Below are 59,748 nucleotides of genomic sequence, written 5' to 3'. Positions count from 1 at the left end.
TAAAAGCTTTTATAAATCGGTTGTTTAAAAACTTGCCTTAAAATTTAGTTGTGGATTATTCTGCAACTTAATCTAATTTACCGCTATTCCATCCATTTTGGATGCCTGGATGATTCCAGATATCAGAAAATGCACACCAGGTTGAAAGGTTAGCAAAGGCTCTGGCTTTTAAAACATTTTAATTAAGCCCAGGTAAATTCTTAAAGCGTCCAGTAGATCCAGGTGATGAGGCATGGGAGTTAAAGAAGCAGTTGTAAAATGCTGCCCTGCAACTCCTATAACACTTTGAAAACATTTCTGCTCCTGGTCGCTGCCTACTCTGTCACTCACAATGATATCATGGAGCAAAACACCAGAACTGCGTATGTGCAGTGTTGACAACAAATGCATCCAAAGATTATTCTCCTCATCTTCAACTACCTGGCTAAAGGTTGCAGGAGCAAAGGAATTAATAGTAGTGCTTCTGCATAGAATGAACATTTAACAGACTGTTTAGGTCAAATAGAAATTACAAATGAAAAAGGTTATGTAATTTTCTATTGCTGGTGCACTATTTTTTCTACTAGCTTATCTTTCTTTAAAAAGGGCTATTACCTGCACCTTTTCAATTTTGATATTAAGCTTTATGCTTTGGATAACAGTTCTCCATCCCTTACATTACCTACTTTGCTACCTAGGATTCAGCACTGCTTCTTTTGTGTTAAAAAAGGTCTTATGACCTTTCATGGCAGCCTTTAACTTTAATTCTTTCACAGGAATGTGGATATCACTGGCAAGGCCAGCATTTATTGCCCATCCCCAGCTGCCCTTAAGGTTGCAAGCTACCTTAAACCACTGCAGTCCCCCTGGTGCAGGTACTACTACAGTGCCTTTAGGAAGTTCCAGGATTTCGATCCAGCAAGAGTGAAGAAATTGCAATATAGTTCCAAGTCAGGACAGTGTGCGGCTTGGAGGGAAACTTGCAGGTGGTGGTGGTGCTGCCACCACCACCACGTACGTGCTGCCCTTGTCCCTCTAAGTGATAGAAGTCACAGGTTTTGTAAGGTGCTGGTAAAAGGAGCCTTGGCAAGTTGCTGCAATGCATCTTGTATGCATATGTGGTGGTGGGAGTGAATGTCTAGATGATGAATTATCTGGTGTATTGTTGCAGTTGCACTCATCCAGATGAGTGGGGAGTATTCCATCACACTCCTGACTTGTGCCTTGTAGATGGTGGACTGACTTTGGCTTTGAGTCCCTCATCTCAGAATCCTCAGTGTCTGACCTGCTCTTGTAGCCACTGTATATGGCTGGTATAACTCAGTTTCTGGTCAATGGTCATCCCCTGGATGTTAATAGTAGGGGATTCAATGATGGTAATGCCATAGGGACAGTCATTGCCTGGCACAAATGTTACTTGCCATTTATTATCCCTAGGCTGAATGTTGTCCGGGTCTTGCTGCATACAAATATCCCCTTTTCTGACCTGATGAAGGGAAGCTCATTAATGAAACAGTTGAGACGATTGGGCCTAGGACACAGCCCCAGGACATTCTACAAGAGTTCCTAAGGATAGAAATGATTGACCTCCAACAACCACAACCATTTTGCTTTGCACTGGTAGGCCTCCAACCAGGGGAAGAGTTCTCCCCCTAACCCCAACTTCAATTTTTCCAGGGATCTTCGATGACCCACTCAATCACATGCTGCTTTGTCATCAAGGGCAGTGACTCTCACCTTTCGAGTTCAGTTCTTTTGTCCATGTTTAGACCAAGGCAGCAAGTAGGTTATTACTATCTAAGTGCCCCTTGATAACACCTTCAATCATTTTGCTGATGATTGAGGGGAAGCCAATGGGGTGATAATTGGCCAGATTAGATTTGTCTTATTTTTTGTGGATAGGACCTATATAGGTAATTGTTCACATAGCTGTTCCAGTGCATGGGCATCTAACCAGCACAGCTTGGAGGTGCAGCTATTTCTGGAGCATAAGTCTTCAGTACAATTGCCGAAATGTCAGAGCCAATAGCACATGGGGTGGATCAAATTGGCTAAAGACTGGCATCTGTCATGCTAGTAACCTCTGGAAGTGGCAGGGATGGGAGATGGATCATCCACTTGACACTTCTAGTCAGAGATGCTGCAAATGCTTCAGCCTTGGTCTTTTGCACTGATATGCCTGGTTCCCCCATGGAGGGAGGAAGGATGGGGATTTGTGAGGCCTCCTCCTCAACACTCCCCAACTCACTCCACAGATGCTGCCTGATCTGCTGAGTGTTTTCAACAATGTTTCTATTGAAATTGCTGAGCTATTTTTCAAACACTCCATTGCTGGATTACCAAACTTTTGTTTTTGGATCAGTTAAGTGGCTCTATAGCAGCTTAAGCATCAAAAAGTAAAACTTTTACAGGTGTGACATAGTCAACTTTTATTATTTATATTTAATTAATTTCAAGGCAGCACATCCTTATCATCGTTGGGTTATACATGAACCACCTTTTCAAATGTAGAGGAAATATTGCCCAGAAATAATCAAAAATGTGACAAAAGCTCAAAATTAAGGCTAAGTATCAAATTATTTTAAACATTTGATTAATTTGGCAAGATAAAAGTAAGACATTATTACATTTTCACCATTGGCTGGATACAGCACTAAAACCCAAATGATCTAGAAGAGGTCATCAATAAAATTCTAAATATAAAAAAAATGAAATTTATGGTACAATCCCTCCAAATCTTTATATATGTATAAAATCAAACATTCATTCTTGTTTAAAAACAAACAATTCTCTATAACTTCAGTGTAAAATCAATTTTCATTTAAATTTATCTTGGTTTGTACGGTGTTACAAAGTAGACACCCTACTTTGTTTTCCAGAAGATTCATTTGATCGGTTGAACTTTGTTACACTTTGTACTCATAATCACAGTAGCCAACAAACAACGGTTCAGCTCGTATCCCACGTCTGCAAGAGGGGGAAAAAAATTGGTTACTGCTTGTGCAAACTAATTTAGTAAACAGTTTGAATGCATGAAGACTAGTACTGACAATCTTGAAATACTTGTTTACTATGGAGACAATGCGAATTGCTGATGGCAAGGGGGCGATTTAAAAAAAACTTTGCACAATTGTTAAGGCACTTCACATTGCACTATGAACTGTGGAATTTGGAATCATTCTTTACCGGACCATGCGGCAGCGATGTTTGGTTAGCCTGTTGTATGCATCACTTATATCTGTTGTTTCTTCACTGCTCCAAAGACGCTCACCAACAGCACTTGCCCGAGGCCTTCAGGGAAAGGAAAAATAAGATGCAAGTTTGATAACCGTGAGCAATGTTCGATAGCACAAAAGCATTAACAATATGGGATATGGCATACCATCAATTAGTAGCCCAGAATTAAAGATTCAATGTTTTTTAATGCCACTTTATTCTATTCCCTACAGTTGATGCAAGGAGGGCTTCAAATGCACATCAGACCGTTACAAATTAGAGACAGAGGCAGTTTTATTTTGGAGAGCACTGCCATGTACACTCGTGCATATCTTCAGCAGAATGCTGTACACAAAAAGCAGGACAATTCTAACTCAGCCAGTCTAATTGCAATGCAATCATCAGTAAAGTAATGGAAGGGGTCATCAGTGCTATCAAATGGCACTTGCTTTGCAGTAACTTGGTCACTGACGCCCAGTTTGGGTTCTGCCAGGGCCACTCAGTTCCTGACCTCATTACAGCCCTGGTTCAAACATGGATAAAAGAGCTGAACTCCTGGGGAAGGGGAGTGTGACTGCCCTTGATATCAAGGCAGCTTTTGACTAAGTGTAGCATCAAGGAGCCCTAGCAAAACTGCAGTCAATGGGAATCAGGGGGAAAATTCTCCACTGGTTGGAGTCATACCTACAAAAGGAAGATGGTTATGATTGTTGGAGCTCAGTCATCTCAGCTCCAGGATATCATTGCAGGAGTTCCCCAGGGTAGTGTCCTTGGCCCAACCATCTTCAGCTGCCTTCACCAATGACCTTCCTTCCATCATAAAGTCAGAAGCAGGGATGTTCACTGATGATTGCACAATGTTCAGCACCATTTGCAACTCCTCAGATACTGAAGCAGCCAGTGTCCAAATGCACCAAGATCTGGACAATATCCAAGCTTGGGCTGACAAATGGCAAGTAACATTCGCACCACACAAGTGCCAGGCAATGACCATCTCCAACAAAAGAGAATCTAACCATCGCCCCATGACATTCAATGGCATTACCATTGCTGAATCCCTCACTATCAAAACATCCTGGGGGGGTTACCATTGACCAGAAACTGAACTGGACTAGCCATATAAATAATATGGCTACAAGAGCAGGTCAAAGGCTAGGAGTCCAGCAATGAGTAACTCACCTCCCGACTCCCCAAAGCCTGTCCAATAACTACAAGGAATAGATCAGGAGTGTGATGGAATACTCCCCACTTGTCTGAATGAGTACAGCTCCCACAATACTCAAGAAGCTTGACACCATCCAGGACAAAGCAGCTCACTTGATTGGCATCACATCTACAAACATTCAGTCCCTCCACCACCTACACATAATCGCAGCAGTGTGTACCATCTACAAGATGCACTGCAGGAATTCACCAAGACTGCTTTGACAGCACCTTCCAAACTCACTACCACCTAGAAGGTGGAGGGCAGCAGATAGATGGGAACACCATCACCTGGAAGTTCCCCTCCAAATTACTCACCATCCTGACTTGGGAATATATCACTGTTCCTTCACGGTCACTGGGTCAAAATCCTGGTACTCCCTTCCTAATAGCACTGTGGGTGTACCTACACCACATGGACTGTAGTGGTTCAAGGTGGCAGCTCACCACCATCTTCTCAAGGGCAACTAGGGATGGGCAATAAATGCTGGCCCAGCCAGTGAGGCCCATATCCCGTGAATTAATAAAAAAGAAAAAAAAGCAGCATGGGTGTGAGATCTAAGTCACTAACCTAAAAAGTCAAAGAATCTGGGGAGATACCCTCAAAATAAATGATCAAAGCTTGCACATTGAATGTACCACATCTCAAATTTCATAGATCATGTCCCATAAGTCAAATGATGGGATATGTGGCAAGCCTGCACACTTTCAGGCGATGTCCCCAAAAACAACCATTTTAGTACAGGATTCAGATGTTACAATGGCCATGACCAGTACCAATGTCCCTTCAAGAGTCATGTTACTGTTTATTAGGCCCGTATTGAGAGGTGTAAAATAAATTTGAGATGCTAAGACTTGCGCAACTAGCAATATGCACCCCAATTTCCCCTATGGTGAAACCCTACCTTGCCCACAAATCTACATTAAGCATTCATCGTATAGAGATTCTGCCCATTAGTGGAAAAGTAGCCAGAATCCCCTTCTGAGATTTGTTGCCCACCCCAAATTACTCAAAACAACATGATATAAAACCCCGAATCCACTGTTTTTTTTTTAAAGCGGAACTAGACAAGCCCGATGAATTATATTGCCTTGTATTAGTGCAGTTTTATTTGAAAATGGCAAATAGATGTTGACTGAATCTCCGACTGAAAAAGATGTACTACCAGCTAATGCATTACATAAGCAAAAAAGATTGAATACCATAATCGTGAAGCAAGATTGGTTGCATCCACATATTCGCCCCAGAGACAAGCCTCTCCTCCAATCACCAGCTTCTTCTGTGCTGTAGTTCCTGGATTTGGAAAAAAAGGGCAGGTTACCGCTGGACTTAACTGGTGCCCAATTCAATTATCCAAGTCAATTAAGTAGGTCTTTAGAACCTGCCATCAGAACAATTACTATAAAATTATATTGTCGAGCAAAGTAACACCTTGAACATTCATTCTAATTCAGCATAGTATACAATATTGTCAATTGATTTAAATAGTGCTAGTATAAGGCAATGGCAAAATTGAGATGAAAACTGATAACAAAAAAAAGGACTAGAGCACTACATTTTACAGAGTAGTTAAAAAGAAGTGGACATCCCCACAAACCAAGAAAATACAGTGCTGATGTTCATTTTTAGCCACTTGCGAATTAACTTACCTGAGATTTATTGGCATAAAATGGGAAAAGCGATACAATAATATGACAACTTAAGCCAAGTCTTCTAAAATGGTTCTCATCGCTAGATAGATAATTGGTTTATTGAAAAAACACAACCAAGGTTGGAAGGTGCCCAATTGTGAGGACAATACAAATAAAACAAGTAATTAATTCCAATCACACATTTACTTCTGTGGTTGTGGCAAGGAAAAGTGGGATTCAAAAGGTTTTTTTTTTTAAGCAAAGTCCAGACAAAGTTTTTCTGCCTTTCAACAAGATGACAGTTGTTTGATTGTTTGAGTAGCTTTGGTACTTATCACCTAGGATAAATTTCAGTGTTTGTTTCCAAATGTTTTTGAGCTTGTTCACATGCGCTTCAAACCCAGTATTCCAAACTGGCACTGCGTGTTCAACAATGGGTTTAATGACTAGCATATAATCCATGAGAAAGGTTGTGGAGTCAGCAGTTCAAATACCATAGACAAACACAAGTTAGGTGGTGGTCTAGGGAATAACAAGAGAGTGAGACCCCCAAAATCAAGTATTTAAAAAATGCTGGTCCTAAGTTACTGATTCAAAAATTCAGATAAAAGGATGCAAAGAGATGCTCTTTGCATGCTTTGCATTGCTTCAGACCTCACACCTACCAAAGACTGCCTACTTCATCTCAGCCCACCTGCAGCAGAAACCCTCATTCATACTTTGTGCAACTGGGACTATTGGTTGCAGAGCATTGAATGAGCTGGATGCTCTGCAACCAATAGTCCCAGTTGCACAAAGTGCTGCTCACCCATACCTGTCCTTGCTGACATACATTGGAGAGACTAGGAGCCAATGCCTCAAGTGTAAAATTATCATTGTGGTGTTCAAATTCCTTTGTGACTTCCTACTCATTTCTAACCTTGCCTGCATCTTTTCCAAGCTTCAGTAGTAACCCATGTGAAGATACCAAGACTGGACACAACATTCAAACTAAGGTCATATACAAAAATTGTACACTTGGTTTTAACTGTCCAATAAATACACCAGTTCACTCTAGCTATTGCTTCATAGTATCGTTCATGAATGTTTAGAGATCTATGCAATAGAATATACCGAGCTTTCTTTCTTCACTGGCTTTTGTACTTTTCTCTGAAGGGTGTATATTAAATATTCACCCTGTCACACATCACTAAGTTAATCATTATTTGCCAGTCACGTGCTCAATCCTCCAACACATCTAGATCCACTTATGATAATTCAGCATCAGCTACAGTCTTAACATACCTAGGCATCTTCCGATGCTATGCTATAAAATTCCCTCCCGAAACATCTCCCTCTCCAAAGGCCCTCCTTAAACACTCCCACATTTGACAAAGCCTTTGGCCACTCTGCCCTTAATATCTCCTTTGGTAATGGCATCCTTTTTGTCTGACACACCAATGTGGAACACAATGGGACATGGAGACATTAAACAAGGTGCAATATAAAAGCAAACTGTTACAATTTACTTGGAAAAAATGTGGAATTAACCAGTAATATTCAGGTAGCAAAGATAATAATTATGACTGCGTGATAACTAGGGATAATTTGGTGGGGGGGGGAAAACGACACCTCAACTGAAGGCTAAAGACTTACAAGAAACATCGAGATAGCAAAAGCAAATCAAGTAAATTCCATGGGCTTGAGAGGTTGGGAGGTACAAAAAAGGAAATAGAATTGCAGATAAAAGGTGGATCTAGGATAGAAAATAATAAATATATACCCTCAAGAACTTAAACCAACAAGCAGGAAGAATAGGCAGAGGCAACTGGTTGTCTGTGGGAAACCTGATGGCGTGCTGTACTCCTGACTCCCACACAAAAGGCCATTAAACCTTAAATCTGTGGGGATTCATAGTAAATCAATGGAATTTAACATAGGACCTGCTGTTTGGGTCAGATTTGCTCAGTTATGCTGCAGCTAGGCAACATCCATCCACACACCCCTTCCCCAGTATTCTACATATACCAGCAGTCAAGTAAACATGAATCAACGAAAGAGATACAACAATTGAGTAAAAAATCCAAAGGGTAGAAAAGTATTTGTTGGAGGAATACTTAGTGTGGTCTCAGGGCTCACCATTGGTATCATTACTATTCAGTTTACAAAAATGACCTAGATTTAGAAATTTGATGCAGTGGTCAAATTTGCAAATGCCACAGAGCTCAAGGTTATGAAATCAATAAGTCAAGGCAGCAAAATCAATAATGATAAAATATGTAAGTAGGCAGAAAAGTGGCAGATCATACTTAATGCAAAATATTTAGTGTACATAGGAAAAATAGGCATTATATATTCCACGAAGACACTGAAATAGCTGAGTGAAGCAGAATGAAACCTAGGAGTTTTAGTAGACTTATGCTGAATATATGCAACTAATGCAGAATAACAGCCAACAAAGCTCAGAATATTGAACTGCAAATGCCACTGAAAAATTTATCTACATTTAGTTACCTCCACACTTGAATCCTCAACAATCTGGCTCCCTCCAATCCAGCATTAGCTTCAACTCATCCAATACTCTATTGCCTACATCTTATCCTAAGTCTCATTCCAGTCCTCACTGATTATATCAACTACCAGCCCTCAACACCAGTTTTAAAATTCTTATTCCCCCAACATCAGATTAGGGAAAGAGCCAGGGAATAGGTCAAATTAGACTTCGCCTTGTTACAGCTGGTGCAAAGTCATTAATGACATCTTCACTGCTGTACTATTCAATGATTCATGATAACCAATTGTTCACTATAACTAATAAAAGGGTGGCATTTTTGCCAAGAATGAGGATGGGGATAAGGTCTTAAGAGGTGGATAACGAGGTAGCAAATTTTTCCAAAATTTGCTAGATTCTGGAAAGGTTCCATCAGACTGGAAAAGTAGCAAATATAATCCCTCTATTCAAGAAGGGAGGGAAGCAGAAAACAAGAAACTATAGGTCAGTGAGCTTGACATCTGTTGTGGGGAAGGCGTTAGAATTGACTATTAAGGAGGTTATAGTTGGGTACTTAAAAAAATCACAAGGTAATCAGGAAGAGTCAGCATGGTTTTGTGAAAGGGAAATCACGTTTAACCAATCTAAAAGGAGTTCCTGAAGGAGTCACATGCATTGTGGGTAAAGGGGAGCCTGTAGATGTACTGTACTTTGATTTCCAGAAGGCATTTAAGAAGGTGCCACGTCAAAAGATTATTGCAGAAAATAAAAGCTCACGGCATAGGGGTAACATATAAGCATGGATAGTAGATTGGCTGACTAGCAGAAGAGTGTATGCATAAATGGGTCTTTTTCTGATTGGCAGGATGTGACAAGTGGAATCCTCCAGGGGTCTGTGCTGGGGTTTCTACTTTTACAATTTATATCAATGACTTAGATGAGGGTGAACAAAGGCATGGTGGCTACATTTGCAGATGACAAAAGATAGGCAGAAGAGGACATAAAGAGGTGACGTCATAAGAACTAGGAGCAGGAGTAGGCAATTCAGCCCCTTGAGCCTGCCCCACCATTCAATATGATCATGGCAGATCTCATTTCGGCCTCAACTCCAATTTCCCATAACCTTTCAGCCCGTTACTAATTAAAAATCTGTCTATTTCCTCCTTAAATTTACTCAGCATCCATTGCACTCTTGAGGTAGTGAATTCCACAGATTCACGACCCTTTGAGGAAAGTAATTCCTCTTCAACTGATTTAAATCTACCACCCCTTAGCCTAAAACTATGGCCCCTCATTCTAGAATGTCCCAGAAGGGGAAACATCCACTCCACATCTACTTTATCTATCCCCTTTAGCATTTTATATCCTCAATTAGATCTCCTCTCATCCTTCTAAATTCTAGTGAGTATTGGCCTAAACTGCTCAATCTCTCCTCATAGGACAAGCCCTGCATCTCTGGAATCAATCTAGTGAACTTCCTCTGAACCACCTCCAACACAACTACATCCCTCAAGTAAAAGGACCAAAACTGCACAGTACCCCAAGGCAGTCTCACCAATGCCTTGTGTAGTTGCAACAACACTTCCCTATTTTTCTACTCTATTCCTTTAGCAATAAATGCCAAAATTCCATTTGCCTTCCTTATTATCTGCTGTACTGCATATTAGCTTTCAGCGATTCATGCACGAGGACATCCAGATTCCTCTGCACTGAGCATTATGAAGTTTCTCTCCATTTAAATAATAAGTCGCCTTTTTATTCTTCCAACCAAAATGGATAACCTCACACATATCCACATTAAACTCCATTTGCCAAATTTTGGCCCATTCACCTAACTTGTCCATATCCATTTGTAAATTTATTTTTTCATTGCAACTTACCTCTCTACCTATTTTGGTGTCATCTGCAAGTTTAGCTATAGTACCTTCTATCCCTGAATCCAAGTCATTAATATAGATTGTAAATAGTTGGGGCCCAAGGACCAAACCCTGTGGCACCCCACTGGTTGTAGCTTGCCATCCAGAAAAAGACCCATTTATGCCGACTCTTTTTGGTTGGCCAATCCTCTATCTAAGCTAATATATTACCCCTAACTCCGTGTGATCTTATCTTGTGTATTAATCTTTTGTGCTGCACCTTATCGAAGGCCTTCTGGAAGTCCAGATATACTACATCTACAGGATCTCAATTATCCACTTTGCTTGTTACATCTTCAAAAGACTCTAGCAAATTAATCAAACATGATTTATCCTTCATAAAACCATGCTGACTCTGATGGATTGCATTTTGACCTTCCAAATGCCCCATTACTACTTCCTTAATAATGGATTCCAACAATTTCCCAATGATAGAAATTAAACTAACTGGTCAATAGTTTCTTACTCAAAAAGTGGGGGGGGGGGGGGGGGGGGGGGGGAAAGAGGCAGAAAGTAAGGGCATTATATTCACATTTTTCCAATCCACTGGAACCTTTCCAGGATCCAGGGAATTTTGGAATATTACAGCCAATGCATCCACTATCTCCACTGCCACTTCCTTTAAGACCCTGGGATGTAGGCCATCAGGTCCTGGGGACTTGTCACCCTTTAATCCCAATAGTTTGCTCAGTACTTTTTCCTCTAGTGATGGCGATTGTTCCAAGTTCCTCCTTTTCTATAGCCTCTGCACTACCTGTTACTATTAGGGTGGTACTAGTGTCCTCCACCATGAAAACTGAGGCAAAATATTGATTCAGCGTCTCTGCCATTTGCGTTCCCCACTATTTACTCCAGTCTCATCCTCCATGGGACCAACATTCACTTTAGCTACTCTTTCCTTTTATATACTTGAAACTTTTATCAGTTTTTACATTTTGCGCTAGTTTTCTTTCATAATTTACCTTTGCTCTTTTTATTATTTTAGTAACCCTATGTTGATCTTTAAAAATTTCCCAATCTTCCAGCCTGCCACTGACCTTTGCAATTTGGTATGCCTTAGTTTTTGCCTTTATATGTTATCTTAACTTCCTTGCTTAGCCATGGGTGCTTTCCCCCCACCTCTTACCATCTTTCTTCCTCTTTGGAATATATTTTACTTGGGAGGAATTGAATATCTTCTTAAATATCTGCCACTGTTCATCAACTGTCCTACCTTGTAGTCTTCCTGCCCAGTCCACTCGGACCAAATCTGCCCTCATGCCTATGTAGTTACCTTTGTTTAACTCCAGAACACTAGTGTGGGACTCAAGTTTCTCGCTCTCAAGCTGAACTTGGAATTCTAGCATGTTATGATCACTCTTCCCTAGAGGATCCTTTACAATGAGATCATTAATTAATCCCATCTCATTAGCAAAACCAAATCCAGAATAGCCTACTCCATGATTGTTTCTTGGAGCAATATGTTGTGGAACCAATCTCTAACACACTCTACGAACTCTCCCTTAAGGCTATCCTTGCCAATTTGATTAGTCCAATCTATATGCATATTAAAATAGCCCATGATTATTGCCGTGCCTTTCTTACATGTTCCCAGTATTTCCTGGGTTATACTATGCCCTATTGCTGAACTACTGTTTGGGGACCTATAGATTACTCCCATCAGGGACTTCTTTCCTTTGCTATTTCTTATTTCTACCCAGACTGATTCTATGTCTTGCTCTCCAGTGCCTATATCATTCCTCACTATAGCACTTATCTCTTCCTTTACTACTACACCACCTTCTTTTCCTTCCGAAACACTGAGTACCTTGGATATTCAACTCCCAAACCGGTTCTCCCTGTAACCACGTCTCAGTAAATCGCCACCAAATCATACCTGTTTATTTGCGCTGTTAACTCACTAGTTTTAATCCGAATGCTACACACATTCAAATACAAAGCCTTTAAATTTGCCCTATTGTCAATTTTTCCTACTCTTATGATTCTTTCGTGCAATATGGCTTCACACACTTCATCCCTTCCTTTCACTTTTTGGTAACAATCAGCCTTGTCACTAACCTGCACTCTTACCCCCTCAAACTTTGATTTTTTATGTTTCCATGCAACTGAGCCCTCCCCCCTATTATTTAGTTTAAAGCCCTATCTACAACCCTAGTTATGTGATTCGCCAGGACACTGGTCCCAGCATGATTCAAGTGGAGCCTGGCCGAACAGAATAGCTCCCTTTTTCCTCAGTACTGGTGCCAATGTCCCATGAATTCAAACCCATTTCTCCCACACCAATCTTTGAGCCACACATTTACCTCTTTAATCTTATTGACCCTGTGCCAATTAGCTCATGGCTCAGGTAGTAATCCAGAGATTACCACCTTTTTGGTTCTGCTTTTTTAAAAAAAAACTTAGCCCCTAGCTGCTCATATTCCCTCAGCAGAACCTCTTTCCACCTATATCGTTGGTACCTACGTGGACCATGAGAACTGGATCTTTCCCCTCCCACTCCAAATTCCTCTGCAGCCCAGAGGAGATAGCCTTAACCCTGGCACCAAATAGGCAACACAGCCTTCGGGACTCTCGATCCTGGTTACAGATAACAGTATCTACTCCCCAACTATATTATCCCCAATTACAACTTCATTTCTCTTTTCTCCCCCACTTGAATGGCTCCCTGTATCACGGTGCTATGGTCAGTTTGCTCATCCTCCCTGCAATTCCCCCCTCTCATCCACACAAGAAAGCAAGAATCTCAAACCTGTTGGATAAGGGCAAAGGCTGAGGATCCTACAGTGTTACTTCCTGGATCCCTCTACCTGCCTCACTCAGTCACACTCTCCTGTCCCTAACCACTGGCAGAATTTAAGGTACTTAATCTAAGGAGTGTGACTGTCTCATGAAACACAGCTTCCAGGTAATTCTCCCCCTCACTGACGTGTTGCAGTGTCCAAAGCTCAGACTCCAGCTCATCAACTCTGAGCTGGAGTACCTCAAGCAGCCAACATTTGCTATAGATGTGGTCACTAGGAACTACAATGAGGTCCACTAGCTCCCACACCATGCAGCAACAACACATCGCCAGGCCCTGCATCTCTATTTTATTTAATTCGTTTTTAAAATTTGTTTTTAAATTTCCTAATGGTCTTTAGTTTATCAATCTGTAAAATATTTCTCCTATTTACCTTTAATCTGAAAGCAAGTTAGAACAGAGATTCAAAATACACTTTTCAAAATCAACTGGGACTCACTCTCCGCTGAGTTAAAGCTGAAGTGTTAGGCCTCCGATTCTGGGCCCCAGTAGTCACCTTTAATTTGAAGTCAACTTAGAATAGGTAGTTCAAACTAGCAGTTACTTACCAACCAATGAACTTACAGTTTTCCTGTGATGTCACTTTTTTTTTTCCACTCAGCGACAGTGACTACAAAGGACAATCTGCCCAGACTGCTCAACGGTGACTGCGAACTACACAGAGGACAATCTTCCCCGATTGTAGCCGCAGTCACCATCAAGCAGTCTGGGAAGATTGTCCTCTGTAGTCGCAGTCAAGCAGAGGACAATCTTCCCAGACGGTTTGACGGTGACAGGGACTGCGACTGCAGAGGACAATCTTCCCAGACTGCTTGATGGCAAAAGGGACTGCGACTAGAGGACAATCTTCCCAGACTGCTTGACGGCGACAGGGACTGCGACTAGAGGACAATCTTCCCAGACTGTTTGATGGCGACAGTGACTGCAGAGGACACTCTTCCCAGACTTCAGAGAGTCAGGTATAAATAGGTTGAGAGAGAAGGCAAAAATCTAGCAGTATAATGTGGAAAAGTGTGATGTTATTCACTTTGGTAGGAAGAATAAAAAAGCAAAGTATTACTTAAATGGAAAACGATTGTAAAATTCCAAGATGCAGGAGGATCTAGGTATTCTACTGCATGAGTCACTAAAAGTTAGTGTGCAGGTACAGCAAGTAATTAAGGCGGCTAATGGAATGCTATCCTTTACCATGTCAGGAATTGAAAAGCCAGTCTAACAGCATCTGTGGAGAGAGAAACCCGTATGGCTCTTCTTCAGAGCAGTAGAAATGTAGAATTTGAAGCACACCTTTGAATACATAACTTGTGGGTTCTGAGAATCAGCACTGTAGACCAGGGCATCATGCTAGAGGGGGAATGCCACGGTCACAGCTAGAATTTTAAAGGCACCTGCTCTCAATCTTTATTATTCAATAAAATGGTGCAAACATTTAAAAATTAAAATAAATCATACAAATATTGCCATCTTCCCCAGCAGAATTTGATACCGGTGGCAAGCCTCTTCTACCACCCTTATGCCCCCTCGTTATAGCTGGCAAAAAGACAATTTTTTTTTAAACAAACATTTAACACCCAAAAAATGCAGAAAGCAATGAAAATTGCAGACGATCAGGTTGTTAACTATTAAGATTGTTAATGAATGGATTATAAAATGGCAGGTGGGCTGCCAACTTTGCCACAGATGTTCATTCAGTATTATTGGAGTGATGATGCAGGTTGCTGACCAAAATGTCACCATACCAAATTTGTCAGTGCAGGGTGGGGCAGCCCAATTTGGGAATGTAAGAGCCAACATCATGCACTGAGTGGAATTCAAGGAGAAGTAGGTGGGCCACTAACGGGAAAACACTTTTTATTAAGCAATAATTAGAAAAACAACCAAAAGGGAAACAGGAGGATGTGTGTTATATATAGCTAGAGTTGCTATCTGAATATACTGAAAGAGATGGTAATTAGTATATACTTGAAAAGAAAAACTTTGCAGGGTAATGCCTAAGAGCAGGGAATCAGGCTACTTGGAAAAAAATTCTCCAAAGAACAAGCACAGGCATGATAAGTTGAATGGCTTATGATGAAATTTATGGTTAGAAATGAATTTAGGCTGATGAATCCTTTTCCGTAGTCCAGTAAGCACAAGACTTAGATAGAATGGCTGGAAACATCTCAAAGTGCACTGTTCCTCTCCTCTTGCTTCATTTTTACACTATTTAGTCTTATTTAAAAAAGGGGATCATTAGTTGCCTTAATCATTATTTTTGGCAAGACATTCTATGTCCTAACATATAACTGAAGCTCAACAGTTGCCCAAAACAGTATGGATAAATGTTCGTGCATGTGGTTAGTTGTAGCTGTATAAATAACACACCATTGAAGTTGTATGGTTCCACTGTGTATATCCTCCGCCAGTCTTGACCATATGAAATGACATTCAAGTACCATGGAGAGGACAGAAGAGTGTGAAACTTAGCAGCTGTTACAGCTGCCATTTGTTGCTGGTAGCCACCTTTCCACACATGGATAATGGTGTCTGGCTTCAACTACAAACCAAGAAAAAAAAGAGCAAAGACAAAAAACCCAATCACAAATTTCAGTCGAAGCTCTAACTTGCAATATTAAGAATGAAATCTTAGGAAGTCAGGGTGTGTACTAAAGTACTTGTAAAATTTAATACCACCATCCCACACACCCCTCTCCACCAATCACTTCAGTTCAGCAGACATGCAAACAGCAGGCAACACACGTCTCCCCCCACCCCACTCCCGTCCAGGTGACCAACAGAAAAAAAGCATCCATCGAAAATACGTTGTGTAGAATTAGCTCAAAGTTCGCTCAGAGACTAGCAAGCTTTCACCATAAGCAGAATAGTTGGAAGAAATTGCAGAGAATTAATATTCCCAGATACATATCAGTACAGAAAGTACCATAGATTCATGCTGATCATTCAAAATTCTAATTGCTTCAGCTCACAGTAATGAATACCGAAAAGATATAATACAAGTGTAAAGGAACATGGTATTAATGAATGATAAAATAGGTTAAAAATATCAAGTCAATTTATTCTTCATATGTGCATATTTAAAAATTAAGGGTACACTCTTAAATAGAGTGTCCTAAATTAGGACTTTTATATTCACAAGTACCAATGTAACTAGGAAGGGATAAAATATACAACATTATCATTCCTCAATTTATTAATGAAATTAACCAACCATTGAATTGGAGAGGCTCAGCTCGATAGTACTTTTGCCAGTCCTGTCCATAGGTAATGTAATCTAAGTACCAGGGTGCTGCAAGAATGGTTGTGAACCCAGCTAGTGTTACTTTAGATAACTCTGCCTTCATATTTCTCTCCATCCACACTTCAACTATAGTGTCTGGCTTAATCTGCAAAAATAAATAAATTTAAAATTTGTATGGCCAACTATAATTATTATGCATTATATTTTCACCTGAAGATGATTCCCATTGCTGTGTACCTAAAAATTGCATTCTCTCAAAATATTGATTTGGCAAAAAAAAATCTAAGAAGTTGAATAGCAAAGCAGCTACAGTACAAGCTGCATTAAACAGAAACTCTGTTCTTTCCATTTTAGGAGGCCTGTCAGTGTTTTATGTGTTGTAGTTACATCAAGAAACCAGCGCCTATAATTTAAAATGCAGAATGCGTAAATTGGTTAATGATTTTTGAAATGTAAAATTTGCACTCTGGGGCTATCCATCTTTTACATTAGTTCAGGAATAGATTCCACTCCAAACATGGCAGAAAGGAAACTACGTCCTAAATACAGGATTGTTGTGGAAGCTCATACAATAAAAGCAACTAAACAGCAATACATAGAATGATAGCATGGTTACAGAAGAGGCCATTTGGTCCATCAACTCTGCAAGAGCAACTGCCCTTCACTCATGAACTTGCAAATATTTAAACTGCAAGATGTTTATCCACTTTTGAAAGCCACAATTGAATCAGCCTCAACCAAGCTTTCAGACAGTGCAATCTACATCATAATCACTTGCTGCTTAAAATATTTTTTCATGCTGCCTTTGACAAGTGAACCAATCAAAGCCCTGTGCCCACCGATTCTCAATCGCTTTGTAGAGTGAGCAGTTATTTTTATTCTTTCACATAATTTGGGTGTTGCTGACTAGGCCAGCATTTTTGATACCCATGAGAAGGTGGTGGTGAGCTGCCTTCATGAGCTGCTGCAGACCACGTAGTGTAGGAACACTCACAGTGCTGTTTGGGAGAGAGTTCCCCAGAATTTTTACCCAGCGACAGTGAAGGAATGGCAATATTAGTTCCAAGTCAGGATGGTAGGGGACTTGGAAGTGATGGTGTTCCTATGTATCTGTCACCCTTGTAGGTGGTAGAGGTCTTGGGTTTGGAAAGTGCTGTCGAAGGAGCCACGGTGAGTTATTGCAGTGCATCTTGTAGATGGTACACACTGCTGCCATTGGTGGAAGAGGGAGTGAATGTTTGTGGATGGGATGCTAATCAAGTGGACTGTTTTATTCTGGATGGTGTTGAACTGGTGTTGTTGGAGCTGCACTCATCCAGGCAAGGGGAGAGTATTCCATCACACTCCTGAACTTGTGCCTTGTAGATGGTGGACAGGCTTTGGAGAGTTAGGGAGGAGTTACTCTCCCCAGAATTCTCAGCCATTGGCCTGCTCTTATATTTATTTATATGGCCAGTACAGTCAGTCAGTCTGTGGGCAATGGTAAACCCCAGGGTGTTGATAGTTTTATCTACTCCGTCCAGACCCCTCATGATTTTGAGCACCTCAAATCAAATCTCCTCTTCAGGAGAACCTCAGTTTCTCCAATCCATCCTCATAACCAAAATCATTCTTGTAAATTTTTTTGAGCCCTCGCTGCAGAGTGCCACATCAGATGATGCTTTGCAAATAAAATATAACCATTAGGGTGAAATATTTGAGATTGTGGTATGAAATAATATTTAGGATTAGTAGATTACAATAAATTTTGATGTAATACTACTCCAGTAATTCCTCTAGGCCCATTTTGTTACATTCATGTACTGCACCTAATGTGGGGCTTCATAAGTTCATTCATTTAGATGAGCAAGATTATCCAACGTGGTATAACCTATACAGATGAATTCTGCTGGGAGTCAGATCGAGATTGCAAGTTAACCTGGATAAGACAATCTGGATTTTGAAACATCATTGGAAAACTTAGAAAATTTAAAACTGTAAAAAGCAGGAACACCTAGATTTGGGTGAAGTAATTCCACTATTAAAAAAATCTGGAGCAGCCCACCTGATTGAATACTTATATTCTTGGCTAGGAACATAGGAATTCAGAGCCCCTCAAGCCTGCTCTGCTATTGGCTAATCGTCTACCTCAATGGCATTTTTCCCCCCCACACAATCCCCATATCCTTTGATATCTTAAGTATCTAGAAATCTATTGATTTGTTGAGAATATTAGACTCCACAGTCCTCTGGAGTAGAGAATTCCAAAGATTCACAACCCTCAAGTGAAAAAATTCCTCCTCATTTCAGTCCTAAATGGCCTACCCCTTATTCTGAGACTGTCCCCTGGTTTTAGGCCCCCCAGCCAGGGGAAACATCTTTCCTGCATTATCCTGTCAAGTCCTGTTAAGAACTTTGTATGCTTCAATCACCTCTCATTCTTCCAAACTCTGGAAACCAGTCTCCTCAATCTGTCCTCTGTGGACAATCCTACCATCCCAGGGATCAGTCTGGTTATCTTCATTACACTCCCTCTATGGCAAGTACATCCTTCCTTAGGTAAGATGATGACCAAAATTGCACACAGTACTCTTAGGTTCTATACAATTGCAGCAAGACATCTTTACTCCTGCACTCAAATCATTCTGCAATAAAGATGAACATCCTATTTGCCTCCTTTAGTTGCTTGTTGCACCTGCATGGAAAGAGCACCCAGGTCTCTTTGAACATCAAATGCTCCCAAACTCACCATTTACGAAATACTCTGCATTTGTTTTTCCTACCACTGTGGATAACTTCACATTTATCCACATTATATTTCATCCACTATGTTCTTGCCACTCACTTAGCCTGTATAATTCCCCTTGAAGCCACTTTTCATGCTCCATGCAATTCCCATTCTTACCTAGCTTTGTGCCATAAGCAAAGTTGGAAATATTATATTTGGTCCCCATATCCAATCATTGATATAGATTGTGAATAGCTAGGGCCTCCAAGTACTGATCCTTATGGTACCCCATCTGCCAATTTGAGAATTCTGTTTATTCCTACTTAGGTTTTAGTCTGTTAACCAATTCTCAATCCATGCAAGTATATTACCCCTAATCTTATGTGCTCTTATTTTGCTTGCTTACTAAGTGTGTGTCTGTCTGTCTGTGATAGCTTATTGAAAACCTTTTGAAAATCCAAATACACTACATCCATCCACTGGTCCCCCCCCCCCCCCCCCCATCTATTCTGCTAGTTAAAGCCTCAAAAACTCCAGCATGTTTATCAAACATGATTCCCCTTTCATTAATCCACAATAATGTGCATCAATTAGTAGGATTGGGCAGAGTCAATGAATGGGAAAATTAAGCACAATTGCAAAGCAACGGAATTGGACAGGTATATACACCACATTATCTGCATAAATGCAAAGTCCTCAAGCATGGTTGATCCGTTGCACAAATACCATTCTCTCTAAAGCAAGTTGCTGAGGAAAACATTGCAAAGCAACACTGAACATGTTTTAGGGTTTGCTTTTAATTTACAAGTATTTAGTTTAAATAATTTGCTTAACAGTATTTCCTCTAAGAAATTAATACCATGAACCTTTATGAACATAGCAAAAAAAAAAAATTAAGCCACAAACAAGCCATGCAATACTCAGCAGAACAGAAGCTGAGAAAGGAAAAAAAACAAAAAACATGAAATGTTGAAACTCAAGTTCAAAATTCTTCAAATTCCTTGAGGTAGTTATTATGAAACAGGTTGTACATTTGACATAACAGCTCTAGCTGCTCCCTTACCAAAATTAATATTCCATTACTCAGACTATTACAATTTTAACACTAAGCTACTGCTTTAATTACTGGAATCCCCAGGTCTATACTGCATTGAGTAGGTATTTTTGTTTTTAAATACATGCTGACCAAACTAGCTATACACTTACCTTCACTCCATTATCAAAGACTTCCTGCCAGACCATGTAACCTTTCATATTGGCTGCTACAATATCCAGAACACTGCAATTAATGCACACATGAAGTTAGTATATCCAGCTGTAAAAAGGCAAACTAAATTACCAAGAGATGCTTGTGTCTAGCTACAGCATTGATTGCAGGAAACATTTGCGCAACTTTAACCATTAAATCCACTTGAATCGCAACTAGTAAGGTTCCTGATACCACTGCCTAGAAATGGCAAATTTCAAACATGGCTTCAGGTTTGTTTGTGCAAAATGTTAACAGGGAATGTCTACTTTAAAAATAAACAGTGAAGCTAATAGCATTGGATGTTACTTATGCATATTCAGGAATTTCAGGTGAGTGAAAGCACAAATATCCAAAAACTGTTGCCTCTGTTGCATAGCTCCTTTAGCTTTGCACCTGATAATTGGACTCATTGATTGGTGTGAAGTTACTGTATTTTGTGTAGTAGAACTAAACTCACTACAGAATGTAAAGTCTTAATTAGATTAAGTACACTAAAGTAATTGCTTCCAGTCAATTTCTGATACTGTAAATTAACAAGTCTGGGGTTGCATTCCTTCTGGTGCTAAATTAGAAATTATATATTTTTTTAAATTAGATTTTACAGATGTAGTCTTTCCCTGGTTCCTTTCCCTCTCCAATCTTTTTTGGCCTATTTTTCTGTATTGGATTTGATATCAAATTCTCACACTCATATTTATACTCCCTTCGAGAGTTGCCAGTTCACTTGGGGCCCTGGTGTTTTTTTTGTTTCCAATGTACTATCACTTTTTACTTTTAATAATTTGTCATGCAAAACTAAATTGAAAACCTTAAAACGTGCAAGGGTAGGTGGGTCTAATGAATAGCAATTGCAGTTTGATGTCCTGCTACAGCAAATTATGGCCCCATATTCTCACACTGATGTGAAATTCCCACAACCCGCCAAAAGGTAAAAATCTCACCATTAGAGTAAGGATTGCACATCATCCACAAACTGCTAATTGCCATTAATTATTTTATGCTTTAGCATTGCAACTTTATTACGCAAAAACCAAACACGAAATTTCACTTTACTGACGTGAACAAATGCTGCTCATAGCACTTCATGTTCATTAGTCAGGGGAAAAGAACTTCAGGTTGAACAAAGCAAAAACGCCTGTCTCATATCAACAAAACAAAAACACTGGTGGTGCCAAGAAATACTAGCAACAAATTGGGAACAATTCCCTTTTAAGTTACTGCAATAATTAATTTAGATTTTAAGCCTTCAGAACTGTACAATCTTATACATTTTATAAACACTGAATATGGACAAACTGATGGAAGTGAGTGAGTGGGCAGAATGATGTCAGATGCAATTGAACATATTTGGTACTCACATCTAACACCCTTGTACCCAAAGGAAGTAGTGGTCATAAGTGAACCAAATAATTTAAGGATCCATCTATATTTAATTTGCAATTTCAATGACCCAAAATTGAGTTTAGGTTTAATCACAAGAGATGACATAAAAGAATGTGGCGCCACTGCAAGATACACATCTGGTGAAACAACATCTGGGTTCACTTTTGGATGTCACAAGTCAGGAAAGTTTTTTTTCAATTAATTCATGGGATGTGGGTATCTCTGGCTAGGGCAGCATTTATTGCCCATGCCCAATTGCCCTTGAGGTGGTGGGCTGCCTGCTTGAACTGCTGCAGTACATACGGTGTAACTACACATTGTGCTGTTAGGGAGGGGGTTCCAGGATTTTGACCTAGTGACAGTGAAGGAGCAGTGATATTTCCAAATCAGGTGGTGAGTGGCTTGGAGGGGAATTTCACACTTCCCTGTGGGTGGGTTTTTAAGTTTGCGGTGATGGTGGGGAGTGGTGCAGTGCAGAGACAGTGTAAAGGGATGTGAAATTAGGAACAGGATTCCTTCTGGGTTGCGGCCCACCTGGACCTTGCAGTGATCTTATGCTGGGGAAGACAAGGCCTTGGACAAGTTGATCCACCCACCCTCAATTTTTAGGCTGGCGGGAGGATTTACCTGGCACGGGAGAAGGTTGAGAAAAGAGGGGTTTAGATCTCAGGCAGAAGGGGGGGCACCTTCATCAGACACCACCTTCTGACTGCAGGTACCTCCCCCTTAAGGTCCAGTGGCTGCTTGACCTCCCACCCACGAGACCTAGACATCTACATGCAATTCCTCTTCAGTTCAATCCAGCTCCTGTCACTGCAGGGACTGGAGAGCTGCTGGGCAATCAGATTGGCTGGCAGCTCTAAAGCAGGACTTCCACCCCAGTGACAGGTGGAAGTCCCATCTGCAGCTAATTGACGCTCATTCTAGTGCAAATGGGGAACTCTGAGTCAGCAGAGACATGTTCCCCACTGACTTTGGACAGCGGAAGGGAGACCCTGGCATCCAAAAGTTTCAGGCCGATGTATCTGTTGCCCCTGCCCTTCTAGATGGTAGCGGTCGTGGGTTTGGAAGGTACTGTTGAAGGAGCCTTGGTGAACTCCTGCAATGCATCTTGTAGATGGTGCACAATGCTGCCAATGTGCATCGGTATTGGATGAGTGCCAATCAAGCAGGCTGCCTTGTCCTGGATGGTATCAAGTTGTTGGAGCTGCACTCATCCAGGCAAGTGGAGAATATTCCATCACGCTCCTGCCTGTGCCTTATAGATGATAGACAGGCTTTGGGGTGGGGATGGTCGAGGAGAGGAGTTACTTACTGCAGGATTCCTAGCCTCTGACCTGTTCTTGTAGCCACATTATTTATATGGTTAGTCCAGTTCAATTCCTGGTCAATGGCAACCCCCAGGATGTTGATAGTGGGGGACTCAGCAACGATAACACCTTTAGATGTCATGGGGAGATGGTTAGATTCTCTCGCTGGAGATGGTCATTAATGGTGTGAATGTTACTTACCACTTGTCGAGCCTGGATATTGTCCAGGTCTTGCTGCATTTGGACATGGACTGCTTCAGTATCTGAGGTGTGAACCATGCTGAACAAATCCCTACTTCTGACCTTATGATGGAAGGAAGGTCATTGATGAAGCAGCTGAAAATGGTGGGCCTAGGACACTAGCCTGAGGAACTCCTGCAGCAATGTCCTGGAACTGAGATGATTGACCTCTAGCAGCCATCTTCCTTTGTGCTAGGTATGACACCAACTAGCAGAATTTTCCTCCTGATCCCCATTGACTACAGTTTTGCTAGGGCTCCTTGATGCCACACTCAGTCAAATGCTGCCTCGATGTTAAGGGCAGTCACTCTCACCTCACCTCTGCAGTTCAGCTCTTTTGTCTATGTTTGAACCCAAAGCTGTAATGAGGCCAGGAGCTGAGTGACTTTAGCAAAACTCAGTCAGTGAGCAGGTTAATGCTAAGCAAGTGCCACTTGATAGCGTTCTTGATGACCTCTTCCATCATTTTATGATGATCGAGAGTAGACTGATGGGGCAACAATTGGCCAGGTTGGATTTGTCCTAAAAACAAAAAAAACTGCGGATGCTGGAAATTTCTTCTCCGCCGATGCTGCCAGACCTGCTGAGTTTTTCCAGGTAATTCTGTTTTTGTTTTGGATTTGTCCTACTTTGTGTACAGGTCATACCTGGGCAATTTTCCTCATTGCTGGGTAGATGCCAGGCATATCTTATATTTCAAGCCAAGCAGAAAGAACTTGAAATGCGAAATTAATTGAGACATGTACATGGGAGAACAGTACTTGGGAAGTATAAAAAAGAGAAAAAGGGAAAAAAGAGGGACCAAGGGTCAAAGTTTGGCCTGAATGGCCTCATCATACAAATTTGAACTATGCACCAAATAATGAAAAATATGTTATTGTAGAGCACGTTGCTATCCACAATTCAGTTAACAAGATTAACTTAAAAGATATTTGCATGAATTGCAGAGAGCAAACAGATCAGTCTGACCTTACTAAATGATGGAGAAGGCTCAAAAGGGCTGAAGGGCCTACTTCTGTTCCTACTGTGTATATTCATAAGAGCCTGTTCAAACAAGTATCTAATAAATATGAATTAATCTAGATGTTTTGTGCATTTTATCATTTAATATACAAGTAGGAAGAAAAGTCTTAAGAATTATCAAGAGTGAGATTTGGATTGTCTTGTATGGGGCTGAACTGTGGACCTTAAGAAAAAGGGAACAGCCATAGACTAGAAATTTGTGAAAGACATTCTGGAGAAGGATGGAACGGGTCAGCCTGACAACACGAGAGCAATGAAGAAGTTCTCAGGGTAGTGATGAAGGAAGATAATTAGCGAATATCAAAAAAAGGCAACAAGGTTGGATTGACCACATTCTAGTGCATGAGAAGTTGCTCAGAGGTGATCAAAGGAAGATGATTCGAGAGATGTAGACCAAGATGGAGAAAAAGAATATCAGACAACTTGAAAATAGAAGGCTCTCATGAGCAATTGAAGAGAAAAGCACAAGACTATGAGGAGTGACAAAATAAGATGCCCTGGCCTTAGGCAGATCACAACTACTGATACAATTAGCCTATAACAACATTACATATTTAATCAAAATGCTTACTTTTGGATATAGAAAGATTCAAGTTTTCTGTAATCACTTCCAAAGCCTTGCTTTTGCATGAACTGTGTAATGGCAGGATTAGATTTCCTACAAGGAAAATATAAAAATGGAGGTTCAAAAGAGAACAGCCTTGCTCCAGCCAATATCTTTTTTTTTTTAAAAAAAGGCATTTAACAAGGATACATGCTTCATACAAATCAACTACACCCATACAGCAATATTGATACAACTTGTTTAGGTACATTATGAAACAAGTGTGCAGACTTGCACAAGTTCATCCAGTTATGCCTAAACTTACATCAGTTACCAGTTGTATATACAATGTCATACTCCTGCAGGCACATACATGTACAGTAAAGTCTCATTCATCTAAAGGACTTTTTCAAAAACACTCCTTAGCAAAACATGGATCTGATTTTCCTTTGCAAAACGCAAAGTTGCAGACTCAAAGAAAATTTCAGGTGTGTGATACCATCTAGTTTGTACTTATTTTTATTCTTTCACAGGACATGGGCATCACTGGCTAGGCCAGCATTTTTATTGCTCATCCCCCAATTGCCTTCGAGAAGGTGGAGGTGAGCTGCCTTTTTGAATTGCTGCAGTCTGTGGTGTAGGTACACCCACAGCACTGTTAGGGAGGGAATTCCAAGATCTTGATCCAGCAACAATGAAGGAACAGCGATATATTTCCAGGTCAGGATGGTGAGTGGCTTGGAGGGGAACTTCCAGGTGGTGGTATTCCCATCTATTTGCTGCCCTTGTCCTTCTAGATGGCAGTGGTTGTGGGTTTGGAAGGTGCTGTCCAAGAAGCCTTGGTGAACTCCTGCAATGCATCTTGTAGATGGTGCACACTGCTGCTACTGTGTGTCGGTGGCGGAGGGAGTGGATGTTGGAGGTGCCAATCAAGCAGGCTGCTTTGTTATGCAACTGTCACTTGTACCAACACTATGGTAGACAGACATGTCTGCAACAAATTCATTGGTAAGGCATGAGCAAATAGAACACTTGCTGGTTCCTTCTCTACCTGGTGAGCACCCAGTCCAGTAGCAACACCCTTCACGACTCAGTGATAGTACTACCAAGCCATTGTTTGTAGGGGACACAAATTCCCAATTCAAAAATGCATTCTGTGCTTTTACTTTACTCAGAACTACCTCCAAATGATATTTAATAGAAATATTATTTTATTTCCAGAAGAGGCTGTAATTAAATCAGCAGGTTTCCTGATCTCATTTAACTATATACTTGAACAAATTCCTGTAGTATTGTTGAAAAGGACACTTGTGTTTTGTGGTTTTGGTTCTTGACTGCACAAAGGAAGCCTACATCTCATAATTAGTAAGATATTTATTCAACTAAGTAGCATGACTAGATATTTCAATTGAGATGGTAAATAAATAAAGCAAGGTATAAATTTTACAATAAATTTATGTACCAGCATTCAAAGTTCACTTCATCTCCTCCCAAATGGATATAAGCATCTGGAAACACCAAGCTGATCTCTTTAAAGAATTGATTCAAAAAGTCATAGGTTGTATTTAAAGAGGGATTTATAGGTCCAAATGCTCCAGTAGGTTTTTCACCATTATAACATGGAGTGAGAAGGTTTCTTATGCCTAGGCAAAGAGGGAGGGAAAGTTGTGTTACTCAAGCAAGGTCAGCACCACATTAGTTGCATAATTAAATGAACATAGTTCTTAATTTTAAAAAAATTCTACCTTTAAAAAAAGTATTCACTTAATGAGGTTCCAGTGTACGCTATGTTTTTTTTTAAATTTGGGTGTATCTGTGTTCAAAGGCCACGTTGGGCAACAGAACACTTTTGACTGTTACTAAAAACATACAGGTTCAGCCAGCAATGGCTAGGTGCAGAGCATGGCCCATCCACTTTGCCTCAATGTTATAGCTACAACCAAAAATAATCCTTTTCCCCCTTCATCCTCTATACACATTAGAATTTGGTGCTTCCCACACCAATCATCCTGTTTTTGTGCAAGGCAGCTCAATTGTTGCTAAAGTAACAGTCTTGTGTTAGACGAGGAGATAGCCATTTGGCTCAGCTCCTGAAAAACTTATATCTACATGGTTCATTCTCCTATCCCATTTTAATTATTTCAGATATTCATCCATTCAACTTTTAATAGCTATTACAGATTTTGACATTACCACTATTTCTGATAGAGTACAAGTCCCAATAATCTTTTGCGTAAAAAGAAATTCTAACTTTGCTTTTGATAGAAACAGGAAATAGGAGTAGGTCATTCAGCCTTTCAAGCCTGCTCCGCCACTCAATATGATCACAGCTGATCCCCTATTTTAACACCATACTCCTGCTCTCCCCATATCCCTTGACGCAGTTTAGAACCCAGAAATCTATTTCCTTCTTAAAATATATTCAGTGACTTGGCCTCCACAGCCTTCTGTGGTAGATAATTCTATAGGTTCACCACCCTCAGTGAAGAAGTTTCTCCTTACCAAATGGTCTCCCACATGTCCTGAGACTGTGACCCCTTTTTCTAGACCCCCTCAGCCAGAGGAAATATCATCCCTGCATCCAGTTTATCCACCCCTGTCATAATTTTATATGTTTCAATGAGATACCTCTTATTTTTCTAAACTCCAGTGAATGTAAGCCTAGTAGGCCCAATCTCTCCTCATATGACAATCCTGCCATCCTCGGAATCAGTTTGATGAACCTTTGTTGCTCAAGGAGACCAAAACTGCACAGAATACTCCAGGTGTGGTCTCACCATGGCCTTGTACAGCTGCAGCAAGACATCCTTACATTTGTGCCCTTTAGTTTAGCACTCGACTGAATAGACTCCTCCCTCCATTTATCTTACCATAATTTTGAAAAAAGCTTTCAGATCTCCACTTAAACTGCTTTACTATAATTTCTCTTTCCTCATAGCCAAGGCCTCTCATCCCTGTATCACTGTGAAGTGACATGATCTACTTATACATGGTACTTAAACATTATCCACAGATAAAAAGTAAAAGGGCAGTAGTTTACAGTTTCTCCAGTTCCAAAATTATAATTTTGCAATCATTAAGAAACTTTAACCACCCCAAGCTGTTGCAGAGCAGTGCACTTCAATTTCACTTCCCCCAAGTTTTAAACAAAATTACTAAAATACAAACTGAATATTCTTTTAAAAGTGTTTTAAGGACAGGCTTGTATAGCGACTGTTTCCTTAAAATGTGGGATCAGAATTAGAAAACTGAGGAGTTCTGATCCCGATAAAGTTGTTTTTTTTAAAAACTGGAATTTTACTTAGTCATCTTATGGCATTGCTCAGACAAAAAAGAAAAAGATCTTCCTCCTTCCGAACCTGCATTACAATTAGAGCACAACACTATAATAATTGTTGTCTCAACCTGAGCACTAAAGGGGAGGTAAAGTGCAATAGCCAGGCAGTACTATTGATCCTAGCTAGAAGTTTTCATTACAATAAATATTCAGGAATACTCCAATTAACTAATTTCCATTTTAAAAGTTTACAAATTACATTTAGGTAAGTGAAAGTTTCTGCTTCTAAAAAAAGTTTAGTTAAGAAAAAAAAAAATCCCGTTTCTGTAGAGTGTGGGTACAAACTGGCAATGGTGCCTGAAGTGCCCAAATCAGGAAGGACTGCTGCTGACTAGTATCAGCATTACTCAGAAAAGTTCAAAACTGCCTTGTTTTTCCTTAGTTTATGAAAACATAGTAAAGCCAGAGAAGTGCAAAATTGCTTATTTCAGTGCTAATCTACTCACCTTTCCATGACTGTGTGTGCCCTGGAGTGTCAAACTCTGGAATGACCCGAATCCCCCTCTCACGTGCATACTCAATAATCATTTTGACATCTGCTAATGTATAAATGTGAGTGACTGGATGGTATGCACCCTACAAAATAAAAAGGGGCAAAAGTTTACAAGAATGTTGCCAGGGTTAGAAAAGTGTAGCTACAAGGAGACAGAGATTGGATAGGTTGGGGTTGCTTTCCTTAAACAAAGGCGGCTGAGAGGTGACTTGATTGAGGTATACAAAATAAATGAGGGAAATAGATAGAGTAGACAGGATAAAATTGTTTCTCTTGGTGGAGAATTCTAGAACCAGGGGACATAGATTCAAGATAAGCAGAAGGGTGTAGGAGCGGGACATGAGGAAGAATTTTTTTAAAAAACGCAGAGGGTAGTCGGTGCCTGGAATTCACTGTCCAAGTTTGTGGTAGAGGCAGAAACTCTAAACTAGTTTAACAAGTACCTAGACCTGCACCTGAAGTGCTGGAAGCTGCAGGGCTGTGAGCCAGGTGCAGGAAGGTGGGATTAGAAAGAGCACCTGGGTGTCCTTGGGCTGGCATGGACAAGATGGCCTGAATGGCCTCCTGTGCTGTTACTTTTCTATGGTTCTAAAAAATTCAGATCAGCATTAAAAACAGAAAATTCCAGCAGACCAAAGATGCTAGCTGGAGTTTTGACAATTTGGTTCAAATTTTTTTTAAAAAAAGTAGTAAACATCTTTTCAAATTGTATGTACTACCTGAACGATATTGAAAAAAGCATTCCAGGCGTGTGCAGACTTAAACACTGCTACATGGAGCAGTGGTGAGATATTGGACTATACAGTAAGGAAAAAAAAAGTTAGTTTTAAAGTGAATGGTTGCTCTCCACTGCAAGCATGAGATGGGTACAGGTATTTCAACTGAAGCACTGCCATCAAAATAAGAGGGGCAAAACAAGCCACAGACTCTAAATCACAGCCAAGGGAATCATGAGGCTAGAGATTTCAATTTGGTGTGGAACTTTATAGAAAAAGGTAGAAAGAGGGGCAAGAGACTTACAACACTGGGATGAGAATTATATATTTCAGGCATATGGATACAATACAGTTCAATGAGGACAGGGTAATGCTCTCATGATCACGTAAATCCAAGGGGTATATTTTAAACACATACACACAACTGATTTAACCATTATTGCCCAATTTGGATGTACCACATCAAGTACCATCAAGGCTTTGCTCTCCAGGACGATTTGGGAGTAATGAGCCATTATCTCCAGCTTCTTTTCTCCCCACTTGCCAACTGTCTCCATAAACCCCACTTCCCTGTCCCCACACACCTTTTAAAGAACAAGTCCAAGAAGCTTATGGATTTTGTCACCAAAATGGAAACAATTCGCTCAGCCAATTCATTCCAACCATTATTGTCCCCCAAGCCAAAAGCCATTCCTCACCCTGCTCTAAGCCTGAATTCACGTCTTTCTCTAGTTGTCACATCACCCCACATGCTTTGAGCTGACCTTGCCAACAAGGTTCTATTCCTATTAACCAAGCAGAGACAAACTATTCTGTCTGTCCAATTGGAGGACAATTGTCTTGCAATGGAATGAACGATAAGCATGCAAAATTAAAAGTTTCCACAGGGAAAAAAAAAAGTGCATGCTGCCACTGTTATCACAAATCAGAAAGAAGGGGGCCCAGCACTAAGTGTAAAAATCATGCTTTTATGGTTCTGCCAGCCACAAGCTATTGTGCAGGCCTTAAATGAAGCAGTGGCAAAAAGATTGCCAGTACTATATTTAGTGGTTTAGAATTCAGGAGCACTGAAGCACACTCAAGGTCTCCAGGCCTTCTTTAATGCTTACCAACTTGTATTTAGTATTTGAACATCACACAATTTTGCATTGTCAAACTAGAGTCTTCTGCATCATAGCAGAGTCACAAATTCTTTCCCTAATAGGAAATACCATGCTCACATTACTAGCTCTTTAGATACTGAGGTACTAATAACTTAGCAAAAAGGGAAGTCTACAAGAGCAGAAGCTCCATATTATTGTACTATTTGTTCAATCGTAAGTATACACAACTCTTAAATGAAACCAAAGTCTAGGTTAGATAGATGCCTGTCTTGAGCATCAAGCTGGTCGGTATAGAAACTAATTTCTATAATGTTTTCTTAATCTACCTACATTTCCACAAGCTTGTGGCATAAATGCAGTCAGGTTAGAAATCTAACTTTTTGTATATGTTATTTACATTACTGAACTGGTGCTCAAGTCACTTTGTATCCAGAAAGCTGTATTTGTATGGTTATAATACTGGTAAAATGTCTTTACTAACCTCTGCACTCAGCTCAGGAAAGGTGATACTTTGATATGGGAATGATGGGTCATCCACAATATGCCAATGGAAAACATTAAACTTATTGAATGACATAGCATCCTGAAAGAACAAAAATGTTAAAACTGAGATATAGCTTCTAGAATGACCTTTATAAGTCAGTGCTAGTCACCTTACTGGTTATTACAATTAAAAAAAATATAGACAACATTAGCACACAAGACAATAAAGAAACTATAACCAATAACAAAAAGCAGAACTTAACTGGCCAGTATCACACTGGTCTTGGAATCACTTGAGTCAGTCATACCATTTTTGTTGCATTCTTTTTTCATGTTGGAGCACTAGTACACAATATTATTAATTCAATAGCTGACTAGTTTTCTTTTAAACACTATTCTCTAAAGTATAGCATGGGTACTAATTACTTGGCTCAGCAACTAAGCCGTTTAGTATAAATACAAAATGCATCATGATTTTAATGATAGACCATTTATACACTTGTAATAACTAAAAAGGGGCAAATGACGTATTCCAAGCCCAAGATCTGTTAAAAAAAAACCCTTCAGCTTGAAGTAAAAACTTAATGTAAAGCTGGAGTAGTGTGTCCAATTACAGGTACACTTTAGGAAGGATGCGAAGGCTTTGGATAATGCACAGAAGAGATTTACTAGAACTGTTCGGTGATGAGGAATTACAGTTAAATGGATAGACTGGAAAAGCTGGGCTTGTGTCTCCTCTTCCCTGTCCCAAGGAGATTGGATAGAGGTGTTTCAAATTATGAAGGGCTCACAAAGCACAAGAGAGCGAAGCTATTTCCATTGGCTAGAGGGTGGATGGGCCAAATAGCCTCTGCTGTTCTGTGCTTTTCTATGCTTCTGTTAACATCTGATGAAAAGAAAGAAAAAAAAACTTAATATCGCAGGTTGAAGATTTTCAACAGATCAGAAACAGGAGCCAAGTAAGCCACTCAGTTTACCCACCTTCATAAGAAATAGGCAGACACTTGTATATTTCCAGCAATTTTGATTTTCCATGGTAGATTCAGGTTCTTTTTGCTTTAGCTTCAAACCAAGTTTCTGGACAGCAAATTATAAATAATTACTCTTTACACAGTTAACATTCACTAGGGCTACTTACCAAGGTTTCAAGGATTACTTTAAGAGGTAAATAGTGCCGAGACGTATCAAGTAAAACTCCTCTGTGAGCGAATCTTGGAGCATCAAAAATCTCAGTTTTATTAATGAGATGCTGAAAGAGTAGAATGCATTTTTTTTTGAATAAGTGGGTCAACTGGCACATATTTTTTCACCCATGAAGAAGCTCTAAAAACTTCCAAACATTTATAACCTACAGAACATTAGTGCAGTTACTGAATATAGGCTCCTTCACACAGGACGTGTAGTTCTATTGATGGGAGTGAGATGCAGGAAAATACAGACGTATGCAAACTGTAGGGACAAGCAATTATTCATAACTTTAAAATTTTACTCATCTCCCCATCCAATATTATTTCATAAGCTGTATGGGTGTGCTTAGTAGTTTGGTGTAATTCATTGTCCTGAACTTGTAAGCTACTATACCAGAAGGAAAAGTGGCAATGCTGGTACTAATTTCACCATACCAGAGCCCAGCCATTAAAAAAAAGAGGCAGAAAGGAAATAGGAGGCCTCCATCCTGGCCTGATGAGACACTAAAACTGTTGCACTGTCTCTGGAGTAATTACTCCAACCACCAACACAGCTTTAAAGCAAGATAATGAATTACAATCTAGTTGCACACTTCATTAAATGAATGCCAAGATGTTTTTTTCTTGGTCTAACATGGCCAATAATGCATCAGAAATCATATGGTTCAGAAGAACAAATTCAAATTTAAAGGAACAATAGGGTACAAAGATTCAGGTTCATGGCTATTTGCCATTGCACCCTCTAATTATTTTTTTTTTTGTAGCCCAGGTGAGCATGACCACAAATGGACACTAACTTAAAAGGTCCAACTTTTCTACAGCCTGGATGGGAACTTTTGTTGCAGCAGCTTACAGGGAAGAGGGCTATTCTATTTCACATATTGCCCAAAGGTAACAGCAAAATAAGTTCCAAGTTATACCATTTGAGAATTCTGTGCAGGACATGATTTTTTTTAATTTTAAAAACTTGTTATTTTTCCCCATTTAAAGTGTTGATCTCTATAGCCAAATGCCTAATTCAAACATGTAAAAAAGATAAACATGGATAAGTAACCCCACATAATGATAAGCCACACATCAGCAACTTCCATCGGCCACTCTTTAGAAAAGTAGAGAATTACAATATAGGGTTAAGCATGGCATTTACCCTTTTGTCCAAGAAACAAAGGCAATATCTCAATTCTCCAGTTGGTGTACAAATGCATTACACTCAGCAATGAGCTTGTAGCACAAAAGGAAGCTAGCTGATTCGTCTAAACTTTTATTTGCTTAGTTAAACTTTTTAAAATAAGGTCTATACCTGAAGAACTCCAAAAATCACTGCACAATTTGAGAAACACTGACAAGGAGCAACAGAAAAACTACTAGTTTCTAAAATTTCCACAAAGCAAAATTCTGAAAATTACTTACAGTTGCATATTCATCTTCATAGACTAACTGGCTGAAGGTCTCTAGTCCTGAAACAAATTTTAATTGATATTTTAAAGCAATATACATTCATGCAAAGTTAATTAACAGTTTAGCTAGCCCACAAAGTCTAATTGGAACAGTAAAAACATTGTTTTGGCAAGGATTTGATCTTTCTCCCACACCGAACAGTCTAAAACACTGGACTAAGTCATAATTCCGTCAACTCGGGCCATATTGTTAACCAAGCAGATGACTTGTATATTTCACAAGCTTCTTCCACTTAATCATCCCTCAGAAGTTTACTAATTGATCCCAGAAGTCATATTTAATTACACATAATGGCATAACACTTTACTCATTATAAAGCAAGTGTCTATGACTGTGTGTAATATGATACAAATAGTATACATTAACTTAAAAATGTACAAGGATTCTCCCCAATAACTTGGTCCTGTTCAGCAACATGATGCTAATAGTCTTTGTTTGATACCAATGTCAATCTTAAAAATTCAATGCTAGTGTTCCCTAGTGGGAAAAAATAGCCACGATTCTATTATGGCTATTTTACTTAAATTCAGAAGAATTCTTTCCTCTACACTGTCTTAGAGAAAAGCCAAATACATTGCACATAAAGAACAATGTAAAATATACACAGTATATCATACAAGTTGATTTGAAATACAAAACTGCTAATTTAGCAAGATAAATGTTTTGCAGCAATCTTTCCAAGATTTACCTCGCAGTGCACCCCACACGGTTTGTGATTTCAGAGTAGCTACAGGTTGAGTAACGCTGATTTCATCTAAAAAAAAGACAAATAGAAATAGACAAAAATCCATCGGATTCTGACCAAAAAAAGCAAACTACTTGATTACATTGTGCATTAATGCTGATGGTAAAGAAATAATTTGCCACATAAATTAAAGTTAACACACTCTTGAACAACTTCAAGATGCTTAGTCAGCTGGTAGCATGCTCGCCAAAGTTCTGAGTTCAAATCTCACTCCAGGACTTGAGCACAAAAGTTGAGGCTAATACACCAGTGCAGTACTGAAGGAGTGCTGTATCGTTGGAGGTGCCATCCTTCAGATGAGTCATTAAACCAAGGCCCCATTTGCCTGCTTGGGTGGATGTAAAAGATTCTATGACACTATTTTGAAGAAGAGCAGGGGAGCTATCACTATTGTCCTGGATTTATATTTTAAATCAACACCACAAAAAAATTATTGGTCATCAAGTTGCTGTTTGAGAGAGTTTGCTGCTTGTGACTTGGCTGTTAAATTTCCTACATTACAACAGTGACTACTCTTCCAAAGTACTTTGGAGATGTTCAATGAGTACTAAAAGTACTATATAAATGCAAGTCTTTCTTTTTACTGTCAATTACTTTTGAAGCTCACTGACATACTGGCAAACTGAGCAGCCAATTTGTCCCATGTTGGCAAATGAATGATTAGATCCTATTTTGCTACAAGAAATGTCAATCAGAATACAGGGTGATCACTGCTGAATAGGGCCATATATTCTTTTAGAATGGACCTCATTTGGCACTTCCAACAATGCATCATTCCTTAAGTGTCACAGTGAAGCCAGTCTAGATAATGGTCTCAGTTTTCCCACTGCCATGGCATTACTAAGCTGAACAACAAACTCCTGAATGAAATTGAGCCAAATACTAAATATATAAAGCTGCAAATTTATCAGCTCATCAGGATCTCTCATTAGACCTACGTAGATTTTCAGTAGGCATTTAAAAAAGGTTCCACACAATAGATGAGAAAAGAATGAAAAAAAACACAATTGGAGATAACTCTGAGACACAGGTTAGTAATTGGTTGGGAGATAGAAGGCAGTAGAGATAAAGGGAACATTCTTGGATTGGTGGAATTTGCAATTAGTGTTCCCTAGGGATTTTTTTTTTTTACAAAAGCAAAATACTGCAGATGCTGAAAATCTGAAACAGAAAATGCTACAAAAACTCAGCAGGTTTAACACATCTGTGTAGAGAGAAACAGAGTTAACGCTTCAAGTCAATATGACTCTTCTTCAGACCCAGAAGTGTCATATGGACTCGAAACATTAACTCTGCTTCCTTCTCCACAGATGTGTTAGACCTGCTGAGTTTTTGTAGCATTTGCTGTTTTTGTTTCATCTTCTCTAGGACCTTTACTTCAGCTTCTCACCATTTATATTAAAATGACTAGGATAGAAGACAAGAGAATTGTCTGTAGATGACACTGTTAGGAAGCACAGCAAGTCTGTAGATAGAAGCAAAATGTTACAAAGTGAAATAGACCAAGTGAGTGGAGAAATATTGTGGTAAAGTTCAATGCAGGGAAGGGCAGGAGATATATCAGAGCAGTGCAGTGGTTCCAACATGACTTATGGGAGAAGACCACTGCACACTTCCTTCCAGTCTAAAATAACGTGACCAATTTCTTATCCATACAGCCACTGCCCATCTAATCCTTTGGGCTTCAAGGATGATACCCTTATCTAACAAATCTATGGAGATCAAGGAATTAAAAAGAACAAAGACAATGCAGTCAAGGCATGGATCTGCCATGATCAACCTACACTGAGAAACTTTTTTTGAGCCACTGGCAGTTTTCCCCCTATGATTAACATCACTGAAAAGGCCAAGAAGCCCAATCATAATAGAAATAAGTGAGCTGGGTGTGTTTTAAAAGAATACAGTAGGACCATGGAAGATACTGAACTAATATTCCCCTCAGTCTCTCCTTTCTCTTTAAAAAGTCACATTCCCAACACAAATAGGCAACAGGCTACAGGCTCTCCAACAACACCACATTGAAGCAACTTGTCAGTTGTCAGTGTTGGGACCCTTGCTTTTCTTTATATATGTGCAAGGCATGATTTCAACATTTGTGGATGATACGAAGACTGGGAGCTTTGTCAACTGCAATAAGGATAGTCTTGAGCTTCAAAAGGGTAGACATTGGCGGATCAGGCAGACAAGTGACTGATGAAGTTCAATGCAGAAAAGTGTGAGGTGATTCATTCTGAAAGGAAGAATTTGGAAAGACAGTATAAAATAAAAATGAGAAACTCTAAAGGAGGTGCAGGAACAGAGGGACCTCGGTATATATGTATATAAGTCATTGAAGATGGCAGGGCATGTTGAGAGAGCAGCTCATAAAGCATATGGTATCCTAGCTTTTATTAATAGGGGCATTGAGTACAAGAGTAAGGAAGTCATTTTAAACTTGTATAAGACACTATTTAGGCCTTATCTGGAGTACTGCATCCAGTTCTGGGCGCTCATACTTGAGGAAGGATACAAAGGCTTTGGATAGAGTACAGAGGAGATTCATAAGAATGATTGCAGGGATAAAAACTGTAGCTATGAGGATATATTGGAGGGGTTGGGTCTGTTTGCCTTGGAGAAAAGGCTGCTGAGAAGAGACTTGATAGAGATATTCAAGATCCTGAGGGATTTGGACAGGGTAAACAGTGAGAAATTATTCCCACTGAAGAGAACATCAAGAACTAGAGACAGAGATTCAAAATAATGAGCAAAAGCAGTAGAAATGATGTAAGGAAATTTTTTTTCACCCAAAAGGGTGGCTGGAGTCTGGAACAAACCTCCTGAAAGGGCAGTGCAGGCAGATTCAATCAAGGCATTCAAAAGGGAATTGGACTGCTATCTGAAAAGAACGTGTAAGGTTACAGGGATAAGGCAAGGGAGTGGGATCAGGTAGAATGCTCTTTCAGCAAGCCAGTGCAGACTTGATGGGCCGAATGGCCTCCTTCTGCACTGCAAAGATTGTGATATGCGGCTCAAAACATTAAGTGTTTCTTTCTCCAAAGATACTGCAAGACCTGCAGTTTTTAATTTCAGATTTCCAGCATCTGCAACTGCTTTTATTAAAACTTATGGGCAGCTTGGTGAATAGTCAATGCTAGTTCCCAAGATAGTGCCTCTGGTTGGCAATGTAGCTCAACATATCTGCAGCATTTTAGTGTATAGAAATTAGAGATATGATCACTTAAAACAGGTTGGGATAATAGTGTCAGCTATGGCTCAGTGGTAGCAATACAATCCACAGCCTTCTGACTCAGTGGTGACAGTGTGATTCCAGATTGCCTTGATTTTGCCTTCAAAGTAACAGTGGCTAATGACACATACTTATTTATACACAATTTTTAAAAATTTATTTGTTCATTGGATGAGGGTTTCGCTGGCTAGACCAACATTTATTGCCCATCTCTAATGTCACAGCAACTTCAGGTAAGGAGATTTGTGGTTAAATGTCAATATTGAAAAGTTGCTGCCCAAGTTACTCTACTATTAGCTTGGCAGAAATGGCATTTTGCCATATACCTTGGCACAAAACATCAAAATTTTGTACTGGTACAGTGAATACGTACTCAAACTTCAGATCAAGCTTCACCATTAAGTACTGGACCTTTGTAACAACATGATACTTGTCAATTATTGCCAAACAACCTCTGGCACAAATGTGGCATCTCATTCCTTCGAGTACTAATAGTTGTCAGTGATTTTAAAAACAGAAAATTTACAGCTCAGAAATAGGGCATTCAGCATATTGTGGTTGTTTCAGCTGAAATGAGCTCTCCAATCTAATCACACTTTTCATTTCTTCGTTTTCCTGTAGGTAATGGCACTTCTAAGTGCCTAGGTCAATATGTTTTACAAAATGTGATTAGAGCCTCTGCCTCTACCAGCCTTTCAGGCAGTGAGTTCCAGACCTCTCTGGGGTGAAAAAAAGTCTCAATTTTCCACAAATCCTTGCCAATTAATTTAAATCTTTGCCCCCTGGTTATTGACCTCTCCCCTTAGTCTCTTCTGCTCCAGTCTTTCCCTATAGCAGAAGTTCACCAACCCTGGAACGTCCTCATAAATCTCTTCTGTATCCCCTCTACTGCAATCACATCCTTCCTGTAACGTAGTGACCAGAACTGTACACAATACTCTAGCTGTGGCAGAACTTTTTTTTTTTATATACAGTTCTAGTATAACCTCTGTGCTCCTATATTCCAAACCTCAGCTTATAAATGGAAAATATCCATTTAAGGAAATGCTTTCTTAACCATCTGATCTACCTGCCCTGCGACCTTCAAGGTACATTCGGACATGCACTTCAAGGTCCCTCTGGTTCCTCTATACTTTTCAAAATCCTACCATTCATTGAGTATTCCCTTGCCTTATTTACCCTCCCCAAATACATTACTTTACACTTCTTTGGATTGAATTCCATATGCCACTTTCTACACACCTGACCAATCCATTGATATCTTCCTGTAGTCTGCAGCTTTCTTCCTCACCATCAACCACATGGTCAACTTTTCCATCATCTGGAAACTTCTTAATTAAGGCCTCTACATTCAAGTCTAAATCACTGACCATCACCTGGAAGTTCCCCTGCAAGCCACTGACCATCCTAGCTTGGAAATATATCACCGTTCCTTCAGTTGCCAGGTCAAAATCCTGGAGCTCCCTCCCTGGTAGATGGTTAAGAAAGCATTTTCTTAAATGGATATTTTCCATTTATAAGATGAGATTTGGAATATAGGAGCACAGAGGTTATACTAGAACTGTACAAAAATAGTTCTGCCACAGCTGGAGTACTGTGTACAGTTCTGGTCACATTACAGGAAAGATGTGATTGCAGTAGAGGGGATACACATGGACGGTTCAAGAGGTTAGCTCACCACCACCTTCTCAAGGGAAATTAGGGATGGGCAATAAATGCTGGCCTAGCCTGTGACACCCACATCCCATGAATAAGGGCAAATAAAATACATCACAAAAAGCAACAGATGTAATATTGAGCCCTGTGGACCCCCACCAGAAACAATCTTTCAGTCACAAGAACACCTGCTGACCACTATTAACTTTTTTATCCTGCCACTGAACCAATTTGGATCCAACTTGCCATTTTCCCTTGGATTCCAAAGGCTCTAATTTTGACCACCTTGTTATGTGGAGCCTTGTCAAAACCCACGTGGACTACATCAAACACACCACCCTCAAATTACCTCCTCCAAAAGAAAAATCCATCAAGTTAGCGGTGACATTTCCCTTCATAAATCTGCCTTTTCTATGATTTATATTGTCTCTCAATTCCTTCCAATAGTTTGCCCGCCACTGTCATTGCACTGACTGGTCTGTAATTACTGAACCCAGGAGTAAAGAAAACAGGTTTTAAGTTTTTATCTCATGAAAATGGTACTTCATTAGCAGTAATGGGCTTTGGGACGTCCCCGAGGACTTGAAAGGCGCTTTATGAAAGCAAATTCTCCCGGAGTTTGGAAGGTGCATTGACATGGCGCCACACACGCCCCTGGGTGTCATTTCCAGGTGCACAGCTGGGGGTCCCTAGGGGCGGAACGATACTCACAAGCTTCATTGGAAGTGACGCTGGGATGCTGGTTGCACTCAGGGTCACTGGCGATAATAATGACCTGCAGCTGACGCAGTTCCTCGGTGTCGCCGGCGCTATCAGCCAGCCCTGGCGTATCTTTCCTGGCTGAGCTGCCGAACATGTAGTAGAAATACCTGCGGAAGGCGTTGTCCAGCATCGAGCAGCCAACAGCAGCGGTGGAGTGCGGCGAGTGAACGATCTGAAAAGTGAGGGCGCTTAGCCGGTAAAGCTCGGGGCCGATGTGGAGCTTTTGGGGTAAGGGCCAAAGGGAGCCGGAGGGAGAGTACTGCACGGGCTCATACACCGTATCCTCCTCCGCCTGATAGGCGAGAGCGGAGCCGAACCGAAGCAGCAGCACCAAGAACCAACTTCCGAGCTTCGCCATGTCTAGGCGGACTGGGCACTACTGGCTCGCTCCCCGCTTTAAGAAGCCGCGCGGGACGGTCATGTGAGCAGCGGCCCTCACGTGACACATTCAAAAACAACTTCAACCGTCGGCAGGTGCCGCCCTCTTCCCGCCCCTTCCGCCCCCCTCAACCTCCCGCCCCGCCTCGCCTCACCCAGGCTCTAGCGCCCGGTCATATCTCATTATTTGCACCTGCCAAGAGGAGTTACCCCAGCGCAACCCGGCGGAAGCAAAAACAAAATCAAAGCCCTCCAGACGTTCTAAAACAAAAAATAATTCTATATAATGTGAATTATAGTCTTTAGGCACAGGAAGCATTTGACCAATGGAGTGCATTTGTAGAGCAGTCCCATAGAACCATAGAAAAGTTGCAGCACAGAAAGAGGCCATTCAGCCCATCGTGTCTATGCCGACCATTTCCTCATTCTGTCGCCAATTCACTGCAAAGTTTATTTCTCCCTAATGCCCATCTACTAATGAAATCACAACGTTATTGTGAGCATCCAGGATGCAACTGGTACCCTGCCATGCCTACCAGTCATGGAAAGCTTTAAGCGTACCTGCGGACACTGAGTGCAATATGTCTGGGGCACCCAGGCATGTACAATATCACGGAAGAGAGGATGGCAACCAAAGCACCCTCACCACCTCTTCCCCCCACCCTGGCTTCTGCCCATCCTGGGCCTATAGATTGTTCTCTTATCTAACACCTAGTTAGGCTTGGAGGGGATGAGGTATTTTTGATAAACTAGCACTGCTCGATAGATTTAGAGGGTGTGGGATCTGCCATCTTTCTTCAAGCCACTATCTAATTCCTATTTGAAAGTTTATGACCTCTGTTTCAGTAGCGGTTCGTGAGAGAATTCTACATTTTAATATTCCTCTATAGATTATGGGCTGAATTTAATGGCCTCCACACCATTGTATTAGAAGGTAGAGGTAAGGTCTCATAAAATGAAGCAGGTGGTCAGCCCGTCACCTTTTGCCCACCCCGATCTGTCCCCCAGGGATGTAAGACATCAGGCAGCCTGCCTACCCTTAGGCAGATTGAGGACCTTAAATGGCCAATTAAGGGCCTCAATCCACCTCTTCTGCAGCTTGTTAGCCTGCGGAGAAAGGTAGGGGCTAGGCGAGCAGCCAGGTAGCTTTGACTGTCCGGGCTGCTGTTGGTCAGGAGGCGGAGGGTACCTCCTTTTGGAGGGGTCCCCTGTGCCTATCGGGGGAAACACCCCCAAGATTGTATCCTTCATCCCTCCTCCCCATCCCCCCTGGTCTCTGTAACACACACTCCTACCCCCTTCCTCTAGTTGAGGGTCTCCCACCTGTTCTGCTCAAATTCCCTGGACTTACCTGAAGCCTGCGGGACATCTTCACTTCTGCATAGGGACTAGTGGCCTTTACTATCTTCTGGCACTGCTGGAACTACAGATTAGCCGGCAGCTCTCTAGAGCAGGACTTCCTCCCTGATATGGCGGAAGTCCCTCTCTGATCTTATTAAGGTTGTCCCCAACGAATATCACTGTGGGCAGCTGGACTTTAGGTCGGGGTGGGTAATCCATACCCCCATAAAGTCCACACTATGGCACAGAAGGAGGCCACTCAGTTCATTGTGCTAGTGCTTGTTTTTCAGCTGGAGTTGTACACTCCAATCCATTTCTGTGCCCTGTACCAGTATAAATTTAGATTCCTTTGAAAATAATTTACTTTTAAGTGAGGTTATAGTCTTTCAATATGCAAGTGATAAATCATTCCATGATCTAATTGGTCCGTAGAGAAAAAATCTAATTTCCACCTTGGTTCTTTGAGTTTATACCCAAGTTAACTTACAACAAAATCTGGCACTATACGAAAAATGACAGACTCTTGGTCCATCCAACCGAGCCTACAGAAATGTGAAGTCTTGTGTATCATTGTACATGTATTTCCAACACAGTATCACTTGAAGGAATGCAGCTAATCTATGTTCACTTCACAAATTGTCAGCTGATTCCACAGGAAAAGAAACACTTTCTGACATCTAACCTCGTTCTACCTTTACAATACTTGAGATTGTGACTCCAGTCCTCCCTAATCTATTTAATTTGGAACAAACTGCCTACACGAACATAATCTTATAAACCTTGATTACCACTTAATCTTTGTTTTTCTCTAAAGTGTGGAGGCCCATGTCTTTGAGCCTATCTTGGTAACTAAGATGCATTAAGTTGGGAAATTATTTTTTGTCCTTCTCTCAACCCCTTCCAAAGCTTCAATATCACCCAGCAGTTGAGAGGGACAAATTTGGGCACAGCATCTTAACTTATTTTTATTACTTACCTTTTCAAATCTTTCATAATTTTGAAACCTCTTTCACCTCCCCTTAATCTTCTCTATTCCTGTGAAAAACACCATTTTTGAACCTTACTTAATAAATACAACCTCTCATTTTCACAAACCTGCTCTGTCCCTTCCACTCTGCTAATAACCTTCATTTAATGGAGTGCCCAGAATTGCATCCAACCAAGACCTATAAATATCGACAAACTCCAGATCACATCCTTGCTTTTATATTTAATGTTTAATACCTAGAATCCAATTTGTCTTTTGGCCTTTTCTACTTTCACTCACACCTTTAGAAGATTTGTTTGTTTGCATCCCTGTATCCCTTTTCCTTCACTCCATTAAAAGCCATACCATTTAGGGTAGGTTTCCTTTCACTGTTTCTCTCACCATGAAATGTGCTACCTTACATTTCTCCATATCTGCCTACCCTGTTACATTGTCTTGTGTTGCTACATTTTTTTCACAGTATTTCATGCCCTTAAGGTGACATTATCAGCAAACTTATTGTCATTCCATTTATGCCTATGTTCAAGTTGTTTATATAAAACTAAATACTAAGAGATCCAGTTACGGATCTCTGAGCACGCCACTATCCATATTTTGCCAACCAAAAATCATCTATTTATCCCTACCCTCTCCCTAATCATCCCTTTATTCATGCACTTAAATTCTCTTTAATATTGTGACTTAATGTTCTTAATCTTTATGTGACACCTTAGCAAACATCTTCTAAAATTTCAAACATCCGTTGGATTTCCTTATCTATGCATGATAATTGAATTTTTAAGAAAACTGTAACCAAATATATGTATTTTAATATATATTTCAAATATGTGCCTAAACACTCTCTAATTTCAGCCAATAATATGGCCTCCAAGACCTAGAAATTTGATAAAAATAGGGTAAAAAAAAAAGGACATCAAGAACCCAAGAGAATGCCAAGGCTAGGAATATTGGGTGGCCCCAAGAATTCCTCACGGGATATGTGAGGGAGGACATTTGCTCCTCTGGTCACACAAGGACTCTACAGATAATTCAACTTGGTCTCTTCTGGTCACTCTGCAGCTCCTGCTTTGGTTGTGTTGTTGTGGTTGGCCTCCTCAATCCAGAAGTTAAATGCAGTCATGGTGGCAATTATACCATCATGATGTAATTTTTGAATGCAAAGTATATCTCTGCCTGCTAAGGGACATCTGGCAATCTCATGCCTGAAATCATGTAAGTGAATATGTTGGGGAGTGTTAATTGTATTTTAACTATATTTAATTGTAGACAGGTGGTGCGTATTATCTGGGGATTCACTTACGCCCCTATAAATAGACACCACCTTAAAATGTGGTTGTTGAGTTAAAAGGTGCTCTGTAACTGTATAAATAAATGCTTATAAAAGTGTATAAAGATTGGTAACAGTTATTTCCTTCACCAACTGTGTGTATGAAAGGAGCATGATGGCAGTGTGAGTCCCCCAATCCCATCTTAACCTTTGTTATGGCACAGCGGATGGTAAATGCTGAGCTCAAATCCCAGAAGGAAACTTGAAACAGCTGCCACAACTGTTCGGCAATTTGTATTTTTATTTCGAGATGCATGCCTTGAATTCAGTAGTAATAAGTCCACCGAGTCTTAGACCTTTTTTTACAAAACTAAATTGAACATTTATTAATAAAAGAAATGATTTTAAACATATACATAAGTCTACACATTATTACTATGATAACTCCTAAATCCCCTAATTAATCTAGCTCTCAGTTACACCTCTGTTAAGGCAACAGTAAAATAACATAGATTTCAACAGACCCAGGCAAAGCACACAATACCCTAGACAGTGATATTTAAAATGAATTCTTTTAGCTTCAGTTCCTGGAGACAGCAGCTTGATACATAGAGGCTGGAGGCTTTTCACACTTGTTGGATCTTAGAATGCCTTCTTCCTTACACATAACCTCATCTCCATTATACAGGTTTTTCCCTTTTTAATTTAAATCCCATTGCTCCAATATGTCTTTGCAACTTTACTTTTTCCATAATATAAATCTTTCATAGTACTCATATTAACAGTAATCTTTGGGAAAAATAAACACACAGTTTGTCTTAGCCTCTGTTGGCTAGGTGTAACACCTTACCATCTCTTTGAAATTCACAACTCTGGTTTATCTAAAAATGTAAATGTTCTGCACACTTCACATTCTAAAACTTCAGCCATGTTTACGTATTTAGCATTTCAGACCTAGGTTCTCTTCTGATACATCAAAGAACGCAGACCAGCTGTCTGTAATTCAATTAAAATACATACACACTTACACACAAAGACACTACACCAAACCACACTATTAACCTATCTTTACTTTAAATTACATCAATATTATGAAAATTATTATATTTTCATGACACTCTCACCTGCACTATTCCTGCTGAGCAGGTGGGGGTTAAGATCTGCCGAACAGTCTTGGCACCAAACAAACAAAACTTGTTGCTTGTGTAACACTCAGTATAAAGGAGTAGAGAAGACAAAAATAGGTAAAGTATAAGTGCAATGTAAATGCTTTTTTTAAATTTAAAGCCTGTTTCTCACAACTAAATGTTGTAAAACAGGCTAAAAATTTGGGAATGATTGGGGAAGAGAATGCTGTAGGAGAGAAGATGCAGGAGGTTATTGCTTGTCCCACAAAAGGGCAGAAGTCTAACTGCCAAGGGTGGGTGGGTTTGACTGCGGCAGCAGGTGGAGGGAGAGTAGGGGGGCGTGGTTAAAGCCCTGAAAAATGCTGCCATGTCAGAATGAGTCATGTCCCGCCCACTTCCAAGTTTCACTGGGATGGATCTTTATGAATGTGAGAAATGGCTTGTGTGGCAAGGAGAGAATGACAAAGGTTGGCAGAGGGGGTGGGGTTTCTTTGTTAGTAAGAAATGAAATTAAATCGATAGCAATAAATGACGTAAGGTCAGATGATGTAGAGTTGTGTGGGTAGAATTGAGGAATCGCAAAGGTTAAAAAACCATAATGGGAGTTATGTACAGGCCTCCGAACAGTAGTCAGGATCTGGGGCGCAAGATACACCAGGAGATAGAAAAGGCTTTTAAGAAAGGCAAGGTTACAGTGATCATGGGGGATTTCAATATGCAGATAGACTGGGAAAATCAGGTTGGTAGTGGATCCCAAGGCAAGGAATTTGTGGAATGTCTACGAGATGGCTTTTTGGAGCAGCTTGTGGTGGAGCCCACAAGGGAACAGGCAATTCTAGTGAGGTGTAATAAGGCAGATTTGATAAGGGAGCTTAAGGTGAAGGAACCCTTAGGAGGAAGTGACCATAATATGATAGAATTTACCCTGCAATTTGAGAGGAAAAAGCTGGAATCAGATGTAACGTATTACAGTTGAATAAAGACAACTACAGAGGCATGAGGAAGGAGCTAGCCAGAATTGACTGGGAGATAAGCCTAGCAGGAAAGACAGTGGAACAGCAATGGCAGGAGTTTCTGAGAGTAATTTGGGAGACACAGCAAAAATTCATCCCTAGGAAGAAGAAGCATACTAAAGGGAGGACGAGGCAACCATGGCTGACAAGGGAAGTCAGGGACAGCATAAAAGCTAAAGAGAAAGCATACAATGCGCGAAGAGCAGTGGGAAACCAGGGGATTGGGAAGCCTACGAAGAGCAACAGAGGACAACTAAAAAAGAAATAAGGAGGGAGAAGATTAAATATGAGGGTAAACTAGCCAGTAATAGAAAAGAAGATTGCAAGAGTTTTTTTAGATATATAAAGGGTATGAGAGAGGCAAAAGTGGACATTGGGCCACTGGAAAATGACGCTGGAGAAGTAGCAGTGGAAACAAAGAAATGGCGGAAGAACTGAATAAGTACTTTGCATCAGTCTTCACGGTGGAAGACACAAGTAACATCCTCAAAGTTCAAGAGAGTCGGTGGGGGGGCAGAGCTGAGTATGGTGGCCATTACCAAGGAGAAGGTGCTAGGAAAACTGAAAGTTCTGAAGGTGGATAAATCACCTGGACCAGATGGATTACACCCCAGAGTTCTGAAGGAGATAGCTGAAGAGATAGTGGAGGCATTAGAGGTGATCTTTCAGGAATCACTCGAGTCAGGGAGGGTTCTTGAGGACTGGAAAATTGCTAATGTAACACCCCTGTTTAAGAAGGGAGTGAGGCAAAAGATAGGAAAATACAGGCCGATTAGCCTGACCTTGGTCGTTGGTAAGATTTTAGAGTCCATTATTAAGGATGAGATTTCAGAATACTTGGAAGTGCATGGTAAAATCGGGCAAAGTCAGCATGGTTTCATCAAGGGGAGGTCATGCCTGACAAATCTGTTAGAATTCTTTGAGGAGGTAACGAGTAGGTTAGACAAAGGAGTGCCAATGATTTTATCTACTTGGACTTCCAGAAGACCTTTGACAAGGTGCCGCACAGGAGGCTGCTCAGTAAGATAAGAGCCCATGGCTTTAGAGGCAAGGTACTAGCATGGATAGAAGATTGGCTGTCTGGCAGGAGGCAAAGAATGGGGATAAGGGTGTCCTTCTCAAGATGGTGGCCGATGACAAGTGGAGTTCCACAGGGGTCAGTGTTGGGACCACAACTTTTCAATTTATACATTAATGATCTAGATGAAGGAACTGAGAGCATCCTGGCTAAGTTTGCAGATGATACAAAGATAGGTGGACGGACAGGTAGTATTGAGGAGGCGGGGAGGCTCTAGAAGGATTTGGACAGGTTAGGAGAATGGGCAAAGAAGTGGCAGATGGAATACAATGTGGGCAAGTGTGAGGTCATGCACTTTGGTAGGAAGATAGAGGCATAGACTATTTTCAAAATGGGGAGAGAATTCAGAAATCTTGAGTGCAAAGGGACTTGGGAGTCCTAGTCCAGGATTCTCTTAAGGTTAACTTGCAGGTTGAGTCGGTAGTTAGGAAAGCAAATGCAATGTTGGCATTTATTTCGAGAGGACTAGAATATAAAAGCAGGGATGTGCTGCTGAGGCTTTATAAGGCTCTGGTCAGACCACATTTAGAATACTGTGAGCAATTTTGGGCCCTGTATCTCAGGAAGGATGTTCTGGCTCTGGAGAGGGTCCAGAGGAGGTTCATGAGAACGATCCCAGGAATGAAAGGCTTAACATATGAGGAACATTTGAGGACTCTGGGTCTATACTCGATGGAGTTTAGAAGGATGAGGGGGGATCTGATTGAAACTTACAGAATACTGATAGGCCTGGATAGAGTGGATGTAGGGAAGATGTTTCCATTAGTAGGAGAGACTAGGAACCGAGGGCACAGTCTCAAAGTAAAGGTAAGACCTTTTAGAACAGAGATGAGGAGAAACTTCTTTAGCCAGAGAGTGGTGAATCTATGGAATTCATTGCCACAGAAGGCTGTGGAGGCCAAGTCATTGAGTGTATTTAAGACCGAGATAGATAGGTTCTTGATTGTTAAGGGGATCAAAGGTTACGGGGAGAAGGCGGGAGAATGGGGTTGAGAAACTTATCAGCCATGATTGAATGGCAGAGCAGACTCGATGGGCCGAATGGCCTAATTTCTGCTCCTATGTCTTATGGTCTAACATTTGTGGAAGGTGACTGTGAGGGATGGTTGCAAGAAGACAATAAAGTGAGGGTTAGTGTGAGTGTTGGTTGTTCAGATGGAATGTGAGGAGTTGCCTGGAGTGAGTGGAGCTGCAAGCTGAAGAATGCGATGCAGGAAAATGCTGGGGATGTCAGAGTGTAGGGGATGTCACCTGAAAGTGAGATGCCACTCGCCTTTCCCGCTTGAGGTTCTGGATCCTCTTGGTGCACTGTCTCCAGGTTGGAGGGACCACACTCCTGCTGCTCACTACCATCCAGCCTACTTGGTTTGAGAGGCTAGCCTCTTCCTCCTGTCCATGGGGAACAGCACTTCCTTCCCGTCTTTCAGATCTTGTAGCAGGATCTCCAGGGAAGAGGCAGATGCAGGGAACAGTCTTCTCACATCTCCTTTCCATTCCTGTGGCTGCTGAAGCTTCAGGAAGCAATGTAGAATTCAGCCATTCCAACCACAGCCAGAATCCCTTTAACTAAAAGCTCTTCCTTTGACAGAGTGGGTTGTCATCATGCCCACACTCTATCATTGGTCAGGAATCCTGGAAGTGGGATGCTAATGCAGTAACTCCGTTAAAAAACTACAGCAAAGCCTGCTTCTCTGAAATGGGTTCCCAACCTGTTGCTGTCCCCAAACCTCTCTCCCCCCCTGCTACGAGTGGGTCTATTTTAATAAAATTCCACCCATCATCTCTTTGCTTCACATTGACCTAACCTGTCTCTAGATTCCCAATATATATTATTACTCCTGCTATGATTTTTTTAAATTCAGAATCATGACAAGTCCTGTTTGTTCTCAAAAACAGCTAAAGTGTACCATAAAATAATGGTTGTTACTTTATAACATATAAACCACCTCTTTTTAATCAAAACCGTCCTCCAACTTCCCATTGGCCTCACTATAATCATATATACAAATGCTATTAAAAAGATTACCAACTTCTTCACTTTTCTCCAAAGAAACAACAGCTACTAGTTCATCTTCATACTTTGTGGTAAAGAAATATGTAAAGTTTCTGATGTCCAAGCATGATGTGAGAATAAGTCATTTCTTAAAATACTGGAACTATATATTGTAGTCAACCACACTTACATTGTGAACTTCCAATTTTAATTGGCTTTATACTTGCACTTTACTGACTACATTAAACACATGATTCCCTGCGTCTTCAAATTCTAAAAATAACTCTGAAAAATACTTCCATAGCGTTACTATTTTAAAAGGTATGTAAGATTAAACTAAAAAAATCTGTGGACAAAACCTAAATTTATCTACTTAAATTTTGGTTTCATAAACAAAATGAGGTAAAATTCCAAGTAATATTAATTTACAATATAACAGGTATCAACATTTATTGCCAAAAAATTATGTACAGCTGAAGTTGAAGTTACATAATTAAATCCCTAAATAAATTATCTATTAAATAAGTAAATACTCTCTACCTGCTGCAAAATTATTATTTTATACCAACAGTTGGGGAGAGGAGGTAAGAATAAGTATTCCCTCTTGTAATTTGGCGCAGCTAACTCAAATTGGAATATTTGTAACAGTAGCCTGAAGGGAACAATTTAAAGAAATCCAATGCATAAAAAAGTAGAAAGTAGATCTTGAAACATTCACAAAATATTAATTCAAAAATCATATATACTTGTGCATGTGATGTAGGTATTGTTAAATTGTTTTGCTATTATGTAAATAAATGGCACCACTAAGTGAGGTAGATGGAGAGGAAAATATATGAGCACCCTCTGCTGTCAAAGAAAGTTTACAGCAAACAAGTCTCAGACAACCTCCCACTCAGATCTGATTTTGTTCAGCAATTTCAAATGGATTAATGTAGCTTTGGAAATTGAATGCTCCACTCTTACCCTAAAAACTGCATGTGCAGATTGAAGGAGGCAAAGTGCAGTGCACTGTTTCAGATATTTTTACTCCATTGCTGACTATCACTGGCAAGTTCACCAAAAACATATTCACTCCATTTTAGAACATCTCTCGCCAGAAACAAAAGATGCTAACTGCTAACTTCAAAAAAAAAGCTCTTAGGCTGGCAACTTGTTGTCCATCCTTAGTTGCTTGAGAAGATGGTCATGGGTCTCAGCAATTGTTTGTAGAATTGGTTTGCAAGACAGCAATGAGGGTCAACCACATAGATTGGGATTGGAGTAATGTGTAGGAGATGCAGACATTTATAATATGGTCTACTGCCCAATACTCCATTCATACTGTCTGCAAATCTAAGGTGTCATAGGCAAAACTGCACTTCCTATGAACCAAAACACAAGTGTCTAGGATAAGGGATTGGCATGTGATCCAAAGGAATGCCACTGTATACTCAATCTCTCCAAATTGGCTGAAAATCATTATACTGACAAACCTTGTAGCTCAGGTTAGAATAAATGCATTTTGGCTTTCACAGAGTTCCATCTTGCTGCTGTGATAAACTTGTGACTCAGCTAGTGACATACATGAATTAAAGTGCTAGATAAGGTAGGTTGTTAATTTTTATATAGGTAGCTTTGAGTTACAGAATGGTCAATCAAGACAGATTTAAAAGGCACAATGGAATAGATGGAGTTAGCAGACAAGTAATGTTTAATATCTCACCTATGCTTTGCATCCTCAATTAGTGCCCTGCTAAAACATAATCCAGATTAGACCTAGAGATAGCTAAACAACCTCCAGGGTAAAGAATATGGCCTACCCCTGTAGGCATCATGTTGCAATCAAATCGATGAGTAAACGTCCATCTGACATGGCTCATTCAAAGTCATACACAATTCATCAAATGCAAATTAAGTTGATTTGTTGATGATTGGGAATGGACTGATAGGTAGCTATTTGGCTGGGTTGGATTTGTCCTGCTTCTTATAGAAAGATATACCTGTTGCAATTTTCCACATTGTCAGGTAGATGCAATTATTGTAGCTGTGCCATTTAGCTAGAGGCATAGCTGGTTCTGGAGCACAGGTCTTCAGCAATACAGCTGGGGATATTTTTGGAACCCATTGGACGGAAGCGTCCCAGATTTGCACAAAGTGTGGTAGCGGGTGGGAAAAAGGATGTTTTACCCACTGGCCACAATGACAGGTTTTCGTGCTGTATCGTCCCATTCCTAGCGTGTCCCACCTCATTCACGGGAAACACACTGGATTGCTGGCAGCAGGCTCGGATTTGCCCGCCATGTCATGCCACAGTGCTTCCTCACTCCGGGTGCCATATTTAAAACATACCAGAGCGCAGCCTACTTCATGTCTACAGACCAAGAATGCTCCAGACAACAGATGGCCCCAAAGCAAAGAAGAAGGCAGCACCCAAATTTAGTGATGCCTCTCTGGGGCACCTGCTGGATGCAGTGGAAGGTCGCCGCAATGTCCTCTACCCCTCCTCTGGCGGCAGGATATCCCCCAGAGTCACCTATCCAGCTTGGGAGGCGGTGGCAGCAGCTGTCAGCGCCGATAGAGCACAGAGGAGGTCAGCCATCCAGTGCAGGAAGACGATGAATGCTGTCATCCATTCTGCCAGGGCAAGTCAACCACCTGATCACTCTGAACTCACAAACCCATTAAACATCCACAGGGGTCTCACACCTCAAGGGACAACACCATTAACTCTCACACACACCCTCACATCTTCATCCGGCTCATATCCTCTGGAGCTCGCGTCATCATCCCGTCTATGGCTCTGCTCATCACACAAACATTCCACACAGTGCCATGCGTCCTGCTCACACTCCACCTATTTTCATGCAGTAGAAGCTAGCTCACAACAGCAGGGAGAGGTCCCAGATCAGGCACGGAATGGCCCACATTAGGCCCCTCATTTACTTTGAGGAGTATGCCATTGAGCTGGTGAGAACATGGACCCATGCAGTGAACACCCATGTAAGGATCCTGCACCACATCATCTCTTTCTCTCTTAATGCAACTGTAAGTGCTCCCTCTCCAGCTTTTGACTCTGTTGCCATGCACAAATTATCTCTAATTTGGTTCACAGGAAGCTCTGCCAAGCAACTAACACCCTCAGCCAGCCAGTCCCTCAGCTCCATCCACATCCTCACTTACAGCCAAGAGGACACCTCGTCCATTGAAGAGCTGAAAATAAGCAACCTGGAAGACGCATCACAGGGCTAACCCACACACTCGTCCAGTGCAGTGACACACTTGGTAGGACCTAGATCTAGAGCAGGCTCAGGTTCACAACCTGGTGTTCACAGCATGGACACATGTCTGCAGCAGCAGGAGGCAGATTCAGCCGAGCTCCCCGGCACTTGGAGGACTGCTGAGGAAGAGGCATCTATGAGGTCCGAGTCAGATGATGAGCCTCTGGATCTGGCCTTCTAACTCATCATGGAGTGTCAGCAGAAGGCGGGGGAACATTGCGCAGAGCTGTTGAAAGCCCTCAATAGAGTGGTACGCAAGTCGGAGGAGTGCATCTGTCTGCTCTCTGATGAATTGGTGCCCACATGTACGCGTATAGAGGTCTCCATGAGAAAGATGGCAGACGCCATGGAGACCCTGGTTCAGCAGAATGCAAAAATGCACGCAGACCTGCACTCCATCGTGGTAGCCATGGGTGAGTCCCTGCAGTGGCAATGTGAGGGGGAAATGGTGCATCTCGACCCATCCAGGTGGTCCTTCCCCTCAAGGAGTCAGCCTGTGTCCCTCGGGCACCCGAAGGGAGGAGGCGGGCAGCTGAACACCCCTGGGCCATCCACACAGGAATCTCAGAGGCTGTCCTCTCCCTCCTGTGCCTGTGACCCCCTCAACCTTGTTCCCTGTTACCGCAGAGGGAGCAGCTGGCACACAGGAGGACAGCCAATGAAAGCCAGGGCTTGAGGCTCTCCAGAGGACCAGCCATTGCACAGATTGTCTGCCCCCCCTGCTGCAGATGTCAGAGGCAGCACCTAGAAGAAGTGGTAGGCCTAGAAAAGTTAATAAATTCTGATCATAAGTGGTTGCATGGGTGAACACATTTTGTCATTTTATAACATGAAAATGTTTTCACTTTCACTAAATAATGTTGTCTTTCCGCTTCATTTACAAGCTTCGTGAGTGCTCCCACTGCGTCCTCCCACCATTAGTTGTTCAGCTACGTGCAACCTGATCACGAGTATTTCTGAAGGCAGAAGTGTAGGTGGCAGGGCCTTTCGGAGCCTAGTGCAAGCACTGTCCCATGCACATAGATCCTTCATCCATCACACTTACCTCAGTCTCCTGAGCATTTTACAATGCTGCCTGCTGTGGTTCTCTGCCAATTGTCCACTTGAGCCGACCTGCATCTCCTCCCACCCACTGATCACACATGGGAATGCAGCACCTGTGCCCATCCAATACGAGTCTCCGTTCACTTTCGATTTCGAAAGCTATGGTAGTCATTAAGTTTCTCATCAGCTCCTCTGTCCTTTCCCCTCTCCCCATCACCCATGTTCTTTCTCCCAACACTGTTGACCCACACCCTCCCGCCCCCCACTCACCGGCATCACCTTCCACCTCCCCACTATCACCTGCTAACCTGAACCCTTTTTCCAAGATGTCAGGTGAACCTGCATGTTCTCTACCTTCTTGAGGATCCCACCCCCACCCACATTGACCTCCTCTTTCCCACCCCCAGGGTCTGTATCTTCATCTGAGTCCCCACCAGCACCCTCGCTGTCCCTTCTACCGCTACCAGTGCACCCTCACCCTCCCCTCCTTCTGACTCACTTTGCCCCCCTTATACTCACCTTTCCCTCCTACCACACCCACTCTTAGTTCACTCCCCAGGAAACAGTCATTGACTCCACAGACTCCTCCCTTGCAAGTTCACCTGAGCATCCCCTCCTCCTACCCCCACCCCCCGTACTCCCTCCCCCCCTCTCAACCTAACAACCCTCTGACACCTTCGTCCCCTCTTCCCAACCTCACCCTCCAACAGTCGGGATCTCCCTCTCCCACTCACAGCTGGACCTTCCTCTCACCCCACTTGCTGATCATCCGTTGCAATTCAAGGCTAAGACCATGATATTCTGAAGCAGAACCCAGACATCAACGGAGATGTTCCACCTTCCTTGAGCTGCTTTGTGGCAGAGCCATGTCCATGAGAATCCACCCAGCATGCGATGTATGTGTTCATCCAGGGCCCAGTAGCTGTGGGGCTCCAGCATCCTCATATGTCTACGATCTGAGCAAGGCCCAACTTCTGCACGTCACACTAGTCCAGACGTGTTCTGAGCTGGCATGCCTTCCTACTAACATAACAACAAATCTGGTGTGGGGGGTTTGATTCCAATCAGGCGTTACTTTGCATCACATTAGCAGGATGCAAAGTGGGTTCAAGCTGGCCTCCAGCAGGATTGGCATTTTGCCTTGACGGACACCATCAGAAGATTCCGCTCTGCTTTCACGCCTGTGTGAAGCCAACTTTTGGCTTTCTCGCCATATTGTCACCCCACCCACCATGCCGCCCAACGCTAAAGGGGCTGGAAAATTCCGGCCAGTGCATATAATGGAGCCTCAGAGGGCATATATACAGTCTAAATCCACATAATGATATAGCTCACATATTCAGACAAGGTAAGCTAGCAAATAAGAAATAAATAGAGGTGAGTTGCTTGGGCTTTGAGGGCTATGAATCAGGGGCCGCAGTTGGCCAATTCTACCCTCCAGAACAACACCTGTGTGAAGGACATGATACCAACATCTGAACTCTAAGTGGAAAGAAAGGGTCAGATTTTCATAGATTTGGGTCAACTCCAGAGGCCTTTAAAAATGACAGGTAGGATCTGACTTTGACTGTCCGTCCAATAGCACTGGGCAGGCTGGGGATTAAAATGGCAGACTGGCACTATCCCTTGCATTTCTGCCCTCCCAACACTTTAATTTTCAAGCTTTTAGGAGAATTGAAGCTTGCCAGTGACAGGCAGGGGCATTAATAATGAAATGTTGGGGTCAGTTAACATTGCTTGGTTCCTGACTCAATCTTAAACTCGGATCATGGATTAGATGCCCTCCCAAAAGTGCCAGATGTCAAGAAAACAAGAAATTGTAATATTTTTCTTCTGTTAATAACCCGACATATTTTCCTTTGTGCTGAAAGTTAAGCTGTAATTGGATAAAGAGCTAGAGTGACGGCAAGGGTCTAGAATCAACAGTAAGAATTGGTTTTGATATGTTAATGAACCAAAAGGAACTTCAATGAGAGTTTTACATGAGGCAATAATAGGAATAGTTTGAACTGAGCTGTTTTAGTTCAAAAGGGGATATATGCAGGTTGTAAAAAGGTGTAAGGAAGTGAGGTAAAGATAGGTCACACCACCAGCCTCCGCATTCAAAGGATTATCCTCCACCAACTCCAGCATGATGCTACCACCAAACACATCTTCCCTTCACCCCCCCGGCGGCATTCCGTAGGGATCATTCCCTCCGTGACACCATGGTCCACCCCTCCATCACCCCCTACTCCTGAACCCCCACCTACGGCACCTCCCCATGCAAACGCAAAATATGCAACACCTGCCCCTTCACTTCCTCTCTCCTCACCGTCCAAGGGCCCAAACACTCCTTTCAAGTGAAGCAGCATTTCACTTGCATTTCACCCAACTTAGTTTACTGCATTCGTTGCTCCCAATGCGATTTCCTCTACATTGGCGAGACCAAACGCAGACTGGGTGACCGCTTTGCAGAACACCTTCGGTCTGTCCGCAAGCATTACCCAGACCTCCCTGTCACTTGCCATTTTAACACTCCACCCTGCTCTCTTGCCCACATCTCTGTCCTTGGCTTGCTGCATTGTTCCAGGGAAGCTCAACACAAACTGGAGGATCAGCACCTCATCTTCCGACTAGGCACTTTACAACCTTCTGGACTGAATATTGAGTTCAACAATTTTAGATCTTGAACTCTCTCCTCCATCCCCACCCCCTTTCCGTTTCTTCCCCTTCCCTTTTGTTTTTTCCAATAATTATATAGATTTTTCTTTTCCCACCTATTTCCATTATTTTTAAATGTATTCCACCCATCGTTTATTTCGCCCCACCCCCCGACTAGAGCTACCTTGCTTGTCCTGCTCTCCACTCTTAATTAGCACATTCTTTTAGATAATATCACCACCTTCAACACCTCTTTGTTCTTTTGTCTGTGACATCTTTTGGTTATCTCCTCTTATCACTGCTTGCTTGTCCCAATATCCCCCCCAACTTCTTCCCCCCCCCCCTTAAACCAGCTTATATTTCACCCCTTTCCTATTTCTACTTGGTTCTGTTGAAGGGTCATGAGGACTCGAAATGTCAACTTTGCTCTCCTCCGCCAATGCTACCAGACCTGCTGAGTTTTTCCAGGTATTTCTGTTTTTGTTTTGGATTTCCAGCATCTGCAGTTTTTTGTTTTTATAAAGATAGGATAAGTTTGTTTTTACAAGCCCTAGAGCTAAAGTAAAGAACAATTTAATGCATTCTGGGAAGAAAGCATTTCTGAAGAGACTGGTTAAAACAATAGAGAAATCAAAGGGAAGGAATGTATTTAAGTAAGTACTGAAGCCTATGCAAGGGGGTAGCTGCTTAGATCTCCCAGAAGACAGCAGGGTAGCTGGTCAGAACTCCCAGAAGACAGTGTGAACAAGGGCAGACCGGAAGACCCAGTTGCTGTCAGCCTCAGAGGACACCTCAAGGAAAAAGTACGGTGTGGTAAAATCACTGGACTTCTATGGATTTTAAAATCTATAAGGATAGTTGCTGAACAGAAAAGGGAAAGGTTAGCTCTGACGATAGTTAAGTAAAGGTTTGTGGAACTGTTTTAAAGTACTGTTTACTTTGCGGAGTCATTCTTGTGTTTAAATGTAATTGTTTTACTTTTTTTCTTTATTCTTTTAATAAATATTTACTCTAAATAAAATCATCACAAATAGTCAAGAAAATAATTTCCTAATTTCAGAACTGCTCCTCATACTATACAAATTGCAAAAACCATTTTGGCAACGGTTTCAAGTTTCCCTCTGGTATTTGAGCAACTCGACATTTAGCATCAGCCGTGCAAAACATGGAAAGCTGATGGTAGAGAGGTTCCAGAGCCACAAAAGGTAAATATTTTAAATTAAATATTTATATGTTTCTTTGTGGGCCAGGAAGATTAGGAGGGTTCCTTTGAGGCCTTAAGGAATCAATGGACCTGCTCTGCCACGGGCATCCCTTCCCCTGATTAACTTGGACCCTGCCTGTCACTTACATTGCCAGGGATTGGTTGTGGTCTTGGTAGCCTGCAGTTGGGAGATTTCCAACTCATACCCACTGCCCTACAGATCACCTCTGCTGACTTTGAGGTGGAGTAAAATTCACACCAGACAAGTGCCAGTCAATGACCATCTCCAACAAGAGAGTATCTAATCATCTCCCCATGACATTCAATGCAATCACTATCACTGAATCCTTCACTATCCACGTCCTGGGGGTTACTATTGACCAGAAACCGAACTGGACCAGCCATATAAATACTGTGGCGACAAGAGCAGGTCAGAGTAACTCACCTCCTGACTCCTCAAAGTCTGTACACCATCTACAAATCAAAAATCGGGAGTACGATGAATACTCTCCATTTGCCTGGATGAGTGCTGCTCCAACAATGCTCCAGAAGCTCGACATCATCCAGGGCAAATTAGCCTGTTTGATTGGCACCCCATCCACCACCTTAAAGATTCACTCCCTCCACCACTGGCGCACAGTGCAGTAGTATATCCCTTATACAAGGTGCATCACAACAATTCACCAAGGTTCCCTCAGTTATTCAGTTTTGCAAGGAATTAAATACAGTTTTCTTCGGAATCTGTTCTCTATTTCTTATCACATCTAATCTCATTTGTCAAAAAGGATGCTGCCAATCTTCTTAAAATCCTATTATCCTTATAAATTTGAATGATCTAGACTTCCAATGTGTGGTCCATTCCATAGATTAAGTAAAGAGAGTTTACAGAGCATTTGCAAGCTATAGTAAAAGGCAGAAAGTATTGCTATGAAATGTAAGATCCAGCAGCTGGTACAGGCTATGATTATAACAATATTTAGTGTGTTCAGCTAGTGGGGTAAGCTAGGAATAGAAGAGAGGACAAGTATATATGTAATTGAAGGTTATAATGCAGTAGCAATAACAGCTGTATTACTGAAAACAAATATTATGATTACACTTGAAGTGGGGTAGGGAAGTGATGAGAAACCAAACACAATTATCTTTCACTGCCAAAAAAACCTCCAAAAGCTCACAGGATTCCGATTCAAGTAGAAAACAAGCTCCCAACAATCCAGTATATTAAGACTTTTTATGTGCATTAATTGGTGAAATTTTAACCATTCGAAATCTATCCATATACAGAGTTAAAATTGATCCCAGCACGTCTCACTCAGGTAGTGCTATCCAAACTGAAAACATGAAGGGTCTCCAGTCAGATTGGGGATTAGCCTTGTGGCTCTTTATGCACTGCCACCAGACCTTTGAATGCCTATTGTTTCCTGGCAACCAAATATCCAAATAATAACAATATCCAAAATATGGTCTGGCCCAGATCACTATACAGTTTGATCATTACTTCCTTTGTCTTATACTCTACGGTTTTGGGTATGTGGTTCAACACTCTGTTAATTTTGTTGATTGCTGTTCTGCATTCATTGGACATGTTTAGCATTAAACCTAAGAATTCTAGGGGAAGAATTTTCCGGTCGGCGAGTAGGCGTGGGGCCTGCTTACCGACACGCAATATGACGTGCGGTAATGTCAGCCAGGCGTCCCGACATCACCACGTGATCGCCGAACTGTCAAAGGCCTATTAAGGCCTGTTACAAACTAATTAAAACAGTAAAATGAGCTGCTCGTCCAAACTTAATGTTGGCAGGTGGGTGAATAGGCCAGGCGTCCTTTGCATTTTTCATGAAACATCATCCATGGGTGGGATGAGTTTTCATGAATTGTTTTAAAATTCAATAAAAATTATTAAAAAGATTAATTGATATGTCCCAGCTTAAGTGACACTGTCACATATGGGGACATGTTTTAAAAGTTTTTTTTTCCTTTATTTAAATTTTAGAACCTTAAACTGATCTCCCTGAGGTACCTCTGTGCCTCATTAGGGAGATTTCTGCGCTCTTTTGCACGCATGCACGAAAGAGTGCAGGCCCCGACTCGGGGAATCTCTCCCCCGCCCGCACAGGGAGCGTTCAGTGCTTCTGGACGAGCATCACGCTGGGCGGGCCTTAATTGGCCCGCCTACGTAAAATGGCGGTACGGACCCGATCAGGGGTACTGATCAGGTTTGTGCTAACTCCCGCCTGCCCCCGCTCAACACCCCCCCCCCCCGCCTTGACAGGGGGAAAATTCAGCCCTAGGATTCTTTCAGCTTCATCCTTTGTTATTTAAATATCGTGCATAAG

The 59,748-nt window shown here is 41.3% G+C and overlaps 1 protein-coding gene across 2 annotated transcripts; it reads right to left on the bottom strand.

Annotated features, from left to right (window-relative positions):
- Positions 1-2,393: 2,393 nt before the first annotated feature.
- hexb (hexosaminidase B (beta polypeptide)) lies at positions 2,394-40,514 on the bottom strand. 2 transcript variants are annotated; one of them, XM_041186730.1, is made up of 13 exons: positions 40,026-40,514; positions 34,376-34,441; positions 33,640-33,686; positions 32,181-32,291; positions 31,041-31,142; positions 28,694-28,823; positions 26,373-26,553; positions 24,938-25,024; positions 20,368-20,440; positions 16,425-16,599; positions 5,602-5,692; positions 3,166-3,270; positions 2,394-2,946 (listed from the first exon to the last, which is right to left on the bottom strand). In XM_041186730.1, the coding sequence occupies exons 1-13, from the start codon at positions 40,432-40,434 to the stop codon at positions 2,886-2,888; spliced, it is 1,638 nt and encodes a 545-aa protein (XP_041042664.1). In that variant the 5' UTR covers positions 40,435-40,514; the 3' UTR covers positions 2,394-2,885. The 2 variants fall into 2 exon arrangements, with proteins under 2 accessions (XP_041042664.1, XP_041042665.1); XM_041186731.1 differs by lacking the exon at positions 16,425-16,599 and adding an exon at positions 15,581-15,752.
- Between the last annotated feature and the right edge of the window lie 19,234 nt (positions 40,515-59,748).

Source organism: Carcharodon carcharias, chromosome 4 (assembly GCF_017639515.1).
Source record: "Carcharodon carcharias isolate sCarCar2 chromosome 4, sCarCar2.pri, whole genome shotgun sequence".
NCBI classification, from domain to species: Eukaryota; Metazoa; Chordata; class Chondrichthyes; order Lamniformes; family Lamnidae; genus Carcharodon; species Carcharodon carcharias.
Note: the sequence above shows the minus strand (reverse complement) of the source record. Positions and strands in the feature narration are given on the sequence as shown.

Coding starts and splice junctions, on each gene's coding strand:
- hexb (XM_041186730.1), bottom strand. CDS start 40,434: ATGGCGAAGCTCGGAAGTTGGTTCTTGGTGCTGCTGCTTCGGTTCGGC. Junction 34,442..40,025: donor CGTCACTTCCAATGAAGCTT/GTGAGTATCGTT, acceptor TCTTTTTTTTAG/ATGAAATCAGCGTTACTCAA. Junction 20,441..24,937: donor GAATCTTTCTATATCCAAAA/GTAAGCATTTTG, acceptor CATTAATTGCAG/TGTTCTGGATATTGTAGCAG.